The following is a 72,089-nucleotide window of genomic DNA, read 5'->3' as shown; positions in this document are numbered from 1 at the left end:
AGCAATCCCTGTCTTTTTTGTTTTGTTTTGTTTAAGATTTTGCTTATTGGTGGGCCTGGGTGGCTCCATGGGTTGAGCCTCTGCCTTCGGCCCAGGTCATGATCTCAGGGTCCTGGGATCCAGCCCTGCACTGGGCTCTCTGCTTGGTGAGGAGCCTGCTTTCCCCTCTCTCTCTCTGCCTGCCTCTCTGCCTACTTGTGATCTCTGCCTGTCAAATAAATAAATAAAATCTTAAAAAAAAATTTACTTATTTGTTTGAGAGAGAGAAGGATGAGCATGTGCTAGGGATGGGCAGAGGGGAAAACAGAGGGAGAAACAAGACAGGGCTCAATACAGGGCTTGATCCCAGAACCTGAGATCATGACCTGAGCCAAAATCAAGAGTCCTTCACTTAACCAATTGGACCACCCAGGCCTCCCCTCTCCCTGCTTTTAGAAAGATAGGAACCTCCATAGACAAGGCAACCTCCGGAAGGAGCCTTTAACACCTCTTCCACTAGAGGGCACAATCCTCTAGAGACTTAGGAAGACAGAGCAAACCCCTCCCCTTCTAGAACCAGTGACGAAAGAAGGGGAAGGAGCAATATAATTCATACGACATATATCATTTCATGTTTTGTTTGTGAGGCCAATAAATACCTTCTACCATTTAAATACTTGTTGTTAAGGGGTGCCTGGGTGGCTCAGTCATTAAACGTCTGCCTTCAGCTCAAGTCACGATCCCAGGGTCTTGGAATGGAGTCTGCATTGGGCTCCTTGCTCAGTGGGGAGTCTGCTTCTCCCTCTGCCTGCTGCTCCCCCTGCTTGTGCTCTCTCTCTCTTTCTCTCTGTCAAATAAATAAATAAATAAAATCTTTAAAAATCAATCAATCAATCTTCACCACAAGATGCTAAGTCCTTTATTAGAATTTGTTTTATATTCTCCAGAATGTCATTTACACAGACAGGGGCAGTGACTAATTAATTGTGTTGAATGCAGTTAAATATGATAACAGTCGAAGGAGAAAGGATCAGTGTGAAGGAAAATAGGGTGTTTTTCTTTATATACTGTCAATGGCTATTAATTATTAATTAATATTAAAGTTAGCTTCTGTCTTTTCCAGAAATTACTTTAACTTACTCCTCACTCTGATGCTTCCAGTTTATTCACAGCCAACCAAAATTACATTTCCTTCTACCTGTCAGAGCTCTCCACTTAAGATGTCAAAAGTTGATGTAAGGTTTTATGCCTGGGGCAACAAAAATATTTCATCTTTCTTGGTTATACTGAGCTAGAGCTTTATCTCTCTTTTTTGTTTTGTTCCCCACTACCCCTTAGGATTCTATTTTGTTTATCTGCCCAGATATCTTTCACAGTTAGAACAATAAAGTGAATCTATCTATATTCACTTTTCCTATGGTTTGCAACATGAACTAAAACTAAAAAAACATGTAGTGATCACTTAGTAAATATTGTCACTGTCTTACCCCTTTCCCTCACAATGACATTGATACCTTTTCCATATAAAGCTTCTTTTTTCTTATTAATTCTACTTCTTTTTGAAAAAACAATAGCACAAATAACTTGTTTTTCCCCAAGCCAGTTGAGAGTATGTTGAGAACTTGATACCCTCTCTGTTCTAAACTTCACAATATGTGAATCCTGAAAAGGACATCCTCTAACACAACCACAATATGTCCATCAAAATGAGGAATTTAACACTGATTTGTTCATACTATATGTTAAGGGCTCAGTTGTATCCACCCAAAATTCATATGTTGAAGTACCAACCTTTGGTATTTTAGAATATGACCGTGTTTGGAGACAGGACCTTTAAAGAGGTGATTAAAATGAAGCTAGTAGGATATATCCCAGTCTATCTGAGTAGTACCCTTAAAAGAGGTAATTTGGACACATAAAGAGACACTAGGGACATGTGTACACTGAGGTACAACCATGTGAAGAGACAGCAAGGGAGCAACTATCTACAAACTGAAGAGAGAGCTTATGAAGAAAACAACCTGATAACACCTTTATCTTGGACTTCCAACCTCCAGAACTATGAGGAAATAAATCTCTGTTGTTTAAGCCACTTAGTCTGTGGTGTTTTGCTATGGTAGTCCTAGTTAACTAATACTATCTAATACACAAATCCCATTCAAGTTTTCACAATTATCTAACAAAAAAAAATGTATATTGAACTATCCAAACAATTTTCAGCTGCATTTTGTCGTCATGTCTCTTTTTTCTCCTTAATCTAGGATAGTTTCTCATTCTTCCATTGACTTTCATAGTTTTAATGGACATACATACATATCTGCAGAGCTATTTATTTATTTATTTGTAAAACCCTCTTTTATTTGAGAGGGAGAGAGAATGAGAAAGAGAAAGCATGAGAAAGGAGAGGGTCAGAGGGAGAAGCAGACTACCTGCCAAGTAGGAGCCTGATGCGGTACTCGATTCTGGGACTCCAGGTTCATGACATGAGCCGAAGGCAGTCACTTATCCAATTGAGCCACCCAGGCACCCCTGCAGAGCAATTTTATATAAAGATATTCAATTTGTCTTATATTTCCTCATGATTAGATCATACATTCTGTGCTTTACTTCATTGAATGATGTTTTGGACTTTGTCCCAATGCTGGTGATGTTAATTTGATACCTTGATTGGGGTCATGTTGGCTGTGATTTTTTAATTTAAAAACAGTCTTTTTTCCTTCTAAAATTAATTAAGTTTGTTGTTATTGTTTTTACTTGTTTGGGGAGATAGTGTAAGATTTTTTAAGTGTACTGGTTCTCATTATAATTTCACCCACTATTTTTAGCATCCATAGATGAATCTAGGCTGTCAATTACTATGATATTTACCACATGGTGAATTTTTAATTCTCTCTTCATACATTACATAGCTTTCTACTGTAAGAAAAGATTTGTCTTCATTATATATATTCACTTATTTATAGAATTTATATATTTAAGTTTTTATTTGAATTCCGGTTAGTTAACACACAGTGTCATATTTCAGATATACAATGTAGTGATTCCACACCTCCATATGACACCCAGTGCTCATCACAAGTGCACTCCTTAATCCCTATCACTTATTTCACCCTTTCCCCCAACCACTTTCCCTCTGGGAACTATCAGTTTGTTCTCTATAGTGAAGAGCCTGTTTCTTGGTTTGTCTCTCTGTTTCTTCGCTTTGCTCATTTGTTTTGTTTCTTAAATTCCTTGTGTGAGTGAAATCATATGGTTGTTGTCCTTCTCTGACGGACTTATTTCACTTAGCATAACACTCTCTAGCTCCACCCATGCTGTTGCAAATGGCAAGATTTGATTCTTTTTTTAAGGCTATGTAATATGCCAGTGTGTGTATATACCACATCTTCTTTATCCATTCACCAGTTGATGGACACTTGGGCTGTTTCTGTAATTGGTCTATTGTAGATAATACTGCTATAAACATCAGGGTGCCTATATCCAATGAGATTACAAAGAGCTGTACTACTGGGTGAGCTTTGTTTTCTGAGTATTGAAAACAGTTGTGTCCGCCTCATTGAACAAGGAAGTATTAGAGAACATTTAAAACCACTGATGCATTAGAGAACATTTAAAACCACTGATGCACTTGTCCTACTCCAAAACAATTAAATCACAAACTCAGGTGTAAGGCCTAGTTGTGAGCCCATTCTAAAAGCTCTCCATGTATTTCTCTCTTCCATTCACCACTGATTTAAAATGACTTTTTATTCTTTCCTAAAGATTTACTTGTCATTACAAGAACGTGACTTAATCCTACTGTGAGAAGCAAGTACTAAGACGGAACCTATGGTCTTCTCCTCCCACCTTATGTCCCCACACATATACTCTCCTCTCCTTGAGTGTGAGAGGAACATGCTTCTAACCAACAGAATGCAGCAGAGGTGAAAGGATTTTGCAGATGTAACCCAGTTTCCAAGCCAGGTGATTTGGAACTAATTAAAAAGGAGGGGGGGGGGAGGCTGGGAGGGAAGAAAGTGTTGTCGCTGATGAGATCCTGCCCCTCTTTCCCCCTCACCCCCCCTCTCTCTCCCTCTCTCCCCTTTTTTCCCCTTCTCTCCCCTCTGTCCCCCCTCCCCCTCTCCCCCTCACCCCCGCTCCCCTCCTCCCCCTCTGCCCCCTTCTCTCCAACTGCCTGTTGGAGAAGGCCAATGAAGAGGTTAATAAAGCAAGAAATGGAGCAGATTCTAGGAGATGAGGGTGGCTCCTGCCTGACAGGGAAGAAGAAAACTGTAACCTTAGCCTCACAACTGCAGGGAGGTAATTTTTTTCCACAACCAGAGGGACCGTGAAGATGATCTTTCCTCAGTTGATCCTCTAGACAAGAATGCATCTGACCAGCATTTGGATTATAACCTCGTGAAATCCTGAACCAAGAACCCAGGTATGTTCTATCCAGATTCCTGACCCACATAAATGTGAAACAGTAAATATATGTTGTTTTAAACTGCTATTGGTATGATTATTTTTTATGCAGGAATGCAAAACTAACAGAGTTGCCAACATCTTTCTGGTTGCCGGGCAGCATTTCCATTTGTTTCAACTTATGGATTTTATTTGGATCTAAAGATGGGGGGGGGGGACTAGCGTATTGAACACAGTAGGTGACTAGTATATAATTTTAACTAATTGTATTAATGGGCAAAAAAAAAAAACTGTACTGTGTTGAACATGTATACTCTATTTCAGTCTCCCAAAGAATATTTATATTTTCAAGGAGTGTCTTTGATGTTACTTGCCCTCTTTCTCTATTCTGAAATTACAGTCAGCCATTTTGCATTCATTTCCCATTTCCTATTCATTTCCATCATTTCCCATTGTGATATTGGTGCATAAATGTTATGAAAATAAAATAGTACAGGTAGAATATAACACTAAGAGATCTTTTAATTGAATATTATTATCTTTATGAAAATATGAATTAAATTAAGCCTGAATTTATCCTACCTGTTCACTCTTTTGCAAACCCTTAATACATGCCTTTCAATCAAAAAATCCATGAAAGCTTTTTTTTTCCTTTCAATCAACTTGATTAGATCTCTTACAAGTCTGTTTAAAACAAAAACAAAAAACTTCTTTTACATATTCCTTGGATAGAAACAATAACTTTCTTCTTGAGGGAAACTCGACCTTGAGGGAAGAGTCAGGAGTTGGGGAATATAGTAAGCCAGAGCTGGAAATTATAGCAATCTTTGAAGATTCCTGAAAGTACTACATGGCCTTTGGTAAATGACCATGACCATGACCGTATGCAAGAGGCTGATTTGTCTGAGATTTTGTCACTTCATTAATCCTATATAATACCATACTTCAGCCAAACTTGTTTCCTTATATTTCATGTTGTCTAAGCCTAGTTTTCTAAACCACTGAAATGGCCTCTTTGCCTTCACACTCATCTCTACTATTCTCCTATAGGAATACATTCAAATTTCTACCTTAAGGAAGACTAGTACTCCCTTGAACTTTAAACATGTAATACAGCTAAATATCTTCTTGGGAAAAGGAAGGAGAGAAAAAGAGTGTGACTAGTACATTTCCTTAAGACAGAATGCTATGAGGTTTTCAGAATAAAGTCCTAAAAGGAATTTTCTTAACTCTGTTTCAAGAAATATCCAAGTAGATGTTAATTATCCGTGTTTTAAAATGATTTTGGGTCAAATGATTTGGAGAAATACCTACTTGAAGAAAATTAAGGAATAAAAATTTCTTAATGTTAGAGCTTCTTAGAACTTCTGTTGTAAATTTCTGAGAAATAAGATCACATGATCACAGGATTCCCATAATTTTTTCAATTATTGGACTTTTTTTTAACGCAGGAAGACAATGGGGTAAACTTAAATGCAGTGGTTCTTAAACTGTGACTTCCAGACCAACAACTTCAGCATCACCATCTCCTGGCTATTTGTTAGAAATGTAAATTCTTAAAAAAAAAAAGAAAGAAAGAAATGCAAATTCTTGGATCCCATACAGACTTACTAAATCAGAAATTCTGGGGGGTGGAGAGGGCAGTAGTCTGTATTTTTAACATGCCTAGAAGCCACTTGATTCTCATGCACTCTGAAGTTTGAGATCTGTTACTTTATTCCACATACACTCATTCTACATATCCCATCCCTTTTCAGAGCAGATATTTGCTGTGCAGATATTTTTAAAGAATAAAAGGATTAACATTGGTAACTATGTAACCACTGACATTAGGAACACAATTTCTCCCTGTGGAGTTTTTAAATGCTTAGCGAAAGTAATTGAATAGACATGAACAATGTTTAACAGCTCTGAAAAACTTCACTAAAGACATTGACTCTAAAATCAAATGTGTTTAATCAATAGGAAAAATATAGATATTTTCCTTCTTTCCGGTCTGTCACTCTGATAATTTACAGCCTAAGAGATTTCTTTTCAAATGAATATCTAAGAAATAAATGTGTTAAACATTAACATCTGTTCTGAAATAATTTGTTAAGAGTTGCCATACACAGATGAGGTGAAACTTTCTTAAATACTCATTTAAGCCACTTAAAGTCTCATGTGTCAGTAATGAATGTTAGGTATTTAACTTCTAAAATCCCAGTGAAGATGGTAGTTATCACAGCTTTTTAGTTATTAATAAAAATATTTATGTAATACCAAAAGGTGGTAAAATTGGAAGGGAGGGGATTAGTGTCTATTTGTACTGTATGGAAAGAAACAATAACAAAGTTTGGGCTAGTAGATTGTAGCTCATTTAGACTGTTTGCTGTCACTTAAATTTTTAGATCAACAAAATAGATTCCATTGGACCTATCAGATTTAGGCCAGAGCTAAAAAACCAAGGGCAGTTCTCCATTTCACTAGATTATCTAGTTAACCATTGACTCTCAGGTGCTTGCTGTTTCATCTCTAGTAATCTTAATCCATTCTAGTGTGGGAGAAGATCTGCTATAAAATATACCAGTATTATGATTGTCTTTTGCCAAAGATTGTTCACCACATATTTCAGTCAGATTATAGCAGATAAAATAATAAGTTGGTGGAGTCAAGTAGCATATAACTCAAGGAAACTTTACCTAAAAACAAAAAAATGCAGACAGTGTCAAAATGGGCAGTTCTTTTTAATTACTCTCATCTTAATATGGAAAGCATGCATAATGTGAGCTAAATCCTTACCAATTATTTACTTATTTATTGTCATTTTATTTTTTTCAACAAACATGACTCATTTCCATTTTCCAGGTCCTGGTTAGCTATGTACAGAAATAATGTTAGGCATTTATTAATTGTTTGATTATCTCCATAGCAAGACTCAAACACACTGCCAGGTGAAAGATGTGATAAAGCATTGTTAAACTCTCGTAAGTGTCCAACATCACTATTTTTACTGAAGGGACAAATGTTCAGTGAGCTATCCAAAACACCCTGCATGTATTCCCCAATGGAAATATTAGATTCTGAGGATATTAATTAGCTCCAGTAAACTGGGGAAAATTCACTTCTTAGTTCATGTGTGATTAAAGTACTTTCTTCGTCCATCTATCTTTTGATAGCAAGATTGAAAGAGAATTAAACTTTGACTTCCATTGTAATTCACCTCTAATAACTAAACACAATCACTATTTGATGTCTATTAATTCTAAATTGTTAGTCAATACTTTCATCCAATAAAAAACCCAGCATATAATCTGTTAGTAGAAGTTTACAAAAAACACAGGATTAACCTTCTCCCTTCACTCTAACTCTTCTAATTTTCTTCTACAAACAAATGAAGATAGAGCTTCATCCTTGAATGAGGTCTTCCTGAAAATTGAAATCAATTGTATGTGTGCTTAATCTAGTCTCTGACCCATAGTTGAGTATCCAGTTAAAATTTTTGTAACTGCAATTCTTATTTAGCTGATAGATTAAGTAGTGGCATCATTTAAGTTATTGTACATATATATGTACAAAATGTATTTCAGGGTTGTTGTGGGTTTTTTTAATTTATTTTATCAGCATATAGGAATAAACCAGAAATCAATTATTAAAGATAATATGAATAATCTGGCAGAGAAAAGATGGTTTAATGTTTAAATTGAGAAGTCATCTTGACAAACGATTTCTTTCCAAATCAAAGGCAACATGAGATTTCAGGTCTTCCCCATCTCCTCACTCTCCCTGAGAGATTTCATCTCTCCTGTAGCTTCACCACCCAGCTATGCCCTAACGGGACCCGAGTCTGTAATTTTAATCCAAATATCCTTTTTAAGATCCAGGCTCACATCTCTTGATACTTACTAGATGTCTTTTTGTTCTTGTTACTCCACAGATGCCTCAAATTGAACATAACCAAATCAGCTCCCCTCCTTCAATTATTCAGTGTTAAATAATTGAATAAGTGATACTATCACCTAAGGAACTAGACTCAAACTTGAAAATCATCTTTATTCCTCCATTTACTAAAACTGTCAGATTTGACTTGTGAACAGACTTTGTGCCCTTGGCTTCTTTCCTGCCTCTCCCCATACCCAGGCTTTACTGCTAAGCTTCCTTTCTCTTTGCCTTTGTCTCGGTGGCTCTTTCAACATTCTGCCTCCTGACTTGGAGGCATATCCTGACCTCAGATAATCACTATTCCCAAAGCTTAAGTAGTTCACTGGCTTTTGCTTAAGATGTACCAGTTTTGAAACTTATGTAATATAATGTGCATGTGTATGTGTGTGTGTGTATAAAATACTTTTTTTTTTTCCTCTTCTCATGGCTGAAAGCATTTTACCCTCTGCTGTCTTATGGAATGTCTTAGTTCTCATTTCAGAGCCCTTTGCCTAGGGAATTGGATTAGGTGGAGATGGTGGATGATACAGATTTAATGTTTTCAAAAAACTGAGAGACTGAAAGCAGAATTTGTAGAAGTTATCTTTAAGACTTTGAGCAATGAAAGCTTGAGTAGACAGAAGCAGGAATGAACCATTCTAGGAAGATTGAGATTCCTCAGGATGGTGGTCTCTGGGATGTTCTCTGTGCATGATGGAGAGAAAGCCCTCACCCATAAGCAGTGCCTCCTATTGGAGTTTGCTGTGGAAATTAGTAGAGACTGTATACTACACTTTGCAAACTAAGGAACAGATTGAAAGGTCATCTGGGCAAGTTTGTGGGGAGTGGAGTGTCACTTGCAACTATAGGAGGCCTTAGTGCTATTTGCCAAATATATCCGGTTCTCTTCCTGTGCACATGGTGAGATTTTATTTTGTTGACCTTTAGGGTTTTGGGGTGTCCTTATGACTTGCTGTGGCTAGTGTTCAATATGAAAGAAAGTAGCATTTCACTTTCTGGTAGAAACTTTAAGAGTCAAGGAGGGACACATGATGCCCCACCCCCCACCCCCGCTATGGTGCCTGGAAACATTTTGTTATCCTGGGTCCTAGAGTGTTCACAATGTACTGCAGAGCCCTCCAACTAATATGAAATGAACATGCAGCATGAGCAAGAGGAAAAATTATTGAGTTTCTGGGGTTTGTTGCTATGACAGAATAATCTAACCAACGGAATATTCTTGAATTGGCTGTGAACAGCATTTGAAGACCACCTCTCATCTTCATACTAGAGAACAAAAGACTCCAAGGAAAAAATGGTGTCACTTCGGATTAAGAGACTGTTTTTTTTCTTGGATTTTTGGTGACCTATGGAACCCTGTCGGGGAGGGAGTCCTAGTGGTTCCTGAATTTGAAATTTTTATATCAGGAGAGGCCTTGATACTGATTTAGTATGAAATATATCTTAGGTCTGTGCACTAAGACTGACCCCAATTACATATATGTGTGTCTAGAGATTTCTGTAGCCTAGTGTACTAGACCTGTTCCATCAACTGCAACATTTAATCCTGAGTTCTAAAAGCAAAACTTGAGGTAATGCTGTGTCCTGCTCTGCAAGAAAGCTATAAAACTTGATTTTGCGAGTAAATATAACAATAACACTAATTTATTGAATACTTAAAATATGTTAAACAGTTTACATAGATTATCACATTTATTTCAAGAATTCTATGAAGACGTTATTACCCTCATTTACCATTTTAGGCACTTGGAAGTTAGAAAGGTTAAAAACTAGCCCTGAGCCACACAGCTGGTAGGTGGCTAGGTGGCAGAGCCAGAATGACAGTGCAGATCTGCTTGTTGCCAATGTCATTGCTCTGCAAAACCCTCATTAATCACCTCTCACCTGGATTATTGGAACAATTGTCTAGCTTCTGTCTCTGCTTCTTGTCTGGCTTTCTTCTTTAACTTTCTCCCATTCTAGGTAGAGTTATAAATAAGTAATATAAATCTGACCTCGGGAGTTTTTTTTTTTTTTTCCCTTTCTTTTTAATAAATTATACTGGCTTCCAATCTTTCTTATACAAAATCTAAACTGTTCATTGTGCCCTATGAGGCCCTCAAGGACAAGGTCCCAGATGTCTTCTCAGCATAATGATCAACTACTTCTGTCTTTCTACCCTATGATATTCTAATACAAGATCACATTTCCCTGCTGATGCTACTGACAATCACCATACTTTGTGCATGTAGTTTCTTCTATGTGCAGTGCCATGTAGGAGAAGACCACTGCACTTTTACCTAAATCCAATTATCACTTAGTAAGACAATGTGGTATAACTTGCTTCATGGAGACTTTTGCAATATACCAATCTGGAATGAGACATTACCATTCTCTCCTATTACTTTATACAGCTTATTATCATTGTAGAGAAAATATACTTTTAGTACATGAACCCTGGAATCAGAGTCAGAGGTTCTAATATCAACTCTTCTACTCTCCAGTTATGTAGGGTTTAAAAGTTATTTAGCCTCTCAAGATCTCAGTTTCTTAGTTGATAAAAATATAAGCACAGAACATCCTTGGAAGCCTTTTATCATTTTTTTTGGAATTGTATGATTTTAATACAATGCCTGGCTATAGTCAGAATTCAATATAATATCTGTTGATTTTCTTATTTGCTTACTTTACTTACCACATTATAAAATGTTGATATAAATAAAGTTCGTTAACTCATTAATTTTCAAAAATTACTTTGTTTTTCTTCTTTAGGCCCATTGTCTGATGTAGTAGCCCCTGAGTAAATGTTTGCTAATTAAATGGATAATTTAAAAAACTGGGAGAATGCCATATAAAATGTTTAAACTCAAAGGGATTAACATGCATTTAGGAGTCTACCAACTGAGAGAAAATGGTATCAAAAATACAGTTCTGCATTTTAGACCATTCCATCTTATTCCATTTCAGAGACTATATGAAAAAATGAAGGGGAAAAAAAAAAAGAATGCTAAGACAATGAAAGGCTTCCTTAATTGTCCCAAAACATTCAGTGAATTAAGAGCTGCTCTGAGACCAAAGAGGAAAAATTGGAATCTTATGGGCTGGAGAGATTTGGAACATTTTGAGAGTGATGAGCCAAGGAGTCAATGAGGGAGAAATATCAGGCGTGCTGAGAAGTGGTCAGGGCCAGGTTGCATCTGGTTGGTATAAACATTGAGAAGGCCAGGTCTGCTTAGCTATCCTTCTTTCTCCAACACAGATAAGAGCAAATATAAGGTGGTCCACATGGTAAGTCCCGTGAAAGAGCTCATCAAAGGCAACACAAAGATTAAATAGGCAGAACATAGAATTTTACTATAGTCTTTTGCAGTGAACCAATTGGAGCTAACACATATTAAAGTTTTCATAAATATTTGTTGAAAAAACTTTTAGTGATATGAATGAACAAGTTACTTATTTCTGTATCATATATTTCATAGATAGATCTTGAAAGAACTACCATTATTAGTTTCAAAGAATAATATTCATCCTGGGGAGAAAGGATTTTGTGGTTATCAAATTCATACATTTCACTTTCTAAAGTATACTCAGAAAAACATTAATAGGAATAACTAAATGACTCCACAAATAATGTCAAATAGCCTTCACTTGCTTGATTACACTTAGAGAGAATTAAATTTAGAGGGTAGTGAGTGGTTCATGGTAAAATGAATCATCACTTAATGGGGCGCCTGGGTGGCTCAGTGGGTTAAAGCCTCTGCCTTTGGCTCAGGTCATAATCCCAGGGTCCTGGGATTGAGCCCCACATGGGGCTCTCTGCTCTGCAGGGAACCTCCTTCCTCCTCTCTCTCTGCTACCTCTCTGCCTACTTGTGATCTCTCTCTGTCAAATAAATAAATAAAATCTTAAAAAAAAAAAAGAATCATCACTTGAATTATTCTTTAGATTCACAATAACCACAATAGAGATAAGGAATTCAAGTCAGTTTAGAAAATTAACCTATACAAACATTTTCATATGATTAAAACTGATGGACTCTATAATAAATTAATAGAGACATAATTATTTCCCAAATTCACTTTTCTTTGTATATGCCTTTAATCGCATAATGGAAAAGGGACCTGATAAAGGAGAAGGTGATAAAGAGGGATTAAGAGAGGAAGCAGTATAAACAAAACTTTGAATTTGGAGCATGTATACTTAGAGATAGCAGGGAAAAATAAACTGTTTCTTTTAGATTATTGGTTTTGACTCTTCCAAAGCCATTAATGCCTCTAGTAATTACCTCTAGTGGTACCATGGGACAGTATGACAGAAACAGATCATAGGAAAAAGCAACAGGGTATATGGATGGCTAGGCTTGGGAGAATTAAACATTTAAAAGCATTTAACTCTTCCTCTACTTAAACTTTCACAGACAAAAAAAAAAAAAATTAATTCCCACATGACTCCAGAAACTTTGGACACATAAAAAAAAAAAAATTACAGAGCTCATTGGTTTCACTAACAGGTCTGTAAATGTATATTGAAGTATACAGTGCAGAGGGTTTTTTGGTGCCCATAAAATACATCTCTTTTCATATCCCTGCAAATCCTACAAAAGTGAGATCTGATTTTTTTTTCTAATAAGGACAATTCTCTGAGGTAGACCTGCTGCCCCTACACAGCTCTACTATTTCTGTGCCTCTCCATCAGACCAAGACATGAGTACAACCACTTTCCTAAGTACCAAAAACACTGCTGGAGGTTTCTGCATTTTTTTCATTTTTTAACCAAAATTTCTCCCAGAGGAATCAAAAATAAGGAATCAGATGACACCATCTAAGTCACACATTTATGTCAAAGGAAAGAGAACTGGAAAAGTTTCGTATGTTAGATCTGGGAGGATATCCTGTATGAATCTTCTCTGCCTCCCTATCTTGTTGTCTCTCTCCATTCATCACTATTCTCCTTTCCATAGTGCCTCTTGCTCTGCTTATTTGGTGTATTTTCACCAGCCTGGCTGAGAAACCACTCTCCCATCAACGCAGAATATGTATGATTCTTGATGGGTTTTTGTTTCTTTGTTTTTCGATTCTTGATGGTTTGTTCTCCAGTGCTTATTGACTCAGGCAGATGTTAACACTTTTCCCAGGAAAAGGATTCGGCTGGGCTCTGGCATAAAAACTGTTTTAAAATTTCTGAAGGCAAAGGAAAAGTTGCCCTGAGAGCATACGTGAAAGAGACCCCTCTATTTTGAGATGTGAGGGATACTTTAATGAAGACTTTTTGAGCTGAGATGTGAGAGTACTGTTACAACTGCGGCAGAAAACGGACACAAGGATATAGCAAGAAGGGAGAAAAGGGGCACATTAAATAGTGCTTTGCTTTCACAGTGATGTTTAAATATTATTTCTATTAAGCTATACAGAGGATAGTACCATTTTTATTTGCTGAATATTGTGTATTGACATAAAATGTATATTTTCATATCCCTTATTTTCAACAATATTCCATATATGTCTTTATATTAAAATTTGGCTTTTCCTTTCTTCAAAACAAACCTAATAACATTTTAGGAAAAGTAAATAGTTATGAAAAATTATTAAATGTTCTAATACATAAGAAAAAATATTTCTTGCATATATTGAGGATGAATTAAAATATTTCTTGCATATATTGAGGATAAACTGACCTTGAATTATATTGCCCCAGTGACATGATTATTATAGTAGATATAATTATATTTATATTTGTATTTGATAATATAGATTACATTTGTTTTCAGTAAAAGATATTAGAGAGAACCTGTTTTAAAATTCATGTCATCTGTTCATAATGAAAGAATATGCTGGTAAGGATGATCTTTCATTGTAACTAGTTTGGCCAGCTGGTCTGTGATACACTTCTCACATTTCAAATTCAACCTGGCCTGGGCCCATATGCTAGACCAGTAGGAATTACCCAAAGGGATGACTTACTGCTCCTTTGCCTTAAATATCAGACAGATACACACAATCATGGATGCACATAGTTATCCAGTAATCCTGTTGTCTTTCTTACTGGAAAGGAACAGTTCATACTTAATTACACATGGGAAGAAAAGTAGAAAATCCAATTAGATACCATACCTTTACTTTGGGTTTCCATAGTTTTTGTTTTGGCGACAAAGCATTATTTTTGATACTAGTCCCATAACCCCCATTGGAAACTCCATCCATTTCTGTGAACCTACCCTTGATCATCCAGATTCCTATCCAGGCTGCACTGTCTGTTCATGGAGGGGCAGTCGTACTTGTCATTCTCCCACTATAATATTTAAGCTCTGTATAACATGGCATATTTCAAGCCATGAAAAAGTTATATATGTATTAAAGAGTGTGTTTATTATATTATCTTGCAAGTGATCAGTAAGGGATAAACTAATGGAAGATACAGAATTCATGCAAAACCCACATGGTTTTGAGATATAGGTAAACAAAGAAGTCAAGTGGAAATAGAAGAAAACTTGTATGGGACATATGCACTCAGTTTATGTGGAACATTTTCTGTCTAGCTATCGTCTCACATGTCAAATTTTTCAAGCTGTCCAATCCCATTTTCCCTTTCCTCACCTTATCAATTGAAAGTATCAGTGTTACCATTAAAGATTAGTGCTTTAGACTGTTTCTCAGTGTTTTATAAGGAAAAAAAAATGTATGATTAGCATCACATTGCCAATATTACTAGTGATTACAAGTGGACCACAGAGAGATTTGGGTTTGCTTCCAGACCACCACAATAAGGCAAATATTGCAATAAAACAAGCCAAAGTGTTTTTTTTTTTGTTTCCTAGTGCATATCAAAATTATGTTTATATAATTGCATATATTTTATATATATATATATATAATTTATAACTGCAGTCTCTTAAGTGTACAATAGCATTAAGTCTTTTATAAAAATATCATGTCTTGGGGTCCCTGGGTGGCTCAGTCATTAAGTGTCTGTCTTCAGCTCAGGTCATGATCCCACAGTCCTGGAATTGAGCCCCACATCGGGCTCACTGCTCAGAGGGAAGCCTGCTTTCCCTCTCCCACTCCGCCTGCTTTTATGCCCTCTGTCACTGGGTCTCTGTCAAATAAATAAATAATCTAAAAAATAAATAAATATAGCATGTCTTAAAAACATGTACATAACTTAATTAAAAAACACTTTAGCGCTAAACAATACTAATCATCTGAGCTTTCAGCGAGTTGAGTCATAATCTTTTGGCAGGTGGTAAATTTTACCTCTATATTGCTGGCCGCTTGACTGATCATGGTGGTTCCTGAAGTTTAGGGTGACTGACAATTTCTTTTCTTTTTTTTTTTTTTAAGATTTTATTTATTTATTTGACAGAGATTACAAGTAGGCAGAGAGTGAGGGGGAAGCAGGCTCCCTGCTGAGCAGAAAGCCTGATGCGGGGCTCAATCCCAGGACCCTGGGATCATGACCTGAGCCAAAGGCAGAGGCTTTAACCCACTGAGCCACCCAGGCGCCCCTGACTGACAATTTCTTAAAAAAAAGACAATGAAGTTTGCTACAAACTTTCTCTCACAAATAATTTCTCTGTAACATGTAATGATGTTTGATAGCATTTTATCCATCATAGAACTTCTTTCAATACCGGAGTCAATCTTCTCAAATTCTGCCACTGGCTATCAACTAAGTTTATGAAATATTCTAAATCCTTTGTTGTCAATTCAATAATCTTGAAAGCATCTTCACCAGGAGTAGACTCCATCTCAAACAACCACCTTCTTTGCTCTTCCATAAGAAGCAACTCCTTATTAATTAAAGTTTTATCATGAGATTGTGGCAATTCAGTCCCATCTTCAGGCTTTCACTTCTAATTCTCTATTTCCACATCTGATGTTATTTCCTCCACTGAAGTCCTGAATGCCTCAAACTCATTCATTACGTATGGCTCAATCAGCTTTCCCCAAATTTCTGTTAGTGTTGACACTTTGACTTCTAATGAATCAAAATATTCTTAATGGCTTCTGGAATGGTGACTACTTCCAGAAGGCTTCCAATGTATTTGATCCAGATCCATCAGAAAAATCACAATTTATGGCAACCATAGCTTTATAGAATGTATACATTAAATTGCAAGACTTGAAAATTGAAATTACTCCTTGATTTATGGGCTACAGAATGGATGCTGTATTAACAGGTATGAAATCTCATTGTATATCTCCATCAGAGATCTTGGAGGCCAAGTGTATTATCACTGTCTAGTCCTATTCTGGAAAAAAAAAAAAAAAATCTTTTTTTTTTTTTTTTTCTGAGCAGGAGATCCCAATAGTAGGTTTAAAATATTCAGTAAATATTTCAGAAAGTGTTCATGTTGTAAATAGATATACTGTTATCGAGGCCTTGTTCCATTTATAGGGTACAGGCAGAGCAGATTTAGCATGATTCTTAGGGACCTGTGATTTTTAGAATGTCAAATGAGCATTGACTACAACTTAAAGTCATCAGCTACATTAGCCCCCAACAAGAGGGTTAGCCTGTCCTTTGAAGCTTTCAAGCCAAGCATTGACTTTTCCTCCCTAACTATGAAAATCCTCAATGATATCTTCTTCCAATAGAAGACATTAAAGAATTGTTGTTTAGAGTAGTTTCCTTCATGAATTATCTTAGTTAGGTGGTGGATAAAGATCACAGCTTCTACATCAGCACTTGCTCTTTCATCTTGTACTTTGATGTTCTATAAATGGCTTCTTTCCTTAAACCTTATTAACTAACACCTTCTAGGCTTGAACTTTTCTTCTGCAAGTTCTTCTGCAAGTTCTTCATCACCTCTCTTGGCCTTCATGGAATTGAAGAGAGTTAGGACTTTGCTCTGAATTAGGCTTTTGCTTAAAGGAATGCTGTGACCAGTTTGATTTTTCAGTGCTGATCTCTAAAACTTTCTCCACATCAGAAATAGGGCTGATCACATTATCATATGTGTGTGAACATTGGAGTAGCACTTTAAATTTCCTTTAAGAACTTTTCCTTTACATTAACAACTTGGCTAATCTGGGGACACAAGACTAGCTTTCGGCCTAGCTTGCCTTTTGACATATCTTCCTCACTAAACCTAGTCACTTCTAGATTTAAAATAAGAGATGTGTGACTCTTCCTTTCACTTGAGCACTTAAAGACCACTGTAGTGTTATTAATTGGCCTAATTTTAATATTGAGTCTCAGGGAATAAAAGGGCCTTGAGGAGAGGGAGATGGTGGAAGTGTTGGTGAATGAAGCTATTAGAACATATAAAACATATATTGATTATGTTTTGCTGTCTTATAAGCATGTAGTTTTTGACATCCAAAAGCAATTACAATAGTATTAAAAATCACTGATCACAAATCATCATAGGAATATAACCATAATGAAAATGTTTGAAATGTGAAAATTACCAAAATATGACAGACATGAACGAAGTGAGCACATGCTGTTGGAAAGATGATGGATAGACTTTCCTGACACAGGATGCCATAAATTTCAATTTATAAAAAAATGCAGTAGAGATAAACATTTTCTTTATTTATCTATTGATGGGTACTTAGGTTACTTCATATCTTGGCTACTATAAATAATGCTGCAATAAACATAGGGATGCATATGTCTTTCAAATAAATGTTTTTTTTAATTTACTTTGGGTAAATGCTCAGTAGTGGAATTATTGGATCATATGGTAATTCTATTTTTAATTTTTTAAGGAACTCTCATATTATTTTCCACAGTGGATGTACCAATTACATTCCCAAAACAGTGCCCAAGAGTTCTCTTTCTTTTTTCCCTACCGCCTCACAAACACTTTTTTGTCTGATACTAGTCACTCTGAAAAGTGTAAGGTGATAGAACATTGTGGTTTTGATTTGCATTTCACTGGTGATCATGACGCTGAGCATCTTTTCATGAGTTTTTTGTTCCTCTATAGGCCTCCCTTGAAAAAATGTCTGTTCAGGTCCTCTGTCCATGTCTTAATCATACGTGTGTGTGTATGTGTGTGTGTATGTGGTGTGTGTGTGTGCATGTGTGTGTGTTGTATATTTTTGTTCTGTATATATATTTGCAAATATGTTATTTGCAAATATCTTCTTCCATTTAGTAAGTCGCCTTTTGGTTTTGTTGATGGTTTCCTTAACTGTGTAAAAGCTTTTTATTTTGGTATAGTCCCAATAGTTTATTGTTCCATTTTTCCCCTTGCATGAGGAGATATATCTAGGAAAACGTTGCTTCAGCTGTCAAGTTACTGCCTGCGTTCTCTTCTAGGATTTTTTGGTTACAGGTTACACATTTAGGCCTTCAGTCCATCTTAAGCTTATTTTTATGTATGCTGTTATAAAGTGCTTCAGTTTCATTTTTCCCCTGTAGCTGTCCAGTTTTCCCACCACCATTTATTGAAAGGACTTCCATTTCCCAATAGTATATTCTTGCTTCCTTTTTCCTAGATAAATTGGCCATATAAACATGGGTTTATCTCTGGATTTTCTATTTTGTCCCATTGAATTTTGTATCTATTTCTGTGCCAAAACCATACTGTTTTGATTACTTCCAGCTTTGAAAATTGGAATTGTAATATCTCCTGCTTTGTTCTCTTTCCCAATATGATTTTGGATATTCAGGGTCTTTGTGGTTCCATACAAGTTTTGATAATTTTTTTTTGTTCTAATTCTGTGAAAAATGTTGTTGGTATTTGATATGAATTGCATTGAATGTCCAGAATGTTGGGGAAATATGGACATTTTAACAATATTTGTTCTTCTAATTCATAAGCATAGAACATTTTTCCATTTGTTTATGTCATCTTCAATTTCTTTCCTCAATGTTTTGTAGCTTTCAGAATAAATGCCTTTCATCTTTTTATTCCTAGGTATTTTAGTCTTTGGGATATAATTATATATTAATTTCTCTTTCTACTATTTTGCTATTGTGTTAGAAATGCTACCAACTTCTGGACATGAAGTTTGTATCCTGCAACTTTACTGAATTCTTTTGTAGTTTTTGGTGAAGTCTTTAGGGTTTTCTCTAAATAGTATCATATCACCTGCAAATAGTGAGTTTAGCTTTTTCCCTACCAATATGTATGCTTTCTATTGTCTGGTTTTTGTGACTAGGAATTCTAGTAGTATGTTGAATTAAAGTAGTGAAAGTCGACATATTTGTCTTGATCCTGATTTTAGTGGAAAAGTTTTCAGTTTATACTCTCAGTATTGTGTTAGCTGTGGATTTTCATATATGGCCTTTATTATGTTGAAGCATGTCAAGGACAAATAGAATCAAGATTGGTGCTTAGGTAATAGAATATCAAAACCTAGTGGCTGGAAACAATATTCATTTATTATCTCACATGTCCTGTTGATAATGAGCCAAGACATAATTTAATTGGGGTCTCTGTTAAACCCACATTGTTTAGAGCTTTTATAATGAAAGGTTTCATTTTGTCAAATGCTTTTTCTGTATCTATTGAATAGATTACATGGTTTTTATGCTTTATTTTTTTGATATGATACATCTCACTGATTTGTGAATATTGAGCCATCCTTGCATCCCTGAAATGAATCTTATTTGAGGTTGGTAAATGATCCCTTTAATGTATTGTTGAATGCAGCTTGCTACTGTTCTGTTGGGTATTTTTGCATTTATGTGCATCAGGAATATTGGCCCCTAATTTCCTTTTTCTGTGGTGTCTTTGTCTGTTTTTGTATCAGAGTAATGCTGGCCTTGTAGAATACATTTGGAAGCTCTCCTAGTTTTTGGAGTAGTTTCAGAAGAATAAGTGTTAACTATTCCTTAAATGTTTGGTGGAATTCACCTGTGAACCCATCTGGTCTTGGGCTTTTAGTTTTTGGTAATATTTTGATTACCAATGCCTGTATGTCTCTTTAAAAAAGATAGTGCTAGACATGAAATTCAATTGAATTTCAATTGAATTCAGATTTTCTTTCTTTTCTTCTGGTAGTGCTTCATTAATTGCTAATTCCTTCACGTATATCCTATGTTGTGGCTATTGAGTCAGTCAACTTTAGAAATTCTGGAGAAAAATATTAATGATATAGACCTAGTTTTAAAAAATGCTAAATCTAGAAAGGCAAACAAATATGTTAATTACATACAACTTTTTAGGTGCCTTGTAAAGGCAATTATGAAGGATCAAAGGAGCACAGGAACCAAAATAACTAACTCAGAAAATCTACATGGTAGCCTTCAACCTAAAAGATAACATTTAATTTGAACTTTGATAATGGTAAAGAAGATAGGGCCTATATTATGGTAAGAACTGCATCCAGAAAATAGGATATATATGGAAGCTATTTTTAGAGTGGAAATTAACAAAAATTAATGACATGGGAAGAATGTGAAAGAAAAACAACTCAATTTGAGTTATTCTCAAGAATGCCACATTAGAAGTGTTGCTATGTAATGAGGAATGTCTTTAAAACTTTCATGTCCTGTTCTTTTTTTGCTTTTACCAGTAACTGATCTTTGATCTAGTTTATCATAGATATCCATGAGCCTGAACTCGACTTAGATTTGTTGCTGAAGAAGTGTAACATCAATTACTATTTAGGTTATGTATGCTGGGTTATCTTGTTAGAAGAATTCCCAAATTTATTTCCATCTATAACCAATCTAATAATATAAATAATTCATTTAGGCAACATCTGATGTGTTTTTATAGAAATCCAGTAGTAAACTAAATATTCTTATCATCTGGTTAGTGCATGGCACAGTTTGGACATTTAATAACTACTTTTACATAACTGAATGAAGAAAGGATATGACAGGGAAAGGGAATATCATTTCAAATGCTTTAATGGAGGGACTAATCCTGCTAAGAAAGCCAGTTTGTCTACAGCAAAACAAGTTCTGGGAAAGTGTAGGAAATGAGATGAATGAATTCATCAGATCTTGAAGACTTTGTGAACAATTTGGAACAATTTGAAACATATTCAGAAAAGGGTATAATGCTTTTGTAGGATTTTGCACTGAATGGTGCATGGATGTGTCACATAATCTGATTGTGTTTTTTAAAAGGCTGTTCTATTGAGCAGAGATTATATCATAAGTGTGAAAGAATGTAAGAATTAGAAGGCATTTAATTATCCTGGCTTGGTAGGAGGTCGTTATGGTAGAGGTCATAAGCAGTAGTTACATTTTAAAAGTAAACCAAATAAGAATTGCGGATGAAATGGTTGTGGCATGTCAAGGACAAATGGAATCAAGATTGGCTCTTAGGTAACAAATTACCATACATTTAGTGGCTGAAAACAACACACATTTATTATCTTACATATCCTGTGTTTCAGGAGCCAAGGCATAGTTTAATTGGGACCTCTGCTTAGAGTTTCCCAAGGGTGCAGTTAAGGTGTTAGACTGTGTCCTCATTCAGAGGCTTTGCTGGGAAAGAATGTGTCACCACACTCACTAGTTGTCAGTAGAATTCATTTCCCTGTGGTTGTAGGATTGAGGACTCCAGTTTATTCTTGCCTGTTGACTTGAGTTGTCACTTGGTTCCTAGAGTGAACCTTCACCTTCTTGACATGGGGGACTCCAAAACATGGAGTTAGCTTTTTTCAAAGCTAATGGAGAGTTTCTAAAGTAAGTCTGCTACCAAGATTGCATGCCATAAAGAAGTAACATGTTGTCACCTTTGCCATATTCTACTGCTTAGAACCCAGTTATATGTCTCACCCTCTTTCTAGGGATAAAGATTATACAGGGGCATGAACACTAAAAGTCAGGGATCATGAGGGTTCATGCCTTAATCTGTCCACCACAGATGGAAAGTGGCTTGATCTATAATGATCGTATCACGCAGCTGAACTAACTGAATCTTGTACTTAAGAACTTTTTCCTAAGTAAGTCAATAAAAGTCCTTATTATCTAAAACCACTTTTGGTAAGAAGTTGCACTTCGAGGCAAAAATATTCTGTCTGACATAGGGACAAGAAATGTTAAGAACTACTCAGTTGAGGGCCTCTATTTTCCCTTTGATTTAGAGAGACATGATAGATTTGGGGGTTGCTATTTATTTTTACCATGAGAGAAGGTTGAATACAGCAACTGTAGAAGTAGGAAAGCAGGTTGATTAGATCACACATAAGGAATTTCAGGTAGTGTTCAGAACCAGATGAGATTAGCAAGTCTAAATACTAAATCTCCACAATCTGCAATGAGAATTTTTTCTCACTCTGCTCAACAGACTAGATCTAAGAGTGGACAAAGCAGAGAGTTAATTGGCCAAATGAGAACTGTAAAGAAAGGAGGTTTGGGATATGAGGATACTGGCAAGAGAATGGGTGAATTTATGAGTAACATAATCTAACTAGATGGAATAACAAGCAAAGATTTTCCTGGTAAGCTGGAAATAAATAAGGTAGTCAGGATACGATCTCTAAATGTAGTCAGGAAACAGATGTAAAAAGGATACAGGAGTGAGTAACTTGATGAATAAATAGATTAGAAAGTGGTTTATAAAACTCCAGAAGTAAAAACTATTGTCACAAATACCCATTCCAGAGTGTGAAAGAAGTGGGGTTAACTGTGGTATGAGAAAAATAGTCTAAGGAATTGAGGGAAAGAAATGGTAAGTCACAATGTTTAAGACTTACCCATGCAGACCCCAGAAAAATGACAAGGCTTTAAGGCACAGGATAAAACTGTTAACCAGGGTCCAAGACTTCAAGGAGAGTGGTTATGGTAGTGGGGTACTAACAGGTGGTCGGGAGATTGCAGAGAATGAGAAAGTATCAAGGTGGTAAAGCCAAGTATGATGAGCATCAAAATAGAATATGACTATTTCCATGGGCTTTGGGTCATAATGGTTTAGAAACAGCAGCAAGAACTAGACACTGTTAAAGTGCTCTCCATATCCTGCATTGCATGTTCTTTGGGAAATTTAAAAAACTTTAGAGAAACTAGAAGATGAAATCATCTTCTTAGGAAAGAATCAGGTGTTAGTAAAAGCTAGTAGAGAAAAGAACAGCCTGTATCATGGTAAGGGGTTTGTGTATATGAGATTGGTGTGGAGTGCAAAGGTCATGGGTATACTTTGGATGGGTCTGTTTGGGGGAATGCTAAGACATATGGGAATGACATTAGTGAAGAGAACACATTAGCTACCATTACTGAATTTATCGGATTTGTTGCTTGTAGCAAAACAAGACTTCCAACAGATGTCCAGACATTTGAAGTCCCACACTACTACTATATCTTGCTTCTGTGACAGTTTCATGATCTGTATTAGGGAAGCATCTGCTGGGCTGAATGAGCTGTCATCTACTTCCACAGCAACATCAATTATAGTTTTCTTTACTTTTATCCTTTCCCAAATGTTCTCTGGTGTAATCCACCCTCAGATCCATGGATTCCCATTCAATTACACACCTCCTTGGCAATGCAGGGATACTCCTCCACCACTTCTGTTCTATCTCTTTGTATTAAAAAAAAACAACCCAGTTCTGGGTCCCTTCCTCAAAAAAATTTCCATGATACATGTGGAGTGATATTAACTGACTTATGCCAAAGTATTTCTTTCCTTGTCTATGTTATCTGTTCTCAGTATTTTTATATCCACATCTAAGGCCCTTAGTGTGTTTATTTAGATTTGATTACTATATATAACATCCTAGAATTTAGCTCTTCCATTGTTTTCTTTCCTGCCTTTTATTTTCTGTAATATTCCACTTTTCAAATCCTTTTTTGAGTTATGATCATTTAAATTTTTAAAATGACTTTTGTGTAGATTGATTTAACTCCTGACAAGTTCAATTTTCCTAGTTCTCAGGAGATTATGAGAACTCCTGCAGACACTGAGTATGTTGGGTCCTAGGTACCCAACAGATCTTCCTGTTCTGGATGCAGCCCCAGAACCCCTGAGCTTGCCCTGTGCATGACTGTCAAACCATTACAGGCTAGACTCAAGTTGTTCCCATCAGATTTGTCTCCTGCTCAGGAATTGTTATCTAAATAGAGAGATACAGACCAGAATCTCAGGAGAATTGAAGCAACTTGATGATCATGCTTTGATTATTACATGTAGGAATCCCTGATCCCTGGAGCTGTTCTGGCACCTGCTCTTCCACAGGCTTTGCTTTTCTGGCATTGTCATTTGACTACCATACAACTTTATAATAATATTCCTTTGTATTTAAATAGACCAAGGTCCATTCCTTTCTATTGCATTTCTTCCAAATACACTTAAAAGATACAGTAGACTCATTAGTCCTGTGCAGAAAACTGTTCTATGTCTATGGACATCACATTTATTTAATTCTAGAATAGTTAACATATAATGTTAGTTTCAGGTGTACAATATAGTGATTCTGTAGTTCTATATATATACTACTCTTTATATTACTCAATGCTCATCAAGGTGAGTACACTCTTAAACCCCTTCACTTATTTCACCCATCCCTCCATTCAGCTCCCCTCTGGTAACCATCAATTTTGTTCTCTACTGTTAAGAATCTATTTTTTAGGGGCTCAGTGGGTTAAACCTCTGCCTTTGGCTCAGGTCCTGATCTCAGGGTCCTAGAATCAAACCTCACATCGGGCTTTCTGCTCAGCAGGGAGCCTGCTTCCCACCCCCCTCTCTGCCTGCCTCTCTGCCTACTTGTGATCGCTGTCTGTCAAATAAATAAATAAAATCTTTAAAAAAATTTTAAAAAGAATCTATTTTTTTAATTTAAAAAATCTGTTGTTTTTTCTTTTTTTTTTTTCATTTCTTTCTTCCCCCTTTGTTCATTTGTTTTGTTTGTTAAATTCCACATATGAGTAGTAGTTCTTTCTCTGGTATTTGTGTTATTTGTCTTTCTCTGACTGGTTTATTTCACTTAGCATTATATTCTGTAGATCCAGCCATGTTGTTGCAAATGGCAAGATTTTGTTTTTTTTCTGGCAGAGTAGTATTCCACAGCTTCTTTATCCATTCATCTGTTGATGGGCTTTTGGGCTGCTTCCATAGTTTAGCTATTGTAAATAATGCTGCTTTAAATATTGGGGTGAATCTATCCCTTTGACTTAGTGTTTTCATATTCTTTGGGTATATACCTGAAAGTGTCACTACTGGATCAGAGCAATTTTATTTTCAAGTTTTTGAGGAACCTCCATAATGCAAAGTCATCACATTTAAACCTAGCCAGATAGTTCTTAAAATTTTGTACCATGAAATGAAGTTGAATTTGGACCAAAACATGTATATGTGAATCACTGAAAGTCAATTATCTCTTCCAGAAAAATCAAAGAACATGTAAAATAATTCTGAAAGTGGATTATAACCTAAAAGCCTACTTTAGGTATTTTATATGTATGGATTTTAATTATAAAGACTTATTCCTCAATTCTTAAGTGTATCATAGAAATTATTTCATTGCTAGTTATATCATATGTTTATCATTTATGAACAGAATTTGTATGTGCTGCACTTCTATGGCAATTCCTTTTTGTGCAATTTACTAAGAAAAAAAATGAAGGGAGATAAGATTAATCCATCTCTTATATGTACTCCAGTTCACTCTATAAAATAAAATGAAGATGGTTGGAGAAGGCAATTATAAGATTTAGTTTTCTCTCTAAGAAGCTCAAGGTACTTATCTGTCGTTACTCAATTGATTTTCGTAGGATCCCCTTGAGAGTTGTGGGAAACAGCTATTTTATAACCAGAGAAATTAATTCAGAAAGGCCACATGCTGTGTTAACTATAAAAGCAGGATTAGGAATCACAACCTCTGAGTTTATGAAATGTTGTTAGGCCATTAAATTATTCTGGGTACATCCCAGTGCTTATATAGTTTCCTCCTCCTAACTGTGCTTCCAACACAGCAATGAACTAAATGGCTAAACATTTTATGAACCTTCTGGTTTAAGGTGAAAGAAATCATTTAGTATCAATTAACTCCATTCATGGATCAACCTCTGTCTTTACAATTCTCTATGAAAGCATGTGAATCACTGTTAAAATGCCATGTGCATAATGATTAGGCAAACCATTTTAGAAGTTACAGTCACTCTTTTTAGTCTTTTATTAAATGTCTTAGCATGGTTTTCTATGTATATCTATCGTATCTTTCAGCGTTGTCTGCTTTTGATTTACCATCCAGATCAGCCAAACTGTTTTACTCCCTATGAGGTGAACATCGTTGTTCTTTCCCACTTCCTTTCCTTACATTGTATTATATGTGTTCAAGTCATGCTGTTTCTCCCCACATAATGCCATGTCCTTCCACTGACGTTACTTAAATCCTACATATCCTACCTTCTCCATAGAGTCGTCCTGGAATTTCAAATTAAGCTATCCTTCTCACTTTTAAATTCAGCTGTATTTCTATCTCTATTGTTAGGGATGTTAGTGCTGTTTATTTCACTGCTTCCTCTTCTCTTGAATATTTATTTAATTCTTATTTTGTTACATCTTGTACTTATGTCTCTTTTTTCCAAAGAGATTAAAATCTTCCAAGGACAGGAACAAGGACATACCTTATTCTAGCTCAGATAACATCTAGCATAGTATTTTGCACTTATAAGGTGTTTAACAAATGTACAGTGCAGTAAGCTTAAGCGAATGAGGCTACTCTGGAAAGCAGAGGAAATTTTTAAATATTTAATTTGTACCTATTAATCATATAAGATGGGAGAATTAACTCCAATATGTGTGCAATGGAGAATGGTTCACAAAAATATGACATTTGTTTATAATTTCCTTACACTGAATAATAAACCATTAGATAGCAGTTTAGTTTACATACGGTCAGCTAAATAGCACAACTATGAGAAACCCCTTTAGGTTAATATTAATCTTGATTGTCTCGTAGCCTAAAGTAAGATAACATTTTTGTTTATTGGGCATTTTATTCTGCTGTCTATTCAGGTACTCATTGGCTTCTGCATAAATATCTCAGCGCTACCCCCAAACCAACTTTGAAGCATTATTCTCTGCTTGCTTTTTTGATCACATCCATCCAAAATTGTTACACCCTATTGCCCCTTTATTGTGTAGTTGACAACTCATCAAGTTCATGGTTTTTAACCTTTGTATGTAAGTACCTACTCCAGAGTACCCTAGACCACTTCCTTTCTCTGATATCCTTTTATATCTCTCTCTATTCCTTTACACAAAAACCTACTCATTCAATGAAACACCAATCTCTTGAGTTCTTATTAGCAGCAGGGTACTGAACTAGCTGTTGCCAGCGAACCTACTGCTATGTCAAAATATTTAAGAATTAATAAAATGTTAATCATTTGATCAAGCTATTCCTCTCTAGGATTCTATCCTGATGAAACAATCAGAATTAGGCAGTAACATTCATGTACAGAGATGTTTATTATAGCATTATTTAAAATGTCAAAATATTTTAAATCAAAACAAGGAAAATATTATATTTTCATAAATAAGAAATAATGTATAAACACTAAAGAATATTGATAAAGGATATTTTATGACCCAAATGGGCACCGCATATTGTGATATGGCATGATTTATTAAATAATCTATTCAAGCATATTTATGATTACATGCAATATGTCACACATCATTTAAGGCATTGGTTATGTTGCCATAAACAAATAAACCCCTGCCCATATGAAGCTTATATTCCTGTGGTGAAAATAAACAATAAGAGGACAAGCAAATAACTATATAGTATCAGCTAATGATAGAATAAGGAGGGGTCTGATTTGGGTATTTTTAAGGGTTGTCAAGGAAGATAAGTCAAGTGAATAGTTAGGAAAGAACATTTCAGACAAAGCAAATATTTAAAGACGTGATGTCGAAATGTGTTTGGCATTGGATGTAGTTGGAATTTAAGATGAAAAATGAATGAATGAATTCAATTCTTTTAGCTGTGATCTTCAGAACTACATAAAGTTTACTGATCAGCTCTATAGAGATATGCACCACGCATTTTAGCTAGCTCTTAAGCTTATAATAATTGAACACCTATCATTTGCCAGGTACTCATTTAACTCGAGTTAAATAACTCTAACTTATTTAAAATTTTTCTCAAAAAAGATCAGAATTTCAAATCTATAAAATCTAAAATTTTTATATTCTATCTCCTCCTTTTACTGAGAGCCAAAGTGCCAATAATTTTACTAGAGCTGTATAAATCAGGATTCAAATATAGCCATATGTTGTTTTATCTAATACTTTCTACCACATTCTACTGACTTTCACAACCAATGAATGAGTGAGCATTTTCATGTTTTCCTAAAACAAAAAGAGGTATCCCAGGTGTGGATTCCTAAGAGAAAAGTGGAGCTTTGTACATGAGCTTTTGCTACACAAACACAAAAATAGTAAATTTTAATATACTTAACTAATCTCTACTAAGCTTAACAAAGGACTATCATGTTTTTGTTTTTTTTTAAAGATTTTATTTATTTATTTGACAGACAGAGATCACAAGTAGGCAGAGAGGCAGGCAGAGAGAACGGGAAGCAGGCTCCCTGCTGAGCAGAGAGCCTGATGTGGGGCTTGATCCCAGGACCCTGAGATCATGACCTGAGCCGAAGGCAGAGGCTTTAACCCACTGAGCCACCCAGGCGCCCCAGGACTATCATGTTTAATATGACTTTCAATGCAAATATCTATGATATATTCCCTAGAATATTTCAACAGTAATTAGTTACTGCTCACATTCACCTTGAATTTTTCTATTTGAAAAACTAAGAATTTTCTAACTTTAGGAACGTGTCAGTTCTCAGTTTTAACTATATGTAAAACAATATTACTCAGCCATCAGAAAGGATGAATAACTACCATTGCATCAATGTGGATGGAACTAGAGGGTAGTATGCTAATTGAAATAAGTCAGAGAAAGATAATTATCATGAGGCTTCTCTCTTATGTGGAATATAAGAAATAACACAGAGGATCATAGGGGAAGGAAGGAAAAGTAAATGGGAAGTCATCAGGGAAGGAGAAAAACCATGAGAGACTCTTGCCTACAGGAGACAAACAGGGTTGTGGAAAGGCAGGTGGGTAGGAGGATGGGGTATTTGGGTGATGGGCATTAAGAAGGGCATGTGATGTGATGATGGATGTTATTTGGAACTAATGAATCATTGAACACTTCACCAAAATCTAAATATATGTTGACTAATTTAATTTTTTTTAAAGAAGTCACATGATGTTATGAGCACTGGATGTTATATGCAACTGATAAATTATTGAACACTACATCTGAAACTAATGTTTACTACAAGTTGGCTAATTGAATTTAAATGAATGAATGAAGGAAAGGAAAGAAAAGGAAAGGAAGGAAGGAAGGAAGAAAAGGAGGAAAGGAAGGAAAATAAAGCAATATTTAACAGGTTTACACTTAACACCTTAACACCCTAGATTTAGCTACTTCCCACTAAAGATCACAATTTACTCTTCAATTCTAACACTCTACTTGGAATTTATAGTGTTCTCTCCTCACAATCTTGGAGACCTGCATTCTTTCCTTTGCTAGTAAAAAATTACCTCTTTCTTTCCAGCATTTATAGATACCTCTCAAAATCCTTCATTTTTACTGGTTCATAAGAAACTGCAGAAATCTGAATTCCGTTCCTTGAAATTCTCATTCTGTCTGGCAGATCTTACTCTGAAAATTAGCCATCTATATAATTTCTGTATACCCAAGTCCCTCTCAACTTCCACCTCTTCCTTAAATGTGTTTTACATAGAAATAATTTGTTTTACTAACAAAATTTCACATTATTACTTTGTGATTAAGAGTAGGGGCTTTAATGTCAGGCATATGCTGAAATACCAGCTTCTGCTATCATTACTTAATTGTCTAAGCTTTAGATTCTTAACTGAAAAATGGAACAATCATATTTCATACCACATAAGGTTGTGTAAGGTTGCAATTTTTTAAAATAAAGTGCTTACAATATCTGATACATAGTTAACAGAGAAGGCATTTTAACTGTTATTATGATAAATCATTTGCAGATAGCTAGCTCCAGTTTGATTATTTGTAAAAGTACACTCCTCCTTTTCCTTCAAAACACATAAATAAATATTTCAATGAAATGAAACATGGTTCATTAGAAATACAGTAACTGGACTTGTGGTTGTGATCACCTTATACTGTATACAGATGTCAAGTTTAATGTTGGTACACCTGAATCTTATGTTATAGCAATTTTACCTCATAATGTAAAAAATAGAGATATAGAGAATATTTATATCTGCAAATATTTTTGTTCTGTTGTATATGTGACCAAACATACATAAGTTTTTCCTTTTATTAAATTATTTTAACACAATAAAATAGAATACAAAACATTAGTAAAACTGTTAATACATCAATTATAATCATAAGGCCCCTATTTAGTGAAGAGAGTTTAGATTTGAAATCAGTTTTGGGTTTTATGTATTGTGTGTCTTTTGTTAAGTAAGGTATCAAACATCTCTGAACCTTTGAAACTTCCTCTCTAAAATGAGAGAAACACATAAACATATCATGCATGTTTAGAATGATTATTTAAAATATTATATTTACATCAAAAGTCATATGTTAGACATCACACATGCCCCACCCCACACACATACATCTTTATAAAATAGAAGGACTTTATAAAGAAAACAGAAGAATTTAACAAATTATACAATTAAAGTCAGGAAGACCTCCATACAATGAGGGAAGAAAAGCATAAATCCAAAATATACATTGCAGATATCATCAGAATGAATTTAACACTCAAATAGACCACTTTGCTTAAATATAATTTATGAGAACTGTATGATATGGAAAACAAACTAATTATATATTATATTGTCAAGGCTGAGGGGAAATATGTTTATCCATTACTGATGAAAGTATAGATTCATATAACCTCAGTGGAGAATAATTGGGCAATCCACTAAATTTTATAATTCACATAAACTTTGACTCAACAAATTCCCATATATATTCCACAGATGCGTGAAATGATGTAAATGCATGTACAGAGAACAACCTAAATAGAAATTTGCTATATTATGTTGGGGCCATACAATGAAATACTATGTTGCTACTAAATGAAGAATGCAATTGCTCTCTATGCACTAATACAGAGTGCTTTCTATTGTTTAATGAAAAGTTCAAGCAACAGAGTGAAAATATAGTATACTTCCACTTAAAGAAAATCATGTGTGCAACACACAGACTTTGACTATGAAGATATCTAAAAATGGTTAGTCAACCATGGTTGTATTTAGGTAAAAAAAAACTGGGTACTTAGAAAACAATCTGGATAAAGAGAATTTTTTCTGCTTTTTAATTTTTTTTTTTTGCTTTTTAAAAACTTTTGTATTTTACTTTTTTAACCTTAGAATTCACTTTTTTCCAGTTTTATTGAAATATATTGACCTATAACACTGTATAAGTGTAAGGGGGCACAGAGCATAATGTTTTGACTTATATATAATGATGTGATTGCTGCAATAATTTGTTAGTATCCATCATCTCATATAAATCTCATTTTCTTTATTGTATAAAGAAAAATTTTAAAAAAGAAAAAAATATTTTTTTTTCTTCTAATGAGAACAGAATTTACTCTTTAACAACTTTCACATATATACTGGTGTTAACTATAGTTATCATCATGTACATTACATCCATAGTACTTATTTATATTTATAACTGAAAACTTGTATATTTAGAGAAACTTTCCTCAATCTCCCCTTCTTCCATCCCTGCCTCTGATCTTTCTGAGTTTTGTTTTAGATTCCACATATGAGTGATATTTCCTAATGTTTGTCTTTCTCTAATTCACTTACCATAATGCCCTCAAGGTCTAGCCATGCTATTACAAATGACAGAATTTTCTTGTATTTTATGGCTGAATAACATCCCATTGTATATTTTATGGTTGAGTAATATTCCATTGTGTGTATATTTCACAACTGCTTTATCTTTTTATCATTCAGCGTACCTGTAGATGGTTTCCATGTTTTAACTGTTGTACACAATGCTGCTATGAACATGGGGGTACATACATTTTTTTGAATTATTATTTTTTGTCTCTTTTGGATACATTCTCAGAGATGAAATTGCTGGATCATATGGTAATTCTATTTTTAATTTTTGAGACTTCTCCACACTGCTTTTCACAGTGATGTATCAGTTTTCAGTTCCAGCTACAGTGCACAAGAGCTCTTTTTTCTTCACATCTTAACCAGCACTTCTTTATCTGTCTTTTGCTTGACATTCAACAGGCATGAAGTAATATCTCATTGGTATATTATGATACCTCATGGTTTCATTTGCATTTCACTAATGACTAATGATGTTGAGCATCTTTCCTGTATCTATTGGCCATTTATATATCTTTGGAAAAGTGTTCAGATATTTTGCTCATTTTTAAATTGGGTTACTTGTGGGTTTTTTGCTACTGATTTGAAAGAATTCTTTATATGTTTTAGGTATTAAGTCCTTATTGAATGTATGGTTTGCAGAAATTTTCTCCCACTCAGTCAGTTGCCTTTTACTTTTCTTGATGATTTCCTTTGCTGTGCAGGAGATTTTTAGTTTGCTATACTTGCACTTGCTTATTTTTTATTTAGTTGCTTGTGCTTTAGATGTTTTATCCAGAAACCACTGCCAAGCCCTTTGTCAAGGAGCTTTTTCCCTGTTTTCTTGTAGGCATTTTATGGTTTCAAGTTTTACATGTAAGTCTTTAAGCTATAATGAGTTAATTTTTGTGAGTAGTGTAGGACAGGAGTCAAGTTTCATTTTTCATACATAAGTATCTCATTTTCTAGCACCATTTATTGAAGAGAATATCTTTTCTCCATTGAGTATTCTTGCCTCTCTTGTCAAATATTTGTTGACTATATATGCTTGGGTTCATATCTGGAGTCTCAATTCTGGTCCACTAACCTATTTGTCTGTTTTTACTCTAGTACCACAGTGTTTTGATTACAATAGCTTTATGGTATACCTTGAAATCAGGCAGTGTGATGTCTCCCACTTTGCTCTTCTTTCTCATTATTGCTTTGGCTTTTCCAGGTCTTTTGTGGTCCCGTATACATTTTAAGTTTTTTCCAAATTATGTTAAAAAAAAAAAAAAGGCCATTGTAGTCCTGATAGAGATTACAGTAATCTATAGATGTCTTTTGGAAGTATGGATATTTTAACAATATTCTTGTAATCTGTATGCAGGATACCTTTCCATTTATTTGGGACTTTTTAAATTTCATTAGTGTCTTACAGTTTTTAAAGTATAGATCTTTCATTTCTTTGGTTAAATGTATTCTTAAATATTTTGTGGGGTTTTTTGATGCTATTGCAAATGGGAACATTTTCTTTATTTCTTTTTAGGATAATTCATTGTTAGTGTCTATGGGACACTTGGGTAGCCTCAGTTGGTTAGGCATCTGCCTTTAGCTCAGGTCATGATCCTGGGGTCCTGGGATCAAGTGTTACATTGACTCCTTGTTCAGTGGGGAACCTGCTTCTCCCTCTGCTTGCCAATCCCCCTGCTTGTGTGCTTTCTCTCTCTCTGACTAATAAATGAATAAAATCTTAAAAAAAAAAAATCATTGTTAGTGTCTAGAAATGCAAGTGGTTTTTGTATGTTACTAATTTGTTGACCAGATCCAAAAGCTTTTTGGTGGATTTTCTATGCATAAGATCTTGTTATATTCAAATAGAGACAATTTTAATTCTTTCCTTTCAATTTGGGTGTCTTTCGTTTCTTTTTCCTTCTTGATTGCTCTGACAAGGATTCCCAGTATGATGTTGAATGATGGTGGTGAGAGTGGGCATCCTTGTCTTATTGTTAATCTTGGAGGAAAAGCTTTCAGTCTTTCACCATTGAGTGGGATGTGGTGGGCTTGATTAGCAGCTATGGGATTATCATATATGCTCTTTATTATACTGAAGTATGTCCCTTCTTTTTCTAATTTGTTAAGAGCTTTTGTCATAAACAGATACTGAATTTTGTCAATTTTTTTTTACATCTAAGATAATCATGACTTTTTTTTTTTTTCATTCTATTAGGTTGATGTATCACATTGATTTGCAGATGTTGAGCTGTCCTTGTTTCCCAGGTGTAAATCCCACTTGATCATAATGAATGATCCTGTTGATGTGCTGCAGAATTTGGTTTGTTAACATTATATTAAGAACATATGCATCTATATTTATCGGATATGGTAATGTCCTTTTCTAGCTTTGGTATGGACAATACTGGCATTGTAAAATAAGCTTGGAAGTCTTTTCTCTTCTTTTTTTTTGAAACCTGTTTGAGAAATACTGGTGTTAATTCTTCTTTTGCTAAGACTAGTTTTGCAGCCCAACATATGGTCTATTCTAGAAAATATTCCATGTGCAATTGAAAATAATGTGTATCCTACTGTTGTTAATAGAATGTTGTATATATACCTGTTAACTCCCTTTCTTTGATACTATTACTCAAATCTACTCTTCCACTTATTGATTCTATCTGGATGGCCCATCCATTGTTGAGAATGGGGTATTAAAGTGCCCAGATATTATTGTATTGCTGTTTATTTCTCTTTATTTGCTCGATTTTTGCTTTGTGTATTCATATGAATGTTTACAATTATCATATCTTCTGGATGGATTGATTCCTTTATCATTATATAATTATCTTTTTGTCTCTTTTTATGATTTTTAGTTGGAAGTCTCTTCTATCTAATGTTAAGTGTCATTACTCCTGCTTACCTCTGCTTTTCTGGGGTTACCATGTGCTTGAAATATCTTTTTCTATCCTTCATTTTTAGTCTATGCATGTGTTTAAGGCTAAAGTGAATCTCTTCTAGGCAGCATGTCATTAGATCTTGCTTTTTTTGTTGTTGTTTTCTCATACATTCAGCCACTTACATCTTTTCAGAAATTTAATCTGTTTATGTTAACTAATCATTGATAAGTAAGGATTTACCTTTTAATTTTTTTCTGGTTGTTTTACAGATCCATTATTTATTATCATGCTGTCTTTTTGTGTGTTGAGTTTTGGTATCAGTGTGCTTTGACTTCTGTGGTATCAGTATGCTTTAACAGTATGTTATTCTGTGTAATCCCTACAGGTTTTTCACATGTGATTACCATGAGGCTTACATAAAATGTTAAAATTATAAAACCCTATTTATACTAATAGCAATTTTAATAAGATTCCTGAGCTACATATTTTTATTTGAGAGAGAGCAAGTGTAAGAGAGAGAGAGTGATCATGAGTGGTGAGAAGGAGTAGAGGGAGAAGCAAACTCCCTGCTGAGCAGGGAGCCCAATGTTGGACTTAATCCCAGGACCCTGGAATCATGACCTGAGCTGAAGGCAGATTCTTAACCAACTGGAGCCAGCCAGGTGTCCCTGAACTACATTTCTAATTTTCCTTCCCCCTCCCATTTTAGATTACTGATGTTTTAACTTTCATACTTTTATATTTTGTAACTAATAACAGATTATTGTAGTTATGGTTATTTTTACTATGTTTAACTTTTAAACTGGAGTTGTAAGTGAATTACACACCACTATGTACATATTACAGAATCTAACCTTGTCTATATATTTATAATTACCAGCAAGGTTTATGTTACCTTTTCATGTTTCTATGATATTGATTAACATTCTTTTATTTCCACTCAAAGACCTCCCTTTAGCATTTCTTGTAGGGCAGGTCTAGTGGTGATGAATATCCTCAGGTTTATTTTGTTTGGAAAAGTATTCCTTCTTTATTTATGAAGGTCAGCTTTGCCAGGTATAGTATTCTTGATTTATACTTCTTTTCTTTCAGTATTTAGATATGTCCTAACATTCCTTCCTAACCTGAAAAGTTTCCTTTAAGTTTCCAGACTCTACAGGTTTACTCTGGTAGACACTGTTTTTCACCAGTAGTCTTGTGGCAGGGGGTGGGGGGGTGACCTTGTATGTAACTCTTCTCCTTTTTGTTAATGTTTTTATAATTTTGTATTTGTCTTTGACTTCTGAAAATTTGCTTATAATGTGTTTTGTTGTAGCCCTTTTTAGTTTTAACCTATTTGGGGTTCTTTGGGCCTCTTAGATCTGGATGTTTCTCTTTTTGGGATATTTTCAGCTATTATAACTTTAAATATACTTTCTGTCCCTTTCTCTTTCTCCTTTTCTTCTGAAATCCCCAAAATGTAAATATTGTTTCTTTCCATTGTCCTATACATCTTGTAGGCTTTCTTCACTCAGTCTTTGTTGTTGTTGTTGTTCTCCTGACTGAATAATTTCAAGTGTGCTACCTTCTAGGTTGCTAATTCTTTATTCTGCATGTTTGAGTCTGTTTTTGAAGTTCTCTGTTGAATTCTTTTTTACAAAGATTTTATTTATTTATTTGAGAAGAGACTTTGAGAGAGAGAGAGAGAGAGAACAGAGTGTAAGGGCATGAGCAGGGGGAAGGAGCAGAGGGGGAAGGAGAACAGATGGCTCAATCCCAAAACCTTGGGATCATGACCTGAGGTGAAGACAGATGCTTAACTGACTGAAGCACCCTGATGCCCCATGAAGTTTTCTATTGAATGCTTTAGTTCAGTTGTATTTTTTAGCTCTAGGATTGGAATTGTGTATTTGTTTCTTTGTTGAACTTCTCATTTTGTTCATGTATTGATTTTGTTTAGTTGTATATGTATTCTTCACTAAATTTCAACTATATTATTCTGAATTTGTTGTCTGAGAGTTTGAATCTATATTTCTTTAGGGGCAGTTATTAAAGCTTTATTAGTTTCATTTAATGGTATTATATTTACTTGATTCTTCATAATCCTTGTTGCCTTATGTTGATATCTGTGTATTTGAGTAAGCCTTCTCTTCTAGACTCTACAAGTTTACTTTGGTAGACACTGTTTTTCACCAGTCAGCTCGATCTGGGTTTCTGGATGTGTCTCCTGGCAACATGCTTGGGCAGGCAGAAACGGCTATTAGGGTCTATGTTAAGTAAGGCAACTGTCTGAGCTCTGAGGTTGAGGATAGGGAGTGTGCCACTGTCTGATAACAGCTGGATAGGACTGCTGTCTTAGTTCCATGCCTGAATGAAACTGTATAATGGACTTCATGGTTGTTTGCATTCTCTCAGTTTTTTAGACAACCAGAACTGGGTACTGTACTAAGTAGTAGGTGATTATAAATGAGCTTCTCTGATCTGATGGGCAGCAGGACAGGACCAAGGGCCTGCATGCCTCATTGTTTAGAAAATAGAATCAGGCAAGAGCATGCACTGAATACCCTGGCCAGCTGAGGCTACCAGTTTTTCTCTGCATACAGAAAAAGACACAGGCCATGCTTTCTAGTCAAGTGCTACTGCAAATAGGGCTATTTGAAAAGCTACTCAGCTTCCTATACATTCTTTTAAATTTCCCTGATCAAATAGGCTATAGACAGTATTCAGGAATAAGTCGGGTTATGAATTATTTTCTCTCCCTGGGCTCAGTGGAAGAAACCTCTTCAAGGCCAGTAAAACTCTGTGGTTTTAACTCAAATCAACCCATGCGATAAGTTTTTTGGCCTAACAAAGCCACTGGTTTTGATCTGGTAACAATCTGCTTTACCCACCCACTTTTCATCTCAAGCATTTCAAGACTACGCAGCAGCTTCAAGGTGTTCTTATTAGCCCTTCCTGTCAGATAGGGCTGGGAATCCTGCTCTGCAATAGGTAGAACCATGACTCAGTTCTCGTCCTGGGCATCTTCAGGGATGACCCACTTTAGGAAATGCCCAAATTTTCCTAAAGAGCCTTTTTAGTTGCAAGAGGTCATGAGCTACCTTACTACACAGTGGGTGGAGCTATAATTTCAGCTCTTTGGCCTGGGTGCAGGCAGAATAGGCTCCAGGACCAGCAAAACTCCTCAAGGACTCAAATCAAGCACACTTGTACCTTGATGAGTTCCCTGGTCAGAGAGGACCACTGACTTGGTTCTGCAGATGTGCAGAGCTGCTGGTTATGACTATTTTGGGCTCTGCACATAGGAACCTGGTCTGCCAAGATCCAGTGGTCTTTGTTGTGTTTCCCTCCCTTTTCTGTCACAATCAGATTCCCAGTGGTTGAGCCCCAAAATTTCCCGCACAACCCCCATGGGGCAAGACTAGGATAGGGGCTCCCACAAAACAGTCCATAACACTGTAGGGTGGGAATGGATGTCATTCTAGTCTCTCTTTCCCCACTGAAACAACTATAGACTCAGAGGAAACCTCTTTATGATGTGCTGTGCCAGCGTGAGTGAGGGGCAATGGAGTCACTCTACTGGTCTTCCTTTTACTTTCCTAATGCAATCTCTGTTGGTCTCTGTGGTGCAAGAGCCTACTTCAGCCTCATCCCTGTGTTTAAGTATTCTCTCAGTAGTGCTTTTCCATAGATAATTGTAGTTGCTCTTTTTGTGAAGGGGAGGTAAAGTCAAGAGTGACCTATATTTTTATTTTTGATAACGAATTTTTAATTTTTTATTATTTTTTTAAAGATTTTATTTATTTATTTGACAGACATCACAAGTAGGCAGAGAGGCAGGCAGGGTGGGGGAGCAGGCTCCCTGCTGAGCAGAGAGCCTGATGTGGGGCTCGATCCCAGGACCCTGAGATCATGACCTGAGCCGAAGACAGAGGCTTTAACCCACTGAGCCAGCCAGGCGCCCCATATTCCTTACCTAATTTTAGACAGCACACCCTACCCCTGCATTTTCCTGATGATCCACTCCCTCCAGCCAGGCCTCTACTCCATGTTCCCTCCCAAAGCAGACCCATACAATTCTTGCTAACACCATGCCTCTGTTCCTATGTTCTCCTATAGCCCTACTCCCTCCAATATGCCCTGAGTTGGAGCCCATGCAAAGTGGTATTATGAGCCAGGGAGTGTGCAAGCAGCACAGGGGTCACCATCACTTCAAAGTGACTCCTGCCCAGAGAAGAGGGAATGATAACCAGACATACCAGTCTGACTATGGCCCCAGCAGTGGGTTGGGGACAGATATCTGGTCTGACTGCAGGCTTCCCAAACGAAAGATTTCAGGGAACAGAAGGAGATGAGAGAGAAGGGAACAGAAAATTTATTTGAAGAAATAATAGCTAAAAGTGTCCAAGTCTAGAAAAGTAAACAGAAATCTAGATCCAGGAGGATCCTGGAGCCGCCCAGGTGCCCCCTCTCCTCAGAGAGAGAGGAGAGAGGAGGAAGCAGGCTCCCTGCTGAGCAGAGAGCCCGATGTGGAGCTCAATCCCAGGACCCTGGGATCATGACCTGAGCCAAAGGCAGAGACTTTAACCCACTGAGCCCCCCAGGCACCCCAATAACGAATTTTTTAAACCATGCAGTTTATTTTGGTAAGCAGGAACTTGAACCTGCATTCTCTTAGACTTTCCCTCCATTCATTAGCATAGTAAGAGCTCTAGGATTCATCTAAAAATAATTATGGTATACTCTCTGTACCAAACATCGTACTAGACCCTTGGTTTATAAGCATGTGCAACACAGATGCACCACCACTTACAGAAAGCTTATTATTCAGCTGAGAAAGCAAATCATAATCAAATATATAAATATTTTAAACTTTGTTTCATATAACATTTTTCAATATTATTTAACAGTGTAACTTGTTTTTAATGTATCACTTTTAAGAGCACTTAAAATGAACTTTAAGAAATACTATGCTGTAATAATCTTTAACTGAAATATCTTCCCCAAAGAAAAAACAGAACAACAAAAGAAACAGAAGAAAATAGGATAGATACATGCTTAACACCCATTCCCTGAAAAATGAAGAAACTTTAACTTCAGATGATTTACTCCACCCAAGACCCGGTTCTTCCTTGATACTAAATAGAATTAAGACTGAATGAGAGTATTATGCACAACATTACTCTGAGTAAATGTCCAATAAATATGATCTATTGTTATTTTTATTAGCATATCATTGAGTAGAAGATACAGATAAATCTAAATGCATGATATCAAACATGGTGTTTGAGTCCAAGACGGACATACCTCAGGAAAGACTGTTACACAGACATACCAGTTAATGTTTAAAGGTAATAGTAGACCCTGGGATTGGATTAATCAACCCCGATTTACAATTCTACATAACCCAGTTTTGGCCAGGGCAGAAATAACTGGAATTGCTGGGTAGAGCTTCCAGGAAGCCTTCTTAGAGAGAAGTCTGGCAGAAATGCCTCTATTGCCCTCCACTATTTCTTCTCTTTCCAGCATAAATAAATAAGCACAAGAACAGTTTTTAAACTTCAAGGAAAACCATATCAATAAATGGCACACAGAAATATTGAAGAGACACTCATTTCTGATGGCATCATTTAGCCAGTACACCAGCTCTGGTCTGCTTATCATCAGACATCTGATTAAGAGAGAAAAATAAATCCGTATGTGTTAGTTGGTTTTCTGTTATTTGCAATAAAATGCATTCCTGACAAGTAAGAGGGAAAATGGAGACTCTAAAAAATATATATATATATATATACAGGCACATTGTACGGGAAAAGCAAGGCTAATATAAAAAATGAAAATAAACATAGCCATAACCTAGTCAATCATGATAAACACCATAATCTTAACATAAAGCATAAGTTAACATAATACTCCCTATATAATATGTAAACCTCAGCTTATGTATTTTTATTGAATTGATTTTATTGAATAAGATTGATTATTGAATTATTGATTTTACTGAATTTCCCATAGCAGAATGATAGTTCTGAAACATTGAGGGGCAGGTAACAACATATTATAACTCCCAATTTTTAATGGGTTGGTACATTTAATTTATCCACATTCAATCTTAGAGATACCCTATCTACCTGGAATTTGGTTCAAAAATATGCCATTCACTTTTGCAAAGTTTTTAACATCAATCCCATGATCAGATTCCTGGGCATTATATCCTAGCTACTGAAAGAATGTCAAGTGATTCCTCAAAGAGTATTATTCTGCTCCCTGAGACTACAAGGTATTGGGACACAAAACAACAGAAATTTATTGATTTAGAAAACAAAAACTTATTGAATAGCTATTATATAAAGCACTTTGTGGAGTGCTGGAAAAGAGAATACAGAGATGATTAATTTATAACTGTGTATATAATCTAGACTTCAGTCCATTACAGGATCCAGATGTTTTCAGAAATTATATACAAATATGATGAAGAGAGGTTAGGGTACTGAATGAAGTAGAGACTCAACAATCCAAGCACCATTATTTTTTTTAAATTATTCTAGCTTTGAGAGAGATGGTACAGTGCTATGAATGTTCAACCAGGATCAATGGTTCTCAATACCAGAGTCGCTGGCATCAAGAGAGAATATTTCCAAATACATCTCCTCCTCATGCTACCCCTCCACATTAGCTAGGAAGACTTTTTGGGAGGAAAGGAAATGAAGTTTGGACTTGAGGCCTTGGAAGTGTCTTCTAGCTCTTTACTTCTATCAGCTTTCTCTAAATTACGAGGGAGCTATTGTTGACTGCACCAAGTAGATGTCCTCAGAGGAGTAATTCTCTCTATTTTTCCCACCCGAAAAGTCCTTTAAAACAGAGGAGTACTTTTATCGCCTCTGTATACTTGCCTTCTAGTCTTCTCTGTATTAATTCATACCTATCCTCAAAGTTTTTGTAGAATTCTTCAAACCCAGTGGCTAAAATGAAACATGTCCTTCCCGCAGTTCTCTGTGTGGAAGGCAACTCTCATTCTCCATATATTTAAGGTTCTAGACATGAAACATGTATTTCTTTACCTATTTTAAACCTTTAATTTTTAATCTGCAAGTGATGCTTTCCACTACCACATTTGGTGTTTACGCTTAATTACTTTATCTACCTTTACTGCTTCTTTCTCAGCAGGACCATGGCATTGGTCTTACAGTCCTCACCTCTACTGTCATGGCAGTCTGAAAAGTCATGTCTTTGGTGGAAGGAAGATAAATGGTGCTTCAGAATCTATGTAAAGGACCACCCAACATCTTAGACAACAATTGCTTGAACTTTTCTCCTCCCACAGTTTTAACCTTTACTTAACGATTTGTTCTCCAGAGAGTGCAAATCCCAGACTCATCCACATCTAAAACTTTAAACCCTAACATACCATTTTTGGATTATTATCCTAAATACCTATATGCATTCATGCTATCTTGCCTATAAATGGGTTCTTCAGTGTAATCAATCTCTATATTCTTGAATACTATATCTTCTTGGTGTTTATTAATCTTTCAACTTCACTGGTACTCCAATATATTAGTTACACACCCAACTAAAAGCACATTATTGAAAGTACTTTCTAGTTCTAACCAGCAGTCTCACTATTATTAGTGACTTATCTTTTTTCTAAACTTAGCTCATTATAATATAATTTCTGAATTCTCTCTTTATAAACATGGACTGTTCAGACCTACTGGTGAAAAATGTATATTGCCTAGTACTAAAGTATCTTAATATTTATCAGTAGTCTTTCTGAATCTCTAAGTATTTTCTCATTCCCCATAATATTCCAAGATTAATTCTAAAAATTTCCTAATATTCCTAATCTGTGCTTACCCCAGCCTTTTCTCTATTAGAAAACCTTGCCTTCTACTCCTGAAAGTTGAAGTAATCAGTATTGACCTCTCCTATTTAACCAACTGCAAATTTATTACCTGCATGCACCATTTCCTTACCTCCAGTCTCAAGGAAGGAAAAAATAAAAATCTATCTGCTTATGTGACACCAATCCAAGAGTTGTTTAGTCAGAGCTTCTTAAAATTTAACATGCTTATGAAGTACCTGAAGATCCTGTTGAATGCAGATTCTGATTCAATAGGTCTGGAATATAGCCTATAGTTCTAAAAATTACCTAGCAATGTTCATGCTCCTGGACCACGAATTGCTATATTAACATTTTTTCCCTGTCTTCTACAGTTTCAAGTTATTTCTCTACACTAGATGTTTAAACTATGCAAATGTTTTTAAATGAAAGCCAAAGAAAATGATCCAACCTCTCAACCCTTATGATGTTCTATTTATCACACAAGTCCTTGCCTTTTTTAATTAAATTCAATTAACCAACATATAGTATATCATTAGCTTCAGATGTAGCTTTCAATATTCATCAGTTGTGTATAACATCCAGTGCTCATCACATCACATGCCCTCCTTCATGCCCATCCACCCACCTCCCTTCCAGAAACCCTCAGTTTGCTTCCTAGTTAAGCATGTCTCATGTTTTTTTCTTCCTCTCTGATGACTTCTCATTCAGTTTTCCCTCCCTTCCCCTATGACTATCTACCCTGTTTCTTTAATTCCACATATGAGTGAAACCATATGATAGTTGTCTTTGATTGACATCTTGCTCAGCATAATACCCTCTAGTTCTGTAGATGTAAATGGTAAGTATTCATCCTTCTGATGGCTAAGTAATATTCCAGTGTGTGTGTGTGTGTGTGTTTGTGTGTGTGTGAGATAAAGGACTTGTGTGATAAATAGAACATCATAAGGGTTGAGAGTTTCGATTGTCTGCTTTGGCTTTCATTTTAAAAACATGTTTGCATAATTTAAGCATCTAGTGTAGAGAAATAACTTGAAACTGTAGAAGACAGGGAAGATATAATTGATAGACCAAGGTCTCAGAGAAGAAGAGAGAGTATAATAGTCAAAAATGTTAATATAGCAATTCGTGGTCCAGGAGCATGAGCATTGCTAGGTATTTTTTAGAACCATAGGCTATATTCCAGACCTACTGAATCAGAATCTGCATTCAACAGGATCTTCAGGTACTTCATAAGCATGTTAAATTTTAAGAAGCACTGATTAAGCAACCTTTAGATTGGTGTCACATAAGCATACTCTATAATAATATAGCTCTATTTTCAACTTTTTGAGGAACCTCTATTTTCCAGAGTGGCTGCACCAGCTTGCATTCCTACCAACAGTGTAAGCGGGTTCCCCTTTCTCCAAATCCTCACCAACATTTGTTGTTTCCTGTCTTGCTAATTTTGGCCATTTTGACTGGTATGAGGTGGCATCTCATTGTGATTTTGATTTGTATTTCCCTAATCCCAAGTAACGTGGAGTATTTTTTCATGTGTTTGTTGGCCATTTATCTTGGATACCAGCCCTTTATCTAATATGCCATTTGCAAATATCTCCTCCCATTCTTTTTAGTTGCCTTTTAGTTTCATTGACTGCTTCCTTTGCTGTCCAGAAGCTTTTTATCTTGATGTTACATGGGAAATTCTAGTCTACATTACTGACATTACCTCTTAATGTCCCACGTATCTTTCAACAAATCTGCAATGCGATATCTGTACACTTTTCATGAAAAATACTCTGTCAAAGATGACAAATGATGTGCCTAACCCAAGGGTATATTTTCTGTCCTTTACTTGATAGATACAATATTTAACACAGTGGTCTCTCTTCGTTTATATACTATTTAATCATTTCTTCCTGATCTTTCTACTTCTGCCAATCTCTTAGTGTGACCATCATAGTCCCCTCTCTCTCTGGTTGTACCTTCTCTGTCTTGTCCCACATTATTAGCTCCTTAAATATTTGTATTTTCTCAAGCACATCCCAATACCTACTATCTCTTCACCCTAAATATTATCCATAGATTAGCTCATTTGAACCTACAGCTTTAGTTACCCTGCATATAGTATTTACTTTCAATTTAAACATTCCTCGTAGACTGATTTATTGAACTTTTTTCAACTTAGTATTCACAAGACCCACCAAACCAATGATGTTCCAAACTTAGCTCACCATTTTCTCTCTTAAGCCTGTTTGTTTGCTTGTTTTTCCCCCTTATCCTTTATGATCTATGTCACCATCTATCCCAATCAGGCCTGACTTATCCAAAATGACAATAGGCACAATGCCTAGGGCCCATAGTATTTTAAAGATCTGAAGAAAGCTATGAACTTTTAGGTTGAGGAAAGTGGTTTTTGTTGCTGTTATTGTTGTTGTTTTTAAGAGTTTGTTTATTTATTTGTAGGAGCGAGAGAAATAGTGAGAGAGAGAGAGCGCAAGTGAGTGAGCAGGAGCAGGGGGTACAGGGAGAAGCAGGCTCCCTGCTCAGCAGGGAGCCCAATGCGGTACTTGATCCCAGGACCCCAGGATCATGACCAGAGCTGAAGGCAAACGTTTAACTGACTGAGGCACCCAGGTGCCCCAAAAGTGTTTTAATAGGTAATATTAACATATTATCTAAGCCAACATAGCCCTAAAACAAAATTTTTAACCTCCACCCCCTCAGGGAAGCGGCCCATGCAAACAAAAGTGTCTGGAACCCAGAAAAGTGATAATGTAACTCCAGACCTAGTCTCCCAAGCAGTCTGTTCTGGACACCATTTTGTGTCCTGGACACAGAATGTGTTCTGGACACATTCAATCACTGAGTGCTTATAATTATATCATTTTGGAGACATTGTCTTAATTCTGCTTCTTTTCTGGGCTGCTGGTAATTCTGCTTCCTGTCTTGTCCTCATGACACTGCATTGCCTAGTGATTTCTCTAAAATGAAATGTTGATTATCATTCTGTTTAAAAATCCTGTAGTGCTTTGAGTATCCCACAGAGAAGGGATTGAACATTCTCTCCTTCATGACCTGTGCTTTGCAGATCTTGCTAGTTTCATTTCTTCTTATTTATCCAGTGCTCTCTCTAAGCTAAATTACTCACAGTTCTTTTTGCCTGATATTCTCTTTATATCTGCAGGTCGTTGCTTCTGACTAGGAAAACCACTTCTCCCTAGTTAGCAGAATAAGTTCTTATTCACCTTAAAAGCCTCCCCATATCCACAAAAACCTAATAAATATATGTAATTAATTACATAATAACCACCACCCCCAGTAAGTACACAGTTCAGAAACACAAAACTCACTACATGCATTTGTATCTTTTTCTTTTTTACCTTTTGTGTCTTGCTTTAGACTGTCAGCTCCTTGAAGAGAGGAATTTTGTCTTATCAATCCATATGTCCTCTGTATCTGGAATAGATGGGCATCAACAAACATATGTTGATTGATTGAATAAATAAATGAACTACCGAATGTATACTTTGGATATCCATTTTATTAAAAGTATAAATAGTAGCAACCATACCTAAAAGGGACATACTTTCAGCCCAAATCTCATATCCATTTCTGATTATCTAGTTATAATCTGTCTCTCTACCTCTGACTAATCAAAAGCAACATATAAATAATTTGATAGAAAGGTAGAACTCTTATTTATGAGATATATTTATGGCCTATTCCAATGCATGCAACATATGGTTTTATGCAATATTAACACAAAAATATAAACTCATAGAAAATATTCATTTACTTAAGATATTGCATGGCTAATAGATCTCAATAATTTCTTCAGCTTTGTCCTACTTTGGTAACCTATATTTTTTTTAAATACCCAAAGGCTCAGAGAGATTCAATGCAACATTAAAAAAATCTTCACATAGGTTCTCTGAAATCTGAAATGTTTTAAAATAAAGTGAAATAGGTGATAGAGAAAGCATTGTGAAAATCTTTTTACTACTTATCGATGACCATAATGGGACATTCTCAGCTAACTAAGGTGTTCTTTAATCTGTCTTGTATCTATTGTAACATAAAAAAGAAAGCATACCTTAAACATGTTTCAAATATGTTCATCAGTTTTCTTCACTATAATTTGAAGTTATTTATTCATGAATTCAAAAAGTATTTACTTAAAAGCCATTATATACCTGACACTTTACTAGTTGTAGGATAGTTTGCAATTCATCAAACAAAATTCAATATTGATATGCATTACAGATTGAATGTTCTTTTTCTCTTAAAATTTATATGCCGAATGGTGCACCTGGGTGGCTCAGTGGGTTAAGCCTCTGCCTTTGGCTCAGATCATGACCTCAGGGTCCTGAGCTAGAGCCCCACATCGGGCTGTCTGCTTGCGGGGGAGCCTGATTCCCCCTCTTTCTGCCTGCCTCTCTGCCTACTTGTGATCTCTGTCAAGTAAATAAATCTTAAAAAAAAAAATTATATGCTGAAGTCCAACCCCCAATGGGACTGTTTTTAGAGATGACCTAATTAAGGTTAAATGAGGTCATAAGGATGTGGCCCTGATCCAATAGGATTAGTGTCCTTCTAAGAAAAGACAGAACAGAGCAAGTTCTCTATTTCTGTTATGTAAAGACACAGTGAGAAAGTGGCCATCTACAAGCCAAGAAGAGAGTCCTTACTAGAAAGTAACCCTGCTAGACATTGATCTGGGACTTCTAGCCCCCAAAACTGTGAGAAAATAAATTTCCATTGTTTAAACCACCTGATATCTGCTACTTTGTAACAGCAGTCTGAAAAAACTAACAAAGTGAGATAAAGGATATGAAAGAGGGGTCTATGAGATAATTTTCAACAAAAGTACCAAGACAATCCAGTGGGAAAAAGTCTTCAACAAAGTAGTGCTGAGAAAACTGTATATCCACGTGCAAACAGTGAAGTCAGACCCTTAGCTTACATCATTTATAAAAATTAACTCAAAGTGAATCAAAGAAGTATAAAAGACAAACTTTAAAACTCTTAGAATAAAACATAAATTTATAATTCATTGTTACCTTGAATTAGGTAATAGTTTCTTAGCTATAGCATCAAAAGCAAAAGCACCAAAAAAAAAAAAAAAAGGGTGAATTGGATTATGTAAAATTATGTGTCCTCCAAAAGGCACTATAAAAGAAAAAAAAAAAGACACTATCAAGAAGTGGACAATCACAGAATGAGGAAAAAAATGTTTGCAAATCATATATCTAATAAAGTTCTAATATCCAGAATATATTATGAGCTATTACCACTCACCAATATAAAGACAATCTAATTTAAAAAGGGATAAAGGATTTGAGTAAACATTTTTCAAAGAAGATATCTAATTGGCAAATAAGCTAATGAAAATATTATGGATCTCATTAATTTTTAAGGAAATACAAATTAAAACTGAAATGAGATATTGCTTCATACCCATTATCATGGTTATCAACAAAAATAAGGTCAAACATGTGAGTGAGGACGGGGAATCAATGGAATCCTAATACATTGCTTGCAGGATGATAAAATGAGTAAGCCATTTTGGAAAGCAGTTTAAGAGTTTCTTCAAAAGTTAAACATAGGGGCACCTGGGTGGCTCAGTGGGTTAGAGCCTCTGCCTTCAGCTCAGGTTGTGATCCCAGGGTCCTGGAATCGAGCCCCACATCAGGCTCTCTGCTCAGCGGGGAGCCTGCTTCCTCCTCTCTCTCTCTGCCTGCTTCTCTGCCTACTTGTGATCTCTGTCTGTCCAATAAATGAATAAAATCTAAAAAAAAAAAAAAAAGTTAAACATAGAATTACTACATGATCTAGCAATTCTATTATTTAAATAAGAAAGTTGAAAACCTATTTCCACACAAAAACTTGTACACAAATGTTCATAGCATTATTTAAAATAGTAAAAAAGTGAAATTTTATATGATGAGTGGGTAACAAAATGTGTAAGTGGGTAAATGTGTTTTCATATGTTAGAGTATTATTTGGTCATAAAAGGGAATGATGTATTAACACATACTACAACATAAATAAATCTTCAAAACATTATGCTATGAAAGAAGCCAGACACAAAAAGACGATGTGTTGTAGGATTGTATTTATGCACAATATCCAGAATAGGCAGTAGAGACAGAAAGTAGATTACTGGTTGTCAAGTGCAGAAGGAAGAGAAGAATGAGGAGTGATTCCTAATGGATGTGGAAATTCTTTTTGGGTGAGCAATATACTAAAATGAATAGACTAAACTGAATATACTTAAAGTCACTGAAAAAAGTCACTGACTTGTACATTTTAAAATGCTGAAGTTCATGGTGTGTGTATAATAGCTTAATTTTTATTCCAAAAATATAATAAAGAAAAGATGCTATGTGATCAAAAATGAGTCACTGACCAGATTTCAGAGGTCCATAAAAATTCCCACAAGATGTATAAGCTAAAATTAGAAAACACGAGGGTTTTGAAGGGGCAGGGGGTGGGAGGTTGGGGGAGCCAGGTGATGGGTATTATGGAGGGCACGTATTGCATGGAGCACTGGGTACGGTGCATAGACAATGAATTCTGTTACACTGAAAAGAAATTTAAAAAAAAATTAGAAAACACATGGGAGGGGCACCTGGGTGGCTCAGTGGGTTAAAGCCTCTGCCTTGGGCTCAGGTCGTAATCTCAGGGTCTTGGGATGGAGCCCCACATCTGGCTCTCTGCTCGGCAGGGAGCTTGCTTCCCCCTCTCTCTCTGCCTGCCTCTCTGCCTCTTTGTGATTTCTGTCTGACTTGTGATCTCTGTCTGTGAAATAAATAAAATATTTTTTTAAAAAAAGAAAAAAAAGAAAACACACGGGACCTAGCAGAGTGTGTTGGGGTGGGGGACTGAGGGAGATGGGAGAAGAGGAAAAGAGAGGGAGAAAGAAAGATAGAAGGTGGCAAGGAGGGAAAAGGAAAAAGGTAGAGAAGAGGTGTTAGAATTGGCATAACATACTATGTGGGGACAATTGGTGAAAGAAATCAGGAAAGGTTAAGTATGTACATAATTATGCAAGGACTTTGTAAACCACATTATTCTAGGCTTTTACAGGAGCCAGTAAATGGTATTAAGCCACCTGGTAACTTCCTTGGATTTGGAAGAGAGTAATCCTAGTAATAAGAGTACAGTCTCAGAATGGCACTGCCAAAATTTAGGTTAGAGAGCAGAGGAGTTTGTACTAGGGAAACAGTGCTAGTACTAGAGAAAAATACTTCAAAAAGTATTAAAAGACAGGGTCTAATGAAAACTAATTACTAGAGAAAATTTCATGTTTATGTCAGGTAAGAAAACTATGTATTCTATTTCCAGACTTCAAAATTAATCATTTTTCCAAAAAGATTCTTGTAATAGTCTCTAAATTTAACTTTTAATTATGAAAAATCATTTTATACACATTGCTTCTTTCCCACCTCCTACAATCCAACAAGTCTTTAACGGATCTTCAGTTTTAAATGCTCACTAACAAAGGAAGAATAAGTTATTTTTTAAACCAAAATAAAGGAATACACACATACACAGAGGTATACAGTTTTACTCCTAGATACTTCATTATGTATTTGCTAAACTAATACAGTACTTAACCAAAATCAATAAATAATAGTTTACAAAAGTTATCATTCTACAGGTCTTAGTCACATTTGCCTAAATAATACCTTTTAGAGCAAAAAATATTTCTAAAAATTCTATAAAACAAAAATTATAGGTATGTCCATTATTGGTGATGTTAACTTTTATCATTTGATTAAGATGAAATATACAAGATTTTTACCTTGTAACGTTACTAGCTTTGATTTTTTACTAAGTATTTTGTGGGAGAGTTACTTTAAGAATACATAGATATCCTATAGTTCATCAAACGTTGGCCACTAGCTTTATACATTGGTGATTCTTTTTTTTTTTTTTTAAGATTTTATTTACTTATTTGCCAGAGAGTGAGAGAGAGAGCACAAACAGAGACAATGACAGGCAGAGGGAGAGAAAGAAGCAGGCTCCCATTGAGCAGAGAGCCCGATGTGGGACTCGATCCCAGGACCGGGGACCATGACCTGAGCTGAAGGCAGAGGCTTAACTCTCTGAGCTACCCAGGTGCCCCTATACATTGGTGATTCTTACTAATCAATTATTACTGTGGTATTTGTCAAATGGTGATTTTCTTAATTTCATCATTCTTCATTTAGGGTTTGGAAACCTACTTTAGAGCTTACAGCTCTTCATGAATGCATATAAGACTAGTGGACTCTTACTTTGTAGGACAAATCCATTACTGTCATTATGTTGATGCTCATATTGTCCCAGATTCAAATAATAGGGACTATTTTAGGCTGCTACTATTTACTTTTTTTTTATTAATATACAATATACTATTTGCTTCAGGGGTATAGGTCTGTGATTCATCAGTCTTACGCAATTCACAGCACTCACCATAGCACATACTTTCCCCAATGTCCATAACCCAACAACCCTATCCCTCCCCCTGACCCCCAGCAACCTTCATATACTTCATTCTCTGCATACTTTTTTTTTTAAAGATTTTATTTATTTATTTGACACAGAGAGAGAGAGAGAGAGATCACAAGTAGACAGAGAGGCAGGAGGCAGGGGGGTTGGGGGGGAGCAGGATCCCTGACAAGGAGAAAGCCCAATGTGGGGCTCAATCCCAGGATCCTGCGATAATGACCTGAACCGAAGGCAGAGGCTTAACCCACTGAGCTACCCAGGTGCCCCTGAACACTTTTTTAGTTTCAGACCTAGTGAGATATATTAGGCTCATCTTGTACATTTCCTGCCCTAAGCCTGGATATAATTATTTCTCCAGAAACCTACTTCTTTATAGGGGATAAAATTGAAGTCCTGTACCTGAATGATCTTCTTCTTCAGAGTGTGGACCCAAAAGATTCCACAGGAAGGGATGGTCCTGTCTCTAAGGATACATAGATATGACACAAATTCCAGGCTAAATAATGAAGATTCTAGTCACATACACCAGTGCTGCTAGATTTGAGTCACAAACTATGTCACTTATCAAAGACTTTGTTGGTACCTTGGGGGGTAGGGGCGTGGAATTTTCCAGTTGCAGAGAAATGTTAAATTGGTGTGGAAGAAACCTGTTATGAGAATTTATACTTTCTTTGAAAAGGTGAGAAATTCTCCTTAGATTAGGTAACTCCAAAATAGGATGTGAGTTTGACACTTAATCTTCCAGGAGATAAAAAAGAGTGGTTTTAGTATTATTTAGTATTGTTTTTAATCTTCCTCTCATTCACCATTCAAGGAGAGACTTAGTGGAATATTTCACAAGGATCATATTCTTTTTCTTACAAGGGTCACAAAATGGGGAAATTTTGTAATTTTAACACATGACCCCTCAATTGTGCTTCTATGTTTGGGATGATAAGGTATAGGTAGACTGTAAAAGATCTTGTGAGCAATGACAAAATGTTGACCTAGGATGGTTATGACTTAAACTTTAAAATACAAGAGATGTAAAGAGGAATTCACAAATAGCTAGATAGGCAATAGTATCCTAAAAATACCAGGACAATATACTTAGAAAATTATCCCAGTATGATCTCCTTTATTTCATTTTTCTATTTAAATTCAATTAGCTACTACATAGTACATCATGAGTTTCAGATGTAGTGTTCAACAATTCACCAGTTGTATATAATACCCATCACATCCCCTGCCTGCCTTAATCCCATGACCCAGTCACCCCCCGCCCCGCACCCACCTCCCTTTCAGCAATCCTCAATTTGTTTTCCATAGTTAAGTTTCCCTCAAGGTTTTTCTCTTTCTCTGATTTCTTCCCATCCAGTTTTCCCTCCCTTCCCTTAGGCTTTTCTGCACTGTTTATTATATTCTACCTATGAGTGAAACCATATGATAATTATCTTTCTCTGATTGACTTATACAGTGCTAGTGTTCCTTGTCTCCTCATCTGCATGCACATTGAAATAACATGCTCTAAATAATAGAAAGGAAACCAGTGGTGTTATGAACATCATAGCTTTGAACTCAGGCAGATAATCATAAAAGAAATGATGATCCTATAATTCAAGCCTCACTGTCTGACTGTGGACAATAAATGGCAATGTCTTGCCCAGTCATCTGCTGCATTATAAGATGCTGTTTGATGACATCCAAGGTTGATTGAGATAAAAAAGAAAAAAAGGCTACCAGGATCAAAACTTCAAATAATACAATGTGCCAGGAAGATGTACAGTCAGGGTGTATAAAGCAGGGCAGATCCAGCCAATATAATATGGGCAGTGAATGAGGGCGTGAGGCCCTGAGACCAATAAAGCAAAGCTGATAAGCTGTTTAGTCAGAATTCCAAAAAGAAAGTGGTGAAACATTTATATTCGGATAATTTGAGGTTAGTTTGATAGAGAAAGTATGTATGAAAGTGTGGACAGAGTGTTAGGAATCTATAAAGAATGTTGTTGCACCCACAGCGAAGAACAGAGAACTGTTACCATTCCTAGACCTGAAGAGAGGTAAGGAAAAAGAAGTTTTCAGAACCTGGAAGCAGAGAATCTTGTGAAGAAGCCAGGACTAACCTAAGGGAATGCATTCCATTGATTATGCAAGGAGGTAGCCAGGAGGATCTATAACCTGACTTCAAACTCCTTTATTCCTGTAATCTTCTGGAGCTCTCCATTAGTGCAAATCAAATGGAAGCCTGAGGGCATGAAGATCTTTTGAGATAGTCTAAACAAAGTTAACAGCCCAGGCAGGTAGCAGGGTACACAAGGGTAGAGAGCAAATTTGAAAGGGAAAATGAATGATAAGCAGCAGAGCAGGTTTTAAACCAATTAACTAACCAGGGAGCATCTATCATTAGGTGATGGAGTCTCCAAAAGTCTAGGCTCCAGAATATTGCTTCAACAGATCAAGGGTTCATCTATATAATAATGATGCTTTCCTAGATAGTAAAAATAAAAAGAACGTGTCCTTTTCTTTTTTCCTCAAACCAAAATATATTCTAAAAAGTACATGATTCCATAGCCTTCTTCACAAATAGATAGAGATACCTCCTATGGTTTTATCTGTCATTTCAGCAAGACTCTTCCATAATATGAAGGGCAGAGATATATGTTCATAGTCATATATATTTATATTGAAGACGGTTGCATTTATTATATGCATGTTAGCTATTTTTATGCTTAGAAATAAGGCAATGAGAATAAATCTGTATAAGTGCTTTGAGATACTCATTAATATTCATAAGGATATACATTTATGTAATAATCCAATGTCTAGGTATATGAAACAATTATGGGTTTTTTTTTATATGCCTGAAATTGCTCTTGATGATACATTCTTATAGGCGGGAGGAAAAACGTCTCTGTATCTCTAATAAACAAAGCCAGAGTTCTTGCTGAGAATATTACCAGGCTTTTGAGATTAATTTTACCTTATTTATTAAGAATGTATATGCTACATATTTCAAACATAATGGAAAGAAACTTATAGTAAGATTGAACTTAATGCAAAATATGGCTATTTGAGATATACAACAGAATAAAAATCATGTAAAGTAAGCAGAGAAAGTACATACTATTAGGTACCTGAGTTATGTTTACTGTACTCACAATTGAATTCTAAACTTGTAAAAATATATACTTAAAATTTTAAGATATAAATGTGTAACTTATCATATATTCCAAAATACATAAACAGAAACTAGCTGAAAGAAGAAAAAAAATGCTTTCATCAAATTTTACTAAAGCAGGGACCCCCAGGTGGCTCAGTCAGTTAAGTGTCATTCTTTGGCTCAGATCCTGATCTTACGGTCCTGGGATTGAGCCCCATATTGGGCTTCCTGCTCAGCAGAAAATCTGCTTCTCTCTCTCATTCTCTCTCTGTGCTCTCTCTTGCTCTCTCTCAAATAAATAAATAAAATCTTAAAATAATTTTACTAAAGCAGAAAATTTACCATGTATCTTATTTGTATTGAATGGTTAACACTATAGATAAAGTCTTAATTTCTAAAATACGTAAAAATATTATCCAAATAGGTAGCTATGCAAAGGGTTTTTGTAAGGAATGAATTAAGGCATGTAAAGATCTTTGATCTGTACCTGGTACATACCAAATATTTTATAACTCTTAGTATATAATTACAAGTATGAAAACTAAGGGGATAATTTTAATACCTTAATGAAACATTAATGATTTGAGAAAATATATCTAGTTATTTGATTTCTGGTGATCTATGTTAGTACTGGAACTTACAGACGTAAGAAGAACAGATATTTAATACATCTGTTGAACTCTCTTTCTCTTTGGAATTTCACAAGTCTTGAGCCAACCCTTGGCAGTTTCTAGATTTTAGTCAATTAGTACTGAAATTTTTAAATAGAATTCTAATGTAAAATTTCTGTTGTTGGTTAAAGTGAGACCCATATGTTTTAAATACTAAATGTGAGAAGCAAAAAGTTATATCTCTGTTTGGAAATTGAGAGTTGTCCTTGAGTCTCATTTATATGGAATGCTAATATGGCAGTAGGACTGCCTAAAAATATAATTCATATTCTTTTCAAAAATTTGATTTTAATGTAATGAGATTATTTTTATACCATAATATATAGACAAACTGGCTCCCAACCAACTAGAATACCAAAAACCTCTAAATTAAGAAAGACTTGATAAGAGCATATCATTGAATAAAATGACTTGTGAATTAGTTATTGTGAATTTGAACATTTATAACCTTCTTGCAGAATATGCAAGGTATTTTCTCTTTGTCCCTCTAGAAACACTCTCAACTCTCCTTAGAAGGCTGGCCTGTTGAGTGTGTATCAAGAGGTTCCTTTGCCCTTTGGCTTTCAGTTGGATTTAGTCAACTGGGATAAAGCAGAGGAAGAAGAATAAATTCAAGATATTTATTCCCCTGCTCCCTCCTTCATGATTTGGATAGACTGCTTGCTTCATTCATCTGAAAATCAACTCTACTGTTAAGCTGACCTCTGCACATGCCTTCTTTCACTACAGGGTCCAGTACTGCTGTCTTCTTTTGATATGATCTCATCACACTTGGTCAAATGACTGTCAAAAAGAGCATGGGCTGGAGTACAAAGAGAAGATGACATTAGAAGATCTTGTTTTGGCAGTTAGTCATTATAATGACAAGAGTGATTAGAAGGTAGCAGGGATAGCTTACCTACTCCCATGATCCTAAAAAGCCTAGATAAAGAGGAGAAACTAAAAGCTGTATGTACCCTACTCAAAGTGTGAACAATTGGACAGCCCTGACATCTCTAAAAAAGTTTCCATCTCCTGTAATTGCAATGAAGAGATCTATGCCTAGTGAATGAAAATGTTGCATAGTTGCAGTGCTAAACAAATATTAAAACTACCTGATCTTTTGCTATATTAAGGGCACTGGAGGAAAGTATTGAGATCAGAAATATGACTGGGACATTTAGGAGAGTGATACAAAGCTGATGAATTTGAACTAAACACCCTTGAGTTTTGCTTGCCACAAGAAGTGGACCTCAATCTTTGCTTTCCCAACTGTTAAAATCTTTCTGTTTCATTATAAAACAATAATAATTTCACCTGGGGAAGCTGCCTCGCAAGTGATTTGTCCCACCACCACATCACCTTTATTAACCCTAAGTTCTTAATGAGAATTAGATCCCAACTCAACTATTTAAAAAGTAATATTTCCAGGCAGAAATGGGTTATAAAATTTTAAGTTATACACACACACACGTGTATATATAATTAATATGATATAAATATATATAAATACATTACTATCAATACAATGTAATTCAATGCAATACGAATTGAATAGATATATAGATATATATAGTCTGAGAATCTTGAATAGAAACAGATTGTTTGGCCAAGAAGGATGGACTATAAATATGATCATGTTGAATTTATAGATATGGGTGGATTCATTTATGATCAAAAAGTGAATGTGTTCAGTTGAGCTTATAGGATGGAATTAAATGTCCGTTTAGTAAGAAAATTCAAACCTCAGTCAAAGATAGCTTATAAATATGTCATTGAAATGTTTGAATTTCTCATGTATAGTAGAGGAAGGAGTCTGAAAACTCCAAGGTGGAAATACTGAAATGGCTATATTTTGCACATCTTTCTTGGCTAACCCCCAATCATATTCCCAAAGAGAGTCTTAAAGGCATCCTTTTACCAGGGAATTAAGAAAGGTATTGATAAAGGAAACACCAGCATCCTTAAAATGCTCAATAGTGTCTGTCCTCTTTAGACCAGTGGTAGTGGTGGCAGGTGTTGTGATGGAGTTAAATTCTCTGATATCAATGAGATGATGGGATCCAGGAATGTTAGATGCTAGAGTGATGATGCTGTCCAGGAATAATTACCACAGTAAGCCACAGGAATGGAGTAGTAGTCAGAATGTATGGACCTCTAATATGTGGTGATGACTTTGGAATTGTGGAGTATCTAGATTTTTTTTTTTTAAGTACTCTACAGGAGGAGTTAAGATGATAGAGTAGTAGGAAAACTTCATACTTGTCTCATCGCTTGAATATAGCTAGATAACTATCAAATTATTCTGAATACCCAGGAAATTGATCTGAGGACTGAGAGAAACTACAAAACCAGAGGGAGAAAAGAAGCCACATTGTGGAAGCTAGGAGGTGCAAAGACATGATTTGGGGGAAAGAATAATTACAGGTGCTACAGAGGGGAGAGAACCCTGATCATGCAAAGAGGAGAGAGTGAAAAAGAAATAAGGCAGCACACAGGGGATTTCATAAGAAAACACTTCCCCAAAACAACTGACTGGGGAAATGAGAGGTGCTAATTATCACATGGTTTTACAAGCAGTGGAGCTGAAAGTCTGAAGTTTTAGAAGTCCACAACATTGCCAGGTTTGAGCCTGGCAGGTATAGTGGTGGAGAAGGAAGGTAGAGGCCCAGGGGTGGACAGCATATTTGGAGGATCTCCGGCCATACTGGGAGAGACTGTTCTCCTTCATAGAGTGCTTTTGGGAGAGGTGGCACTGTCTCTCTAGGACAAAAGAGACTCGGGGCATCACAAAGCTGTCCCATTCATTAGCATGCCAGCAGAAAGACCTACGGATGGGATGGTAGCTAAACTGGATGCTGGTTTTTTGCTATGCTTTACCATAAAACCCAAGTCCCTGTGAAGCTGTGCAACTGCTTTTCTGGAACACACTGGTAACAGCAACATTTTGGTGACACCCTCCTCCAGAGGAAAGCCCAAATCTCTGCCACCTTAGGTCCCTAAAATTGGGAACTTTGAAACCCTGCCATGTAACTGAAACAAAACACAGGATCATTGCATAGCACGCAGGCAGACAACGCAGACATAAACGGGTGCAGGCAGGGAATTAACAGATGCCTGGAACAAAAGAGGGGAAATTGTTCGATCTTCTGCAAGGCTTCCTGAACGGTGGTAGATGAAAACCCTCCATCTCTGGGGAAGAGAGCTAGCCAATGTCATTTTTCATATCTCCCATCAGCACACACAGACTTCGGGGAGCAGCAGAGTGTACTCAGTGAAGGCTTAAGCCACTTACACCAAACCCTCTACACACTACACACTACAGGTGCCTTTCTTACTTATTAAGGAAATGTGATTGAGAGCCAGAGCAGCAGCAGGTACCTTCCCCAGAAGACCAGCACCACCACCCTACATACACACATGCACTAGGCCTACTGATCATGGAGTGCTGTAAATCTTCAGCTCTTGTGGAAATAGGGCTAGGTATAGGCTTTTGTAACACACAAAGACCAACTCCTAGACAAAAGACCAAGACAGAGGAATTCATCCCAAAAGAAAAAACAAGAGGTCATAGCCAAGGAGTTAATAAAATAGATATAAGTAATATACCTGAACCAGAGCTTAAAACAACAATCATAAGGATACTGATTGGCTTGGGAAAAACATAGAAGAAACCAGGGAGACCCTTGACACAGAGATAAAAGACCAAAAAACTAGTCAGGCCAAAATAAAAAAAAAAAAAATGCTATAACCAAGGTGCAAAACTGAGTGGATGTAATGACCACAAAGATAGAAGAAGCAGAGGAATAAACACGTGACATAAAAGATTAAAAACTATGGAAAAATAAGCTAAAGAGAAGAGAGAAAGAAAAGTATTAGATCATAAAGGTAGACTTAGGTATTTCAGTGACTCATAAAGCATAATATTCATATCATAGGAGTCCCAGAGGAAGAGAAGAGGGGAAAGGGGGCAAAAGATTTATTTGAACAAATTAGAGCTGAAAACTTCCCTAATCTGGGGAAAGAAACAGACATGTAAATCCAGGAGGCATAGATAACAGCCATCAAAATCAACAATAGCTGGACAACATCAAGACACCTCACAGTAAAATTCTTTTTAAAAGATTTTATTTATTTGACAGACAGAGATCACAAGTAGGCAGAGAGGTAGGCAGAGAGAGAGGAAGAAGCAGGCTCCCCACCGAGCAGAGAGCCCCATGCGGGGCTCAATCTCAGGACACTGAGACCATGACCCAAGCTGAAGGAAGGGGCTTTAACCCACTGAGCCACTCAGGCACTCCACATCACAGTAAAATTTATAAACACAGAGATAAGAAAAGAATCCTGAAAGCAGCAAGGGAAAAGAAATCCCTAACTTACAAAAGAAGTCAAATCAGGTTAACAGGAGATCTCTCCACAGAAACATGGCAGGCCAGAAGATAATGGCCTGATATATTCAAAGTGCTGAATGGGAAAAATATGCAGCCAAGAATATTTTATCCATCAAAACTATCATTCAGAATAGAAGGAGAAGTGAAGAGTTTTCCAGACAAACATAAACTAAAGAGTTCATGACCACTAAATCAGCACTGCAAGTGATATTAAAGGGGACTCTTTGAGTGGGAAAGAAAGACAAAAATCAACAAAGACTAGGAGGAACAGAGAAAATCTCTAGAAACAGTGACTTTATTGGGAATACAATGACACAAAACTCATATCGCTCAGTAATCACTCTGAGTGTAAATGGACTAAAACCTCCAAAGTGGTATCAGAATGGATTTTTTTTTAGATTTATTTATTTATTTATTTGACAGAGAGAGAGATCACAAGTAGGCAGAGAGATGGTCAGAGAGAGAGAGAGGAGGAGGAGGAGGAAGCAGGCTCCCTGCTGAGCATAGAGCCCGATGCAGGACTCCATCCCAGGACCCTGAGATCATGACCTGAGCTGAAGGCAGAGGCCTAACCCACTGAGCCACCCAGACACCCCTGGATTTTTTTTTTTAAAAGCTCCATCTGTATGCTGCTTACAAGAGACTGATTTTACATGTTAGGCTACCTGCTGATTGAAAGTGAGGGGATGGAGAACCATCTGTCATGTTAATGGATGTTAAAAGAAAGTTAGGGTAGCCATACTTATCAGACAAACTAGATTTTAAACAAAAGACTGTAAGAAGAGACAAAGAAAGCCACTAAATCAGAGTAAAGTATCTATCCAATAAAAAGCTCTAACAAGTATAAATATTTATGTCCCTAACTTGGAAGCACCCAAATATATAAATCAATTAATAACAAACATAAAGAATTTCATGGAAAATAATACAATAATAGTAGGGGACTTTAATACCTCACTTACAGCAATGTACAGATCATCAAAACAGAAAATCAAGAAGGAAACAATGGGTTTGAATGACACACTGGGCCAGATGGATTTAACAGATACTTTCAGAACAGAATAGAAAATCCAGAAAGAGACCCACAACTATATGGCCAACTAATCTTTGACAAAGCAGGAAAGAATATCTAATGAAAAAAAGACTCTTTAAATAAATGATGTTGGGAAACCTGGAAAATAACATGTAGATGAATGAAACTGGACTACTTTCTTACATCATACACAAAAATAAATTCAAAATTAATGAAAGACCTGTATATGAAGCAGGAAACCATCAAAATCCTAGAGGAGAACATAGGCAGTAACCTCTTTGACCTTGGCCATAGCAACATCTTACTAAATATGTCTCCTTTGTCAAGGGAAACAAAAGAAAAATGAACTATTGAGACTTTAGGAAGATAAAAGTTTATGCATAGCAAAGGAAACAACAAAAGTAAAAGGAAGTCTACAGAATAGAAGAAGATATTGGCAGATGACATATCTAAGGGTTAGTATCCAAAAATCTATGAAAAAAAAAAAACAACTTTCCAAATTCAACACCCAAAATCCAAATAATTCAGGTAAAAAATGGGCAGAAGACATGAATAGATATTTTTCCAAATGTCCAGATGCCCAGCAGACACATGAAAAGATGCTCAACAACATTCATGATCAGGGAATACAAATCAAAAGCACAAGAAGATAGTACCTCACACTGGTCAGAATAGCTAAAATTAACTCAGAGAAACAGTAGATGTTGGCAAGGATATGGAGAAAGAGGAACTCTCTTATACTGTTGGTAGGAATGCAAACTGGTGCAGCCACTCTGGAAAACAGTTTGGAGGTTCTTCAAAAAACTAAAAATAGAATTACCCCACAACCCAGCAATTGTACTAGTAGATATTTACCCAAAGGTTAAAAAATACTGATTTGAAGGGGCATGTGCACCCCAATGTTTATAGTAACGTTATCAGCAGTAGTCAAATTATGGAAAGAGCCCAAATGTCCAACTGATGAATGGAAAAAAGGATGTGGTATATGTATACAATGTAATATTACTCAGCCATAAAAAGAATGAAATCTTGCCATTCATAATGATGTGGATGGAGATAGAGTGTATTAAGCTAAGTAAAGGAAGTCCATCAGAGAAAGAAAAATATAATATGATTTCACTCATATGTGGAATTTAGGAAACAAAACAGATGAACATAGGGGTAGGAGAAAAAGAGAGGGAAGCAAACCTCTTTAAGACCCTCTTTTTTGTTGTTGTTTACAATTTTATTTATTTATTCTAGAGAGAAAGAGAGAGCCAGAGAAAGAGCAGGGGTAGGAGCAGAGGGAGAGGGACAAGCCCCAATGTGAGGCTCCATCTCATGGAGCTGAGCTGAAAATGAGTTGGATACTCAACAGACTGAGTCAACCAGGTGCCCCAACTGTAATACTCTTAACTATAGTGAACAAATGAGGGTTTCTGGAGGGGAACTGGGTAGGGGATTGTCTAAATGGGTGTTAAGGAGGGGACTTGTGTCGACCACTGAGTGTTATATGTGAATGATGAATCACTAAATTCTATTCCTGAAACCAATTTTTAAAATGTTAAAAAAAAAAAGTACCCTACTAAGATGCTCAAATTTTTAACCCTTAAGCTGAGATAGGGTTAGAGACAGAGATAGATTAAAATGAATGGGAATAGAAATACACAGACATATTTTTTCTAGGCTTTATGAGTAGGAACTTTACTTATCACAAAGCCACTTGCCTAGATATAAGCCTGCTTATAGTACTAAAGCCCTTTTTGACTAAGTATGTGGTAAAAGTAAGGATTTGGAAGAAAAATGATGTGCAATGGAAATGAAATCAATTATCAGATAGACGTTAATATACCTACTTTATATTTGATTGAGCTGTATCAGAAAATATGGCCTGCACCTGAAATTACATTGTACTTCCCTATCCTTCTATATCCTGTATTTAACTTGCAAATCCAGCTGTAGGCTGAGTAGCTAGAGAATAATACACTTCCTAATACAGACACAAGGCCTACTTTTAGTATGTTCTCCAGCTTGATGACAGTAGAACACGTTCAATTTATTCTGGATAATATAGAACCCAAAAGGAAGCCAAAGTCAGCTAAACTATACTTTCTTGTTTCCCCAGTGTCACCAATATCACCAATCAAAATAAAAACACTTATTCTTCTATTAGAGTAAGAGGTGGAAACACAAGTGCCAATTTTTCAGGGTTGCAGAAAGTACAATGACCTTTGTTATAGGATTAAATAAGAACAATGGGAAAGGATTACAATCATTATCCCCATAGTTATGTCTTCTTTTATACTTAAGATGCAATTATGTATTTTCTTTCTCCTTGACCATAAAGTTTGTTTTAAAGTTTATTTTAATCATTTTTTTCATTTCTGATACTGATATTGGCCATATGGTATTATATTTTAGAGCTTGAAACTACTTGTTTCGACTACCACATGTTCAACTTTTGTAAATGTTCCATGTTTGTTTGGAAAGAATGTGTATTCTGTTTTCAGTTATGTGACTAAGCTTGTAAATAATCTAGACAGTTAATAATTTTATTCAGATTTTCTGTATCTCCAGTTACATTCTGTTACTGAATATGGTTCCAACAGATAACTTAAATTCTTACATTGAGATTAGGAATGTATCAATTTTTCCTTGTTCTGCCACTTTTGCTGCATATGATTTAGAATGATATTCTAAGAGCATAAAGGATTTTAAATGTCATAGCTTCATGATTTTTTGTTTTATTTTGTTTTGTTTTAAATTATTATTACTTTTTATCCATTTGGGTGTTTCTTGCGTGGTTAAATATATTTTAAAAATCTGTTCAAGTGAGTCTAGGGTATTTTTTTAATCGTAGTACTTGCTTTATTTTGTTATGATAGTATATTACTTGAATAAATTTTTAAATATAAAAACATTCTTGTATTCCTAGAATAAACCCAACTGAAGCTTCATGAAATTTTTTAAACTAGATTTTGTTGCTAATATTTACTTTAGAATATCTATAGTCATGCTTGATATTTACTATCAAATGGCCTATAATTCCTCTATCTCATAGTAGCCTTTTTCAGTTATAATTATAAAATGAGTTGAAAACACCTCTTCTATTTTCTAAAATAGTCTTTTTTTAGAAATACTTAGTTTTACTGATTTCTAGGACTTGGTTCAAAAAATATGTCGATTTAGTGGCTTTGTGGTTGACAGATATTTGAGAAACAACTTCATTATTAAAGTGTATAAACCTATTCACATTTCCTTTTTCTTCTTGATTCTCAGTAGGTAAATTCCGTCAAATTAGGCAATAGTTTCTAAGTTCTTGTACTTAGTAGCACAAACCCTTTTATTTATCATTGTGTTTTAAGGTCCTTTATATTTCTTTGTGGCTATGTCCACATTTTTGTTCATTTTTCTAGCTTTGTCTTTATCATTTTGGGTTTGTTTTGTTTTGTTTTTGTATTTTTTTTTTTTTTTACCTAAGGTTTGTTTATTTTTGTTATAATTTTTAGGGAACAATTTTTTTTTCTTTTCTTTTTATTTTTTTTAAAAGATTTTATTTATTTATTTGACAGAGATCACAAGTAGACAGAGAGGCAGGCAGAGAGAGAGAGACAGAGGAGGAAGCAGGCTCCCCGCCGAGCAGAGAGCCCGATGTGGGTCTCGATCCCAGGACACTGGGATCATGACCTGAGCTGAAGGCAGAGGCTTTAACCCACTGAGCCACCCAGGTGCCCAGGAACAATTTTTGACTCTTAGTCCTCTCAACTCTATCTTTGATTTCTACTCCTTAGTTTCTACTCCTAATTATTTCCTTCTTTCTATTTTGTTTATTCTGTAGCTCTTTTTCTAGACCGTGATCTTATTTTTATTAGTATTTTTTCCAATATAACTATGTATGACTATAACATATGTAAGTCCTGTTGTAGCTATCATCTGTGTGTGTGCATGTATATATATTTCCAAATTTCTATTTTCATTGTATTGCATCAAAAGATTGAAATGTTCATGACATAAATTCTCTAAAAGTTCTTGAGGTTTTGTATGGAAACTGTCTAATTCATGGGCAAATTTTGTAACTTTTTCCTCTATGTTTATCAAAGTTATATATTATCCATTCTGTCCATTAACTCAAACACATTAATTTTAGAGCAAATGTTCTCTGCCCTTGTTCTTCCATTTCAATGTCTAAAAAACTGTGCTAAAAAATCCATTTGTGATCAAAATTTATCAAATAGTCCCTGTAATTCTATTTATGAGATTATATTATTTTGCATATTTTAATTTAGCATGCTCATGTTTTGTGTATATCAAAGAGAAAAGAAAATTCACAAGTTGCCTCATAAGTATAAAAGAAGACATCACTATAGGGACAGTTATCCCATCCCTTATTCATTATTCTTGTTTAATTCTGTATAATTTATGTGTTTTTGTTCTTTACTGAATCATCATATAGGGGCTACTTTTATCCCTAATATTGCCTTTTACCTTAATTATAATTATGTTTCATAGCTGTATTGCTCTATATTGCTTTTGGGTATAATTAACTCATTTTCTTTCAATTTCAGTATTTCTGTGTACTTGTGCTTTAGTTAAGATCCTTATAAATGTGTTGATTTTCTTTCTAGATGAAACATGACAACCTTATATTCTACTAGTGATTTATTGCCTTTGTATATATATCATATACTGCCATATTCATATTTGTTCCTATAATCTTTGGAATTTCTGCTTCCCAACTTTTTACTCTGCTTTTGTGTTTCCTATTTTATCTGCCTTCTTTGTAGATAGTTAAGACTTTTAAAATTCAATTATTTCCCAACTATTACTCTGAAAACTGTGTATTCTATGTCTACTCTTTTAGTAGCAATTCTTAAATTTTAAATATATAATTGTTACAACAGAGAATAAAGTGAAATAACATCTCCATTTTTCACTTAAATAATACAAGAATCTTTGAACTAATTCTATTAACTATACTATACTTAGTGAATGTTACATTCTGTTGTGGTCCTTGTGTGTTATATCCTCAAATGAGTAATTTTATTGTTTTAATTTTTTATATTTATATAGAATGTGGTTTTTTAATTTGCTTTTACTTTTTTGTTTATATTTACTCTTTTTGTCTGAGTTGATTTCCTTCTTGAATGACATGCATTAGTACTATTTATTTGTTTGTTTTTTTGTTTGTTTTCAAAGATTTATTTATTTTAGAAAGAGAGCACATGCAATGGGGGAAGGGCAGAGGGACAAAGAGAGAGAGAATCTCAAGCAGACTCCCTGATGAGTATGGAGTCTGAGGCAGGGCCCTGATATCATGACTTGAGTCAAAATCAATAGGCAGTTGCTTAACTGACTGAGCCACCCAAGAGTCCACCGGGTTAGTAATTTAGTAGAACATTCATCAGGGATCTGTGAATGGTAAACTCTTCCAGTCTTTGCTAAAATAAAGAAGAAAAGTCTTTTTTTTTTTACATTTTGGATGATAATTAAATTGAGTATCATATTCAGTGTTGACAATTCTTTATTTTAGCACCATGAAGACTGTAATCCTTTAGTTCTAGCATATATTATTGCTTATACTATAAATACAAGTATTACTTCTTTGGTGGTGATCTCTGATTCTTTTTTTAAGAACTTCACTTTGATTTTGGAGCTCTATGGTTGCACTATATCTCTACTGAAGGATTTCCTGGCTGAACACCTTCTTTCCCTCCTTCTTTCCTTCATTTTTACTTGGTTTGATACTTATTTCTAGATAAGATGATTAATGTCTTTTTAAAATCCTGGAAATTTCTGGGGTGCCTGGGTGGCTCTGTAAAGCATCTGACTCTTAGTTTAGGCTCAAGTCATGATCTCAGGGTCCTGGGATGGAGCCCAGAGTCAGACTCTGTACTCAGTGGGAAGGCTGCTTGAGATTCTCTCACTCCTTCTCCCTCTGCCTGTCCTCCACATGGATGCACACACGCACTAGACTCTCTCTGTAAAATAAATAAATCTTTAAAAGTAATAAATAAATAAATAAATAAACAAAATAAAATCCTGGAAATTTCTAAGTATTTGTTCTTTTCTATTATTGCTAATCTTACCTTCTGGAATTCTTGTTAGACATATGCTGGATCTTTCATTTTACTTTCAGTTATTTTTAACACATCATTCATAGTTTCTATCTCTGTGTCTTCTTTTAGTGTTTTCCCACTCTTTCAACATACTGTTTAATTTGTGGCTTTACTTGCCTTGGAAAATTTTTATTTGTGGAATTTCTATTTCATACTATTGAATTTTAGTATAATTTAGTTTTTCCTCCTGGATGATTTAATTCCTTTTTTTTTAATGCCTAAACATCTTCAACAAATGTATTCAATAATCTCTAAGAGTTTTGTTATATAAAGTTCTTAGAGTCAGATAATATCATGGCTGGCTGTCATTCATAACTTGTTTTCTAGTGTATTTTGTAATTTTAAAATATAAAGATCATTTTAGTAATACTTGGTATGTGGTAAACATTTTGTAGCTTGGAGATATATATTACACATACATACATATAAGGTCTTCTTTATTTTATTTTATTTTATTTATTTCATAACAGGTCTTCTTTATCCATTCACCCACTGATGGATACTTATGTTGTGTCCATATATTCACTATAATAAATAATACTGCAATGAACATGAGGGTGGATATACATTTTTTCAGGTTAGTGTTTTTATTTTCTTTGGATAAATACCCAGAAATTGATTAATGGGTCATAAATAGTTCTATTTTGAATTTTTTAAGGAAACTCCATACTGTTTTCCATAGTGACAACACCAATTTACATTCCTTCCAGCTATACATATTAGTTCTTTTTTCTCTCATCTTCACCACAACTTGGTAATTCTTACTTTTTGGATAGTGGCCCTTCTGATTGGTGTGACATAATATCTCACGGTGGTTTCGACTTGCATTTCCCTGATGATTAGTGACGTTGAACATCTTTTCTTGTGTCTCTTGGGCCTCTGTAGGTCTTCCTTGGAAAAAATGTCTATTCAGGTCCTCTGCCCAATTTTAATTGGATTATCATTCTGTTGTTTGTGTGTGTTGGACTTTAGAAGTTATTTATACATTTAGGGTATTAACCCCTTAATAAATATATGGCTTAAAAGATTTTCTCCCATTCAATAAGTTGCCTTTTCATTTTGTTGATGACTTCCTTTGCTGTGCAGAAACTTTCAGTTTGATATAGTCCCACTTGTTTATTTTTGCTTTTGATGTCAGATTCAAAAATCTTGCCAAGATTGATGTCAAGGAGCTGACCATCTATGTTTTCTTCTATGAGTTTTATGGATTTAGATTTTACATTCACAACTTTAATCCATTTTGCTTTAATTTTTGTGTATTTGTAAGATAGTAGCCCAGTTTTCCCAGCACCATTTATTGAAGAGTCTGTCCTATCTCCATTTTATATTTTTTGGCCCCTTTATTATAAATAAATTAACCATAAATGAGTGGAAGTATTTCTGGGTTCTCTATTTTATTCTATTGACCTATATATCTGTTTTTATGTTAATACCATACTGTTTTGAATACTTTGTAATATAGTTTGAAATCAGGGAGGGTGAAACCTCCGCCTTTGTTTTCTTTCTCAAAGTTGGTTTCACTATTTTGAATCTTCTGTGACAAATTTTAGAATTGTTTACTTCTGTGAAAAATGACATTGAAATTTTAATGGGTATTGCCTTGAATCTGCGACTGGACAATTAAATACTACCAATTCTTCCAATCCAGGAGCATGGAATATCTTTCCATTTGTTTGTGTTGTCTTCAATTCCCTTCATTAATGTCTCATAGCTTTCAGCATATAGATCTTTCACCTTCTTGGTTAAATGTGCTGCTTGATATTTTATTCCTTTTGATGCAATTATAAATGGATTGTTTTCTTTTTTTTTTCTTTCTGATACATTGTATTACTTCATAAAAACAACCAATTTTTGTATGTTGATTTTGTATCCTGCAACTCTATTAAATTTGTTTATTACTTCTAACAGGTTTCTTTTTGGTAGACTGTTTTCCATATATAATAGGTCTTCTGCAAATACTAACAGTTTACTTTTCCTTTCTAGTTGTGATGTCTTTTTTTTTTTTTTTTTCTTATCTAATTGCTCTGGCAAGGTTCTCCAGTACTTTACTGAATAAAAGTGGTGAGAGTGGACAGCCTTGTCTTCTTCCTGATCTTACTGGAAAAACTCTTAGATTTTCACCATTGAGTATGTCAGCTTTGTGCCTTTCCTATATGACCTAGTAGGTTGAAGTACACTCCCTCTACAACAATTTTGTCGAAAGTTTTTATCGTAAGTGGATGTTCAATATTATCAAATGCTTTTTCTGCATCTATTGAGATAATAAAAAATTTTATCCATTATTTTGTTAATGTCTTCTATCACTTTGATTGATTTGTGGATGTTGAACCAGACTTAATTCCCTAGTTCTTTTAATATACTGTTGAATTTCATTTGCTAATATTTTGTTGAGGATTCTTATGTTTATATTTTCAGATATTGCCCTGTAATTTTCTTTTCTAATGGGTCTTTGTTTTTGATAACAGGGTAGTGGTAGACTTGTAAAATGAGTTTGGAATTGTTTCTCCCTCATCTATTTTTAGAAGGTTTTGTAAAGGATTGGTGTTAATTCTTTTTTGAATATTTGATAGAATTAACCATTGAAGCTGTCTTATAGATATTTTGTTTGTTTTTATAGATATCTATAAATATAGATATTTTGTTTGCTGGGAAGTATTTGATTACTGATCAATCTCCTTACTAGAAACCAACTAATTCATATTTTCTATTTATCCATTATTTACTCTCAAAATATTATATATTTCTAGGAATTTATCCATTTCTAAGTTTTGTAATCTCTTGGCATATAATTTTTCATAGTAGTCTATTATCCTATCTATATTACTATGGTATTAGTTGTAAATGTTCTCTTTCCTGTTGATTCTAATTCAGTACTCTTTTTTTTTTTAATTTTTACTATTGAAATATAGTTGACATATAATGTTATATAAGTATAAAGTGAACAACATATTTATTTGACAATTCTATACATTATTGAATGCTCACCACAATTAGCGCAGTTGTCATCTGTCACCATACAACATTATTAAAGCTTTGACTATATTCCCTGTACTGTACTTTTCTTTCCTATAACTTAGATATTGTATAACTGGAAGTTTGTTCATTTTATTTGCTTTTACCCATTTTCAAACATCTCCCCACTCCCCCCATTCTGGCAACCACCATTCATTTCTCTGTATTTGTCTGTTTCTAGTTTTTGTTCATTCATTTTTATGTTCATTTGTATGTTTTTTACATTCCACGTATAACTGAAGTAATATGGTATTTGCCTTTGTCTGACTTACTTCACTTACCATAATACCCGCTAGGTCTATCCATGTTGTCATAAATAGATAATTGCTTTTTATGGCTAAGGAATATTCCAGTGTATGTGTACAAACAGTAATATAATATACCACATATTCTTTATCCATTCATCTACTGATGGACACTTAGCTTGCTTCCATATTTTGGCAAATAATACTTCAATAAACATGGACATGCATATGTCCTCTCAAATTAGGGTTTTGTTTTGCATTCCTTTGGGTAAATACCTAGTAGTGGGACTATTGGGCTATATGGCAGTTCCATTTTTAGTTTTTTGAGAAACCTCCATACTCTTTTGCCCAGCGGATACACCAATTTGTATTATCAATAACAGTTCACAAAGGTTCTTTTTTCTCCATATTCTTAGCAACACTTAATTGTTTCTTGTGTTTTAGATTTTAGCCATTCTGACTGGTTAAATGAGATTTATCACCTTTGTTTGGACTTGCATTTCTCTGATGATAATTGATGTTGAGCATCTTTGTATGTGTCTGTTGTCCATCTTTATGTTTTCCTTGGAAAAATGTCTATTCACATCTTCTGCTCCCTTTTTAATTGGATTATTCATCTTTATGATGTTGAGTTTTATTAGATCTTTCTCTATGTATTGGAGACTAACCTTTCATCAAATTTGTAATTTGCAAATATCTTCTCCTATTCCATATATTGCCTTTTAGTTTTGTTGATTGTATCTTTCACTGTGTAGAAGCTTTTTATTTTGATGTGGTCCCAATATTTTATTTTTGCTTTTGTTTCCCTTGCCTAAGCAGGCATATCTAGAAAAATGTTGCTACAGCCAATGTCAAAGAAGTTATTGCTTGTGTTCTCTTCTACGATTTTAATGTTTTCAGGTCTCATATTTAGATCTTTAATCCATTTTGAATTTATTTTTGTGTATCGTGTAAGAAAGTGGTCCAGTTTCTTTCTTTTACATGTAGGTGCCCATCTGTCCCAACACCATTTGTTGAAGAGACTGTCTTTTTTCCCCATTTTATATTAATTCCTCATTTTTTGAAGATTAATTGGCCATATAATTGTGGGTTTACTTCTGGCTTTTCTATTCTGTTTCATTGATCTGTGTGTCTATTTTGGTGCCAGTACCATACCGTTGTGATTACTATAGCTTTAAAATATAACTTGAAGTCCAGAATTGTGATGTTTGCACCTTTGCTTTTCTTTTTCAAGATTGCTGTGGCTATTTGATGTCTTTTATGGTTCCATATAGATTTTAGGATTGTTTATATTCTAGTTCTGTAAAAAGCGTTGTTTATATTTTGATAGGGATTGGATTAAACGTGCAGATTGCTTTGGGTAGCATAGACATTTTATTAATATTTGTTCTTCCAATCCATGAACATGGAATATCCTTCCATTTCTTTGTGTCATCTTCAATTTCTTTCTTCAGTGTTTATTTTTTTTTAAATCTTTAAAAGATTTATCTTATTTGAGAGAGAGAGAGAGAGAGTATGAGCAGGATAAGGAGCAGAGAGAGAGGGGGCAGAATCTCAAGCAGACTCTCCACATTTCATGGTTAAATCCCACAACCCTGAGATCATGATCTGAGACAAAATCAAGAGTCAAATATTCAACCAACTGAGCCACCGAAGCACCCCCTTTTCATCAGTGTTTTATATTTGTCAGAGTACAAATCATTTACCTCTTTGCTTAGGTTTAATCCTTGATATTTTATTATTTTTGGTGCAGTTGTAAATGGGATTGCTTTCTTAATTTCTCTTTCTGCTGCTTCATTATTGATGAATAGAAATGCAACAGACTTCTGCACATTGATTTGTATCCTGTGACTTCACTGAATTTGTAATCACTTCTAACAGTTTTTGGGTAGAGCCTTTAGGGTTTTCTATACATAGTATAATGTCATCTGCAAATAGTGAAAGTTTGACTTCTTCCTTACCACGTGGATAGTTTTTTTGTTTATTTGTTTGTTCATTTTAATTATTGTGGCTAGGACTACCAGTACTATGTTCAATAAAAATGATGAGAGTGGACAACCTTGTCTTGTTCCTGACCTTAATGGAAAAGATCCAAGATTTCCCCATTAAGGATGTTGTTAACTGTGAGATTTTCATTTATGGCCTTTATAATGTTGAGGTATGTTTTCTCTAAGCCTAGTTTGTTGAGGTTTTTTTTTTTTTTTTTATCACAAATGGATGGTGTACTTAGTCAAATCCTCTTTCTCTGTCTATTGAAATTATCCATATAATTTATGAAAATGAAATTATGAAATT

This window comes from Lontra canadensis, unplaced genomic scaffold, assembly GCF_010015895.1.
Source record: "Lontra canadensis isolate GAN:19392208 unplaced genomic scaffold, GSC_riverotter_1.0 scaffold27, whole genome shotgun sequence".
Lineage (NCBI taxonomy): Eukaryota > Metazoa > Chordata > Mammalia > Carnivora > Mustelidae > Lontra > Lontra canadensis.
This window is presented reverse-complemented; position numbering follows the sequence as displayed.